We start from the raw sequence: 72,089 nt of genomic DNA, 5'->3' as shown, positions 1-72,089 counted from the left end.
TGGATAGCGCAAGCAAAACTGATACGGTGTCCGGCCCCCCTCCCTGAGACCACGCCGGATCCCGTGTTAATCAAAATGTTGGAGGTTGCACCTTCGGAGGAGGGAGAAGGGGGGCACAGGGAAACTACCACCTCTGCCAAGGAGGCTTTTAGTAAGGGGGGAATCGAGAGTCCCTCCCTCCAGGGGGAGAAGAGGACCGCTTCCGAAGACCCGGAGGCCAAGGCCTCAAAGCGGGGAAAGAAATCACCGGAAGGTCCTGTGCCGGGAAGAGCCCTGGCCGCACAGTCTCCCCAAAGGAATCAGCCCTCCAGCGAGCCGTAAGTAAAAAGGGGGAGTTTTGTAATAGGGGACATCCCTACTTTATTTCTAAGGTTAACCGAAGTTTTCACCTTGTAGTTCGGATCTCAGCCCTTCTCAGCAGAGCTCATCTTCGGGGGACCTTCGTCCGGAGATGATGGAGAGCGAAACGCCTCCATCTGCCGCCCCGTCGGGCGGGGCGGACGACCCTGAGGTGTCATCACGGAGGATCTCCCTGAGTCCGGCGGGGCCGGGGAGTTCGGCACCCACTGGAGTACGGCCGGTGGAGCTGCAGGATTTGCTCGAGAGGGCGTCTATCTCAGAAGCTCACCGCACATTAATGAGTATGGTGATTGAAAGGATCTCATCCGCCGAGAGCGGGTTGTATGAGGCCGTCGGAAGTTTGCTGACGGGGTTTGAGGTACGCAAAAAATGGCATACCTTTTGACAGTTTTGCACATGGAGTGCGCCCTGTATATATAGTAGCCCCTGAGACTTGGTATGCTGTTGAAAGCGACAGCGTGCCGAGGATCATAATCTCAGTTATAGAATGTCGCCTTTCCTATGCAGGTGGTGGAACGTTCGGTGGCCAGCCGGACTGATGGAGTTGCCGAGCTGAAGCGGCAACTCGACATTGCGGATGCGGACATCGCACTGGTCAATAAACGACTTGACGAGTAACAAGGTAGGTGGTTGCTCTGCGGTCACCTAGTAAGGGAGCTGATGCCCGTTCCTTACAATTTGTATGCTTGATGCAAATGGTGCCGCTGCTATGGAAGACCTTCGAGCAGAGCTTGCTTGAGCCAAGGAGCAAGCCAGGAAAAGTGATGCGGCTGCCTCGAAGGCAGCGGAAGAGCTAAAAGCCGAAAAGGCTGCTCACTGCCGAAGCAGGGAGGAGATGGCTGGAATGGCCGTGAAATTAAAAGATGCTACCGACCGCTATGAGGTTCTTGAAAGAGAACGTCGAGCGGAGCAAGAGGACCTGAAGAAGGCCGCCGCCGAAGCCAAGGATGCCCGTAGTGCGATGCGGGCTATGAAGGAGGAACTGCGTCAGGCCGGAGACATTGCGGCGGGAAAGCCCTTTCTGTTGCATAGGAAGTTCACGGATCCGAAGTATGCTCAGTTGGGCCAATTGTGTGGTGCGGAGGATCCTTATCTGGATTTGGCGGCGAGTGCGGCGGACACAGTCGTGCACTTCCGAAGCCAGAAGGATCACGAAATGGAAGAGCTTTTCTGGTCTTAAGTCCATAGTCCGGAGCGTCCACTTCCGTTGACCGATCGGTTGGCTGAGTGGGCTGAGCTGAATAGATTGTCCGGACTTGCCATGACGGATGTAGTGGCTCATCTGTAGCCAGAGAGGCCCAAGCCGGAGAGTTATTTTGGCTTGTTGCAGCGATTCCTTGGGGCGGTGCCGCATATCGAGGCGATGAAGCGGTCGGCATGCATAGAGGGTGCACGGATGGCTCTCGCCCGTGTTAAGACATACTGGGCGGAGATGGATGCCACCGATGTTGCGTCCCGGGGTTCGGACAAAAGCCGATTACTCGTTGAGCACTATTTTGAGGAAGTCCTGCAGGGCGCTCGTTTAATAGAGTCGCAGTGCTCGAAAGATGTTATGTTCAAATGACATGTATGATTTGTGAGATCATGTTTATAATGTAACGGCTTTTTATACTTGTGCGTTCAAGTATTGAACTATCTCCTGTGCGGTCTTATATGTATGTATAACCTGGAAGATGGCAGTCTTTGGCTTCAGCCCCCACGCACATGGTGCGGGGGTGTTTGCAAAAAAAGCGCTTTTTCACACTTAATCCAACGTCTTGGTCCTTTGAAGGAGGTGATAGCATAGCAAACTAGGCAACCGGACTATAATGCTTTATCACTTTCACTTAGCCATAGGAGCTCGATGGTGGGGCTACTATATAGCCCCTAGAAGCACCGCGCTCTCCGAACTCGGGGCGCGTATGTGCCTGACCGGGAAGCGGTCCTTCGTCAAAGCGGAGGAATTCTAAACATTCCACTAGTCGATCGAGTGGTTGACCAGTCTCTCGCTATATCATGACAGTCAGTTTTCGGCTTTCTCTACTGAGGTGCTCGCCCGGCTGAACCGGGGCACAATCGCAGTAGTTCTCCTGGTGCCGCGTTAGCCGATGGAGCGGAACGTAAGGCAGCAAAACACAGGAGCCGGGCAAACCCAACATTTGACCAAAGACATGATTCGGAGCTGATGCATATAAGGCCTAACTCGAGACGCCGAACACTCCCTGAGGTGTTCGGTCTTTATGATACTGGGCAGAACAATGCCCTAAGCCCCTAGTGTCTAGGTATGGGCGAGAACTTCTGACGTAGCCGATGCCAAAACGCCAGCCTCCTCCTCGGTTATGTTAGGAAACCGGGGGATGTGTATCAACAAGAGACAGTAAGAAAGGTTTACGCAGGGTCTTAATCTGAAAAGAATCCTTGCAACGGGTCCCTGCTGCACGTCTGCGCCTGTGTCTCCGTTGTGCTGTATCCTGGACGGGTGTAGCACGTGCTTCATCTGTAAAAGAGAAGGACTTAGTTTGGAAAAAATATCATGCAAAAGTTGTATTTAAAATAAAGTATGATTTGTAAGATGAATGAAGTTGAGCTTTATTGGCTCTCATTGTTTATACGTGCAGCCCCTTGTAAAGAGGTATGCGGCTGGGAAGCCCCTTGTTTATTTATGCCGGACTCGCCTAACCGTGTCTGAGGTCTGAATGACCTGTTTTTAGGGGCTTTGACCAGCAAGGTCGGATTAGTGTGTGGCTGTCAAGGCAGTCTCACGTTTTCCATGGTCGAGGAACACTCGGAGTGACCCTTTAATGAGATTATGCCGCGTGGACCAGGCATTTTAAGCGTAAGAGACGCGTAATGCGGTATTGCGTTAAAGCGGGCGAAAGCGTCGCGTCCCAGTAGTGCTTGATGGCTACTTTTGAATGGGGCGATATGGAAAATGAGCTTTTCACGACGGAGGTTGTCAGATGAACTGAACACAACCTCTAGTAGTACAGAGCCTGTATAATTGGCGTAAAGGCCTGGCGTCACTCCTTTGAAGGAAGTGCTGGTACGGCGAATTTTGGTAGGGTCTATCCCCATTCTGCGGATGGTGTCCTGGTATAGCAGGTTTATATCGCTGCCGCCATCCATTAGGACTTGTGTGAATTGTAGTCCGTCGATTATGGGATCCAATACCAAAGCAGTCCCTCCTGCATTTCAAACACTTCTGGAGTAATCCTGATGGTCGAAAGTAATTTGTTTAAACATCCAATTTCGGGACTCTGCTGGGGTGGGCCGTGCGACGCGTGTTTTAGCAGGTGCTGCACTATTTTTCCTTGTTATCACATGAAGTGAGTTCACTGTTTTGACTTCTAGTGGGAAAGTCTTCTGTTTTCTGGCATGCTGCTTGTGGGGTTCGTCGTCGTCTTCGCTTGGTGTGTCGAGCCCCTTGTGTTCGGCGTTAAGTCTGCCGGACTGCTTGAAGACCCAACAATCTCTGTGGTTATGGTTTGCAGGCTTACCGTGGGTACTATGAATTTGACATATCCTATCCAAGATTTTGTTTAGGTTGGATAGCTCATCACTGTTGTCCTTAAGAGGCAGTGTTTTATTATTCGGCCGAGAGCTTTTGAATCCGGCGTTGACCGCCGTGCTATTTGGGCCATTTTCCTTATTCTGGCGCTGATCTTTTCTGCGTCGTGATTTCCCATTTCCATCCCTGACCTCGGATGTACTCGGGTCGCTGGTACTGCATCTTGCCAGCCAGCTATCTTCCCCCGCGCAAAAGTGGGTCATGAGGCTTGTTACCGTGGCCATTGTTCTTGGTTTTTCCTGGCCGAGGTGTCTGGCGAGCCATTCGTCTTGGACGTTATGTTTAAAGGCTGCTAAGGCTTCGGCGTCCGGACAGTCGACTATTTGGTTCTTTTTGGTGAGAAACCTGTTCCAGAATTTGCATGCTGACTCTCCGGGCTGTTGAGTTATGTGACTTAAATCGTCTGCATCCGGAGGGCGGACATAAGTCCCTTGAAAATTTGCTCGAAACGCATCCTCGAGCTCTTCCCAACTTCCTATGGTATTTTCTGGGAGGCTTTTGAGCCAATGCCGAGCTGGCCCTTTGAGCTTGAGGGGTAGGTATTTTATGGCATGGAGATCGTCTCCTTTGGCCATATGTATGTGTAGGATATAATCCTCAATCCAGACTCCGGGGTCTTTGTTCCGTCATATGCCTCTATGTTTACGGGTTTGAATCCCGCTGGAAATTCATGATCCAGTACCTCATCGGTGAAACATAGTGGGTGTGCGGCGCCCCTGTATTTAGGTGTGCCGTTGTCTTCAAACACTCGGCGGGTTGTGTTGCTCCCTGGAGTCTTCTTTTTTGGCCCATAGATGGACCTGACCGGGCCATCCTTTTTGCGAGGATCCTTATGTGGATCGTGTGCCGGATTGTGTGCGGCGCCGCTTGTCGCTCTTAGCCTGTCATCTGGTCGTCTATCCGGCCAGGCGGCCTCTTTCTTTTTTGATTGTGGGGGCTCTACGGCCTCCTCGTCAAATTTGGGCAACAACTTGCGTTTCGGGTAGCACTTTGCCTGGCAACTATCGGGTAGCTTGCGTTGTCCTCCGCTATTTTGAGCTTCCGCTTTTGCTTCTTCAAACTTCTTGCAGTGGCGATGAGCCTTTTATGAAGGTTCTTATGCTCCGGTGATGTGTCTGGCGTGAGATCGTCTGGACTGTTGTTTTCACCGGGGATGGGTTGCTTGTCCAATTCATCCTGTTCGGATGGTTGCTTGGTGGCATGTTCGTCGTCCATTGCTTCGCCCTGCTCAAAGGCTGGGTCAGTATGGGTTCCGTTGTTATCGAGGCTGGACTTCGGGCGGCACTTGCGTCGCCATTTTGGTTGTTTGTCGTTATCGCTTCCCTTTGGTGTATCCACCATGTATACGTTGTGAGTTGAGGTGGCTTTCCAGTGCCCAGTAGGCGCTGGTTCTTGGTCGTCTCTGGCATCGTCGTCCATACCATCGATGTCTTCGGAGTCGAAGTCTAGCATGTCGGTTAGATCGTCGACAGTGGCTACTAAGTGGGTGGTGGGTGGGCCTTGAATTTCTTCGTTTTCCGCATCCCAACCATCCTGGCCGCAGTCCGACCATGTCTCTCCTGATAACGAGAGATACTTTAGTGAACTCAGGATGTCGCCGAAAGGTGAGTGTTGAAAGATGTCCGCAGTGGTGAACTTCATGATCGGCGCCCAATCGGATTCGATTGGAGGGGGTGCGGGAGGTTCGGAGTCCGGCGAGGAGTCCGGCACCTCGGAGTCACGAGCTTTACAAGGGATAAGGTCAGTATTCGGCTCCATCGCCATAGAGGTTGCAGCCCCCGAGGCGGTGTCTAGCCACCCGTCCTCGATCTGCGCAGCCGGCTCCGAATTGAGGATCGGAGCGGACTCGTGTGCGGCCTCCAGGGCACTGTCCGGCTGCAGAGCTAAATCATGCCCATCATGACAGTGCAGCGCGCTCGGCTGTGGCTCGAATCCATCGAAGATCAAGTCCCCGCGGATGTCAGCTGTGAAGTTCAAACTTCCAAATCTGACCTGACGGCCAGGGGCGTAGCTTTCGATCTGCTCCAGATGGCTAAGCGAATTGGCCCGCAGTGCAAAGCCGCCGAATATGAAGATTTGTCCGGGGAGAAAAGTCTCACCCTGGACTGCGTCGTTGTTGATGATTGAAGAAGCCATCGAGCTTGTCGGTGACGACACAGAGGAACTCTCAATGAAAGCACCAATGTCGGTGTCAAAACCGACGGATCTCGGGTAGGGGGTCCCGAACTGTGCGTCTAGGCGGATGGTAACAGGAGACAAGGGACACGGTGTTTTACCCAGGTTTGGGCCCTCTTGATGGAGGTAAAACCCTACGTCCTGCTTGATTGATATTGATGATGTGGGTATTACAAGAGTAGATCTACCACGAGATCAAGGAGGCTAAACCCTAGAAGCTAGCCTATGGTATGATTGTTGTTCGTCCTACGGACTAAAACCATCCGGTTTATATAGACACCGGAGAGGGCTAGGGTTACACAGAGTCGGTTACAAGGGTAGAAGATCTACATATCCGCATCGCCAAGCTTGTCTTCCACGCCAAGGAAAGTCCCATCCGGACACGGGACGAAGTCTTCAATCTTGTATCTTCATAGTCTTGGAGTCCGTCCGATGATGATAGTTCGGCTATCCGGACACCCCCTAGTCCAGGACTCCCTCAATCCTTCTTCTTTAGAGCCTCCTTCATTTTATCTGCAAAATGACAATGAGATCAGAATCAGGAATGGGCAGAAAGATAAAGACATTCATCAAGTTCTCACCAGCCATACCTTTTGCTTCGTCTTTCGCCTTCTGAAAGTTCTCCTGAACAAGCTTCAAGTCAAGGTCGAGCTGGATCTATTTGCTTTCCAATTTAGTATAGCGAGCCACAAGCTCGCAAGATTTCTACGAAGGGTCAGTCGACAGACATCAAAGATAGGTTGCTTCCGAGTGACTAAGAGAGAAATCGTAACATTTCTAAGACTACAGCCGAATCAAAATATTCAACAGTAGTCTCGGGGACTACACCCAGTGGGTGCACTCAGCATGCCCCCACTGGTTCTACCGACTTGGTCCGATCAGTCGACCAAAAGAGACAAAGAGGTTATGATCCTAAACCATAGCTAACTACCAGTAGTCAGCCATGGTCTCATCATGATCTACCAAAAAAACACAGGTTCTTCAGACCTTAGTCGACTGCCAGCAGTCGACCATGGTCTCGGGGACCACACCCAGTGGGTGCACTCAACGTGCCCCCACTGGTTCCAAGATTCCATTCGACATGGTCCGACCAGACCGAGTGAAGAAGTTAGAGTGAACAAATTCAAAATACAAAGACTACAGTCGACTGCCAACAGTCCACCATAGTCTCGGGGACTACACCCAGTGGGTGCACTCAGCGTGCCCCCACCAATCCAAAAATTCAATCGACACACCCAGTGGGTGTACAGATACAAAGATCTTCGGGTTGAGCTAGCATCATAGGCCGCTTGGCTGGCTTCCCGGACCGCCTTCACCTGCTCCATCATGATCCCCGCCTAGCGTATAGCCTCCTTAGCAGCACCCACTCGGTCCTCTGGGACGTGGTGTGTGGCGAAAAGGGATAGTGGGTTAGCAGTCAACGACGAAGGCCGAACACTCGTCAGCGGCACAACGAAGGACATGGAATTCCGAGTGATATTGCCACCCTCTTGAACCGATGTCTCAGGCACTGATGCAATCTGAGTAGTCTTTCCAGCCGGCACCTTTCTATTCCTCCTCAGCCTCAATGGAGCCTCGTCGTCATCATCAGGGAGATCAATGACATGAGGAGGAGCTACAGGAAAAATCCAAAGTTAAAAACAAAAATCCAATCGACCAAAAGTGAAACTACAGAAATCGTACCAAGGTTGGAGGTGACAGCGTCTTCCATTTCCTGGTCTTCGTTCCTGGCGGAGGTCTCGGAGGTAGCAGCACTGCAGATTTCAGAAACTAGTCGGTTAGTCAATGAGTCGACCAAGAGTCTGTCCATGGTAAACGAGAAAACACAAGTTCTGCTGTTACCCGGAAATGGTGGGAATGGTCATTCTCATCTTGGGCAAGGCCTTCAGCGGCTTTGATGACGCCGCCCGCGGATGCTTCGGCGCTTTTTCAGTCAGTGCCGGAGAAGCCGTCCGAGGGCATTTTGACGACTGCCCAACAGGCGCAGCCGCTTTGCCACGCTCGCACGCGGGGTCGTGGGTAAGCTTGGATCGCCTTTCCGTGCGAGGAGGATCGACTTCCTCCTCCTCCTCTCCATTGGAGCCGTCGTCATCCTCTTCCCCCTCACCGTCAGATTGCCACTCCTCCTGACTTTCACATCCGCTCGCCTCCTCCTCCTCGGTCTATTCTTGCGCCCCGTTGGGCATCGAGTACATCTCAGTAATGGTCTAGAAGACAACAAACAAGACAAAAGTTAGTCGATTGATTTTAAGCAAACAGAATGAAGAACGCAAGGCCACAGTCAGAGATGCAGAATTGGACCTGATCTACTTCATACGATTGGTCGAGTGGAGGAATCCTCCTGGCTCCTCGGGGGTTGTCTTTGTTCCCTATGATACTTGACAACCACCCCTCCAACGTAGCCTCGTCGACCTCCTCCGGGTGAATCCGAGTGGTGTCATCGAGACCCGAATACATCCACATTGGATGGTCACGAGCTTGGAGCGGTTGGATACGTATCCGGAGGAAGACCTCTAGCAAATCCATACTAGTCACCCCGTCGCGGACAAGCTAAACCACTCGACCAACCAACACTTTGACTTGTGCTTTCTCTTCTGGTGTCACTTTCAGAGAGGAAGGTTTTTCTGCTCGGTTCAGGGAGAAAGGGGGGAGACCCGTTGCCTGTCCTGGGGTCGGCTGGTCTCTGCAGTAGAACTAGGTCGACTGCCACCCGCGGACTGAGTCAAGAAGAGTCATAGCTGGAAAAGAACTTTTGCTTCTCATCTGGATCCCAAGACCCCCGCACATCTGAATCACTTGCGTCTTATCATCACTCGACTTGGCTTTCTTAACCGACTGAGAACGACAAGTGAAAATGTGCTTGAAGAGGCCCCAATGAGGACGGCAACCCAAGAAATTCTCGCACAAAGACACGAAGGCAACAAGATACACGATGTAATTTGGAGTAAAGTGATGGAGTTGCGCTCCGAAAAAGTTTAAGAAACTCCGGAAAAAAGGATGAGGGGGCAGGGAGAATCCGCGGTCGACGTGAGTGGCGATAAGGACACACTCACCCTCGAGAGGCTGTGGCTCGATCTCGTTCCCCGGGAGGCGCGCAGATTCGTGAGGAATGAATCCCCCCTTGACTAGGTCATCAATATCTTCCTAACGAATTGCCGAGGGCATCCAATCGCCTTGGATCCAGCCCCGCGGCAAGGCAGACCTCGAGGAAGATCCCCCCCGGCCAGACTTCTTCGCCTTCGCCTACGCCGTCGCCTTCTTCACGCGCTCCTGGGCCGCCGTCTTCTCCTTCATCATCGCTGCAGACGAAGCTCGAACGGACCGACGGCACCGGGACGAGAGCATAGGTGGCGGAGGAATTCGAGAAGAAAGAGGAAAAATGAAGGTGCACTGTTCAAAAGTCATGGGCCAGCGGCTTATATGGAGTTGCTTCCGAGTGACCGACCTGTAGGCGCAGACGATCCTGTCAAATCCCGCAAAAGTAGCGCGCGTGTTACATGGCGAAAAAGGTGGCGCAGAGATCGAGGCGTCTCTGCCCTATCACGTCCGATTACTGCGGCCTCCTCCGCCCCGCGCGCTTCCCAAAATTCGAATCCCGCAAAATCCGTGAGCAGCAGAACAACTTGTTAGACGGAGGATCTCCTCCACACCGTCACTCGGAGCTTTTCAATTAAAGAAATTCACTCGACTGAAATCAAGAATGGATCAAGGCGACCAAAAAAGAAGTTGGTGTCGTTGCTTAAGTTCATGGATCTAGAACAAGATACATCCATAGCACGAATAATGGGTCGGAAGAGTTCTCAACTCCTTCCCCACTCAAACCTCGATCCATTCAGGGGCTAATGATGAAGCTATGTACCTAGGGTAGGGTCATGGACCTGTCCAAACTACCCTCTCCAAGGACCTCTCTAGAAGAAACCACCTTTCAATCGACTCAGAAGTGTTCCACTCGACGGACTCGAAGACACTCGACCATGAAGCCAACCACTCGACAGCCAGGAGATCTAAAGTCGCCCTGCACACAATCGGCCGGTCATTAAGTAGCCTTTATGGTCATCATAGCACTTTATTTGTGGCGTTACCAGTAACGCCTGATCTTAATGTACCTTAAACCCTACATAACTGAGGGCCGGAGGGGTCTGGCGAACTCTATATAAGCCACCCCCTCCTCAGTGTAAAGGGTTCGCACCCCTGTAACTCATACACACATAATCCAGTCGACCGCCTCCGGGCTCCGAGACGTAGGGCTGTTACTTCCTCCGAGAAGGGCCTGAACTCGTAAATCTCTTACGTATACAACTACTCCATAGCTAGGATCTTGCCTCTCCATTCCTACCCCCCTACACTACTGTCAGACTTAGAACCACGACAGTGGCCACAAGGGTCCAGGGCACGCCCTACCCCCTGGGCGCGCCCCCCACCCTCGTGGGCCCCTCGTGGCTCCCCTGTCCGACTTCTTTCGCCTATATATATCCATATACCCCGAAAACATCCAGGAGCACCATAGATCGGGAGTTCCGCCGCCGCAAGCCTCTATAGCCACCAAAAACCAATCGGGACCCTGTTCCGGCACCCTGCCGGAGGGGGGCTCCCTCACCGGTGGCCATCTTCATCATCCCGGCGCTCTCCTTGACGAGGAGGGAGTAGTTCACCCTCGGGGCTGAGGGTATGTACCAGTACCTATGTGTTTCATCTCTCTCTCTCTCTCTCGTGTTCTTGATTTTTCACGATCTTGAAGTTTTCCCCTTGAAGTTGTCTTGTAGGATTGAGTCTTTAAGGATTTGAGAACACTTGATGTATGTCTTGCCGTGCTTATCTGTGGTGACAACGGGATATTAATGTGATCTACTTGATGTATGTTTTGGTGATCAACTTGCGGGTTCAATGAACTTATGCATAGGGGTTGGCACACGTTTTCGTCTTGACTATCCGGTAGAAACTTTGGGGCACTCTTTGAAGTACTTTGTGTTGGTTGAATAGATGAATTTGAGATTGTGTTATGCATATCGTATAATCATGCCCACGGATACTTGAGGTGAAATTGGAGTATCTAGGTGACATTAGGGTTTTAGTTGATTTGTGTCTTCAGGTGTTATTCTAGTACGAACTCTATGATAGATCGAACGGAAAGAATAGCTTCGTGTTATTTTACTACGGACTCTTGAATAGATCAATCAGAAATGATAACTTTGAGGTGGTTTCGTACCCTACCATAATCTCTTCGTTTGTTCTCCTCTATTAGTGACTTTGGAGTGACTCTTTGTTTCATGTTGAGGGATTGTTATATGATCTAATTATGTTATTATTGTTGAGAGAACTTGCACTAGTGAAAGTATGAACACTAGGCCTTGTTTCCTAGCATTGCAATACCGTTTACGCTCACTTTATCGCTTGTTACCTTGCTGTTTTTATAATTTCATATTACAAAAACCTATATCTACCATCCATATTGCACTTGTATCACCATCTCTTCGTCGAACTAGTGCACTTATACAATTTACCATTGTATTGGGTGTGTTGGGGACACAAGAGACTCTTTGTTATTTGGTTGCAAGGTTTTTTGAGAGAGACCATCTTCATCCTACGCCTCCCATGGATTGATAAACCTTAGGTCATCCACTTGAGGGAAATTTGCTACTGTCCTACAAACCTCTGCACTTGGAGGCCCAACAACGTCTATAAGAAAAAGGTTGCGTAGTAGACATCAAGCTCTTTTCTGGCGCCGTTGCCTGGGAGGTGGGTGCTTGAAGGTATATATTTAGATCTTGCAATCGAATCTTTTAGTTTCTTGTTTTATCACTAGTTTAATCTATAAAATAAAACTACAAAAAAAATGGAATTGAGTTTGCCTCATACGCTTCATCCTTTTAATATCTTTCGTGAGAATGATGGAAAGGAAAATTGTGCTCAAGTGATAGAAGAAGAAGTCTATAAAATGTTTGGCACTAAATCTTTGAATGAGGATCATGATTGCAATGTTGTTAGTATGAACTCTTTGAATATCCATGGTACTAATGATGATTGCACTAGTCATGATAAAAATGTCTCTTATAAGCATGTCAACTTTTGTGGAGTGCATAGAGTTTGGAAGTACACACAAAATAGGGAAGATAGATTTTGCAAGAGGCATAAGTATTTAGAAACCAAATGCTTTCAAGAAAGGCTAGATGTTTGTGCTGAAAATTTAAAATTTCTTTGCCATCCTTGTGAACTTTGCAATGAACATGATCATTTAAATCCCCAATGCAAATTGTTTCATGATCATATCGTGTCCAAAAATTGTGATGACTTGATTTCCCTTGCACATCATAATGAACTTAGTTTGCTTGTGGGTTATGAAGAAATGAAACGTATAACTAAGGATCTTCCAGAATTTGTCCTTGATAAAGTTCTTGATTTTGATCTAGAATGAATTTTTATGTATTGTGCGGTGAATTGCATTGAAAATCCTTATATTGCCAATTACATAAAGAAAAGAAACAAATAGAAGATGAAGAGAATACTAATGAAAGGGAAGAGACTTCCCAATATCCTCCTATTATTTCTTATGATGAATCAGGTAACGAGGAGGAGCTTCCTATTCAACCAATCTCATTAATAAGGAGCTCAAAAAAGAGGGTTAAACCCACACATGATGTGAAGGAGAAAAAGAAAAGACAGAGAAGCAAAGGTAGAAATGTATCCCTCCCAAATGATGTTGCTCCTATTACTCATTGTGATGATGGTAATTGGTATACTATTGGTTCTATCCATACCATTAATGAGAGAGTGATTATGCTTATGATAGGAAAATGCCCAAGCTTGGAGATGCTATGTTTGATGAGAATGACATGTTTGAGAATATATTTTCTGCAATTAATGTTTGTCCCAAGATTGGGGATGCTATGTTTAATGAAGATGATATTTTTAGCCTCCCAAGTTTTGATGTGCAAATTTATTATGATGATAGCATGCCTCTTATTTATGATGGTTATATTGATGAAAGTGGGTTTGGAAGAGTGTCAACTTTAGGAAGTAATGATCCCACTATTTTGGAGGGTGTTGAATCTTATAATATTTATGAAAGTGGATTTGGAGAGGTCATGACTTTATTTAGTGATGAATCCACTATTTTGGAAGAGATTTCAATTGATTTTGATGAGAACAAAGTTGCTACTTATGATGATTATTGTGATGAAACCTATGCTATAAAAAGTAATGATGATTATATTTATAAAACTTGTCATGATTATGATTACCCTTTTTCTGAACATTACTCTTTTAATATGGAAACAATTTATTGTATTCAAGTCTCTTATGATACTCCCACTATTCCTAATAAGAAGAATTTTGCTTATGTGGAGAGTAGTAAAATTTCTATGCAGTAGATCATGAAAAGAATGCTTTATGTGCTGGTTATATTGTTGAATTCAATCATGATGCTACTGAAAATTATTACAAGGGAGGAATATATGCTTGTAGGAGTTGCAATGATATCAAGTTTCCTCTCTATGTGCTTAAAGTTTTAAAGTTGTGCTTGTTTTGCCTTCCTATGCTAGTTGATTATTGTTCCCATAAGTTGTTTGCTCACAAAATCCCTATGCATCGGAAGTGGGTTAGACTTAAATGTGCTAGTCATATTCTTCATGATGCTCTCTTTATGTTTCAATTCTTATCTTTTATGTGAGCATCATTGAAATCATCATGCCTAGCTAGGGGCGTTAAACGATAGCGCTTGTTGGGAGGCAACCCAATTTTACTTTTGTTCTTTGCTTTTTGCTACTGTTTATTAATAAATAATTCATCTAGCCTCTGTTTAGATGTGGTTTTATGTTTTAATTAGTGTTTGTGCCAAGTAGAACCTTTGGGAAGACTTGGGTGAAGTCTTTGTGATCTTGCTGTAAAAAACAGAAACTTTTGCGCTCACGAGATTAGCTGCCATTTTTTTACTGGAGAGTGCTTTTAGGTTGATTCTTTTTTAAGATTATTAATAAAAAAATTCCTCAGGTCCACCAATTTATTTCAGAATTTTTGGAGTTACAGAAGTATTCGAATGATACAAATTACTACAGACTGTTCTGTTTTTGCCAGATTCTGTTTTCTATGTGTTGTTTGCTTATTTTGATGAATCTATGAGTAGTATCGGAGGGTATGAACCATAGAGAAGTTGGAATACAGTAGATATTACACCAATATGAATTTAGAATGAGTTCACAACAGTACCTAAGTGGTGGTTTTATTTTCTTATACTAACGGAGCTTACGAGTTTTCTGTTGAGTTTTGTGTTGTGAAGTTTTCATGTTTTGGGTAAAGATTCGATGGACTATGGAATAAGGAATGGCAAGAGCCTAAGATTGGGGATGCCCAAGGCACCCCAAGGTAATATTCAAGGACAACCAAGAGCCTAAGCTTGGGGATGCCCTAGAAGGCATCCCCTCTTTCGTCTTCGTTCATCGATAACTTTACTTGGAGCTATATTTTTATTCACCACATGATATGTGTTTTGATTGGAGTGTCTTGTATGATATGAGTCTTTGATTTTTAGTTTACCACAATCATCCTTGCTGTACACACCTTTTGGGAGAGACCCACATGATTCTGAATTTATTAGAATACTCTATGTGCTTCACTTATATCTTTTGGGCTAGGCAATTTTGCTCTAGTGCTTCACTTATATCTTTTTAGAGCACGGCGGTGGTTTTACTTTGTAGAAATTATTGATCTCTCATGCTTCACTTATATTATTTTGAGAGTTTTTTTAGAATAGCATGGTATTTGCTTTGGCTATAAAATTGGTCCTAATATGGTGGGCATCCAAGTTAGGTATAATAAAAACTATCATAGAAAGTGCATTGAACGCTATGATCAATTTGATGCTTGATGATTGTTTTTTATGACATGCATCATCATTGTCATATTGCTTTTGCATGATAATGTAGTTGACATTGTATTTGTGGCAAAGCCACCTTCATAATTCTTTCATACATGTCACTCTTGATTCATTCCATATCCCGGTACACCGCCGGAGGCATCCACATAGAGTCATATTTTGTTCTAAGTACTGAGTTGTAAGTAAATAAATGTGTGATGATTTTCATTATTAGAGCATTGTCCCAAGTGAGGAAAGGATTATGTAGACTATGATTCCCCCACAAGTCAGGATGAGACTCCGGACTTTACGAAAAATATAAGAGGCCAAATAAGCCCAAATTAAAAAAAGAAGAGGCCAAAGAAGCCCACCAAAATAATAAATAAAAAAATAAATGAGAGAAGGGACAATGTTACTATCCTTTTCCACACTTGTGCTTCAAAGTAGGACCATGATCTTCATGATAGAGAGGCTCCTATGTTGTCACTTTCATATACTAGTGGGAATTTTTCATTATAGAACTTGGCTTGTATATTCCAATAATGGGCTTCCTCAAAATGCCCTAGGTCTTCGTGAGCAAGCAAGTTGGATGCACACCCACTTAGTTTCTTTTGTAGAGCTTTCATACACTTATAGCTCTAGTGCATTCATTGCATGGCAATCCCTACTCACTCACATTGATATCTATTAATGGGCATCTCGATAGCCCCTTGATACGCCTAGTTGATGTGAGACTATCTTCTCCTTTTTTGTCTTCTCCACAACCACCATTCTATTCCACATATAGTGCTATGTCCATGGCTCACGCTCATGTATTGCGTGAAAGTTGAAAAGGTTTGAGAACATCAAAAGTATGAAACAATTGCTTGGCTTGTCATCAGGGTTGTGCATGATTTAAATATTTTGTGTGATGAAGATAGAATATAGCCAGACTATATGATTTTGTAGGGATAGCTTTGTTTAGCCATGTTATTTTCATAAGACATGATTACTTTGTTAGTATGCTTGAAGTATTACTATTTTTATGTTAATATGAACTTTTATCTTGAATCATTTGGATCTGAACATTCATGCCACAATAAAGAAAATTACATTGAGAAATATGCTAGGTAGCATTCCACATCAAAAATTCTGTTTTATCATTTACCTACTCGAGGGCGAGCAGGAATTAAGCTTGGGATGCTTGATACGTCTCCAATGTATCTATAATTTTTGATTGTTCCATGCTATTATATTACCCGTTTTGGATGTTTATGGGCTTTATTATACACTTCTATATCATTTTGCGACTAACTGATACGTCTCCAACGTATCTACTATTCCAAACACTTTCCCCTTGTTTTGGACTCTAACTTGCATGATTTGAATGAAACTAACCCGGACTGAGGCTGTTTCCAGCAGAACTGCCATGGTGTTGTTTATTGTGCAGAAAACAAAAGTTCTCGGAATGACCTGAAAATCCACGGAGATAACTTTTGGAAAATATAAAAAATACTGGCGAAAGAATCAAGGCCAGGGGGCCACACCCTGTCCACGACCCTGGGCACGGCCCCCTGTCTCGTGGGCCCCCTGAAGCTCCACCGACCTCAACTCCAACTCTATATATTCTGTTTCGCGGAGAAAAAAACAGAGAGAAATTTCATCGCGTTTTACGATACGGAGTCGCCACGAAACCCTAATCTCTCTCAGGAGGGCTGATCTAGAGTCAGTTCGGGGCACCGGAGAGGGGGATTCGTCGCCGTCGTCATCATCAACCATCCTCCATCACCAATTTCATGATGCTCACCGCCATGCCTGAGTAATTCCATCGTAGGCTTGCTAGACGGTGATGGGTTGGATGAGATTTACCATGTAATCAAGTTAGTTTTGTTAGGGTTTGATCCCTAGTATCCACTATGTTCTGAGATTGATGTTGCTATGACTTCGCTATGCTTAATGCTTGTCACTAGGGCCCGAGTGCCATGATTTCAGATCTGAACCTATTATGTTTTCATGAATATATGTGAGTTCTTGATCCTATCTTGCAAGTCTATATTCACCTATTATGTGTTATGATCCAACAATCCCGAAGTGACAATAATCGGGATACTTCTCGGTGATGACCGTAGTCTGAGGAGTTCATGTATTCACTATGTGTTAATGCTTTGGTCCGGTACTCTATTAAAAGGAGGCCTTAATATCCCTGAGTTTCCACTAGGACCCCGCTGCCACGGGAGGGTAGGACAAAAGATGTAATGCAAGTTCTTTTCCATAAGCACGTATGACTATATTCGGAATACATGCCAACATTACATTGATGAACTGGAGCTACTTCTGTGTCACCCTATGTTATAACTATTATATGATGAATTGCATCCGACATAATTATCCATCATTGATCCAATGCCTACGAGCTTTTCACATATTGTTCTTTGCTTATTTACTTTTCCGTTGCTACTGTTACAATCATTACAAAACTGCTATCGTTACTTTTGCCACTGTTACCATTACTATCATACTACTTTGCTACTAAATACTTGTTGCAGATACTACGTTATCCAGGTGTGGTTGAATTGACAACTCAACTGCTAATACTTGAGAATATTCTTTGGCTCCCCTTGTGTCAAATCAATAAATTTGGGTTGAATACTCTACCCTCGAAAACTGTTGCGGTCCCCTATACTTGTGGGTTATCAAGACTATTTTCTGGCGCCGTTGCCGGGGAGCATAGCTCTATTCTTTGAGTCACTTGGGATTTATATCTTCTGATCACTATGAGGAACTTGAAAGACGAAAGAACTACGATTTTTCCCTCAACTACGAGTGGAGTTAAGGAACTGCCATCTAGCTCTGCACTAGATTCTCCTTCTGTTTTGAGTAAGCTTGCGACACCTAAACCTCCTATTGCTATGAATTCTGATATGTCGCATGTTATTGATACTTCTTCTATGCATGATACTTATGATGAAACTACTTCTATGCTTGATACTACTGCACCATTAGGTGAATATCTTGATGAACAACTTGCTAGGGTTAGAGAGAATGAAATTATAGATGATGAAATTATTGAAGATAGTGATGATGAAGATTCTCCCCCTAAGTATGAATTGCCTGTTGTTCCCGAGGGTTATGTTATGGATGAAGAAACTGCTAGAGATCTTTTTGCTTGCAATGATAGATCTGATCTTAAGAAGTTACTAGCTAAACTTATGCAGAAAACTCTGAATGCTAGAATGAAATATGACCCTGCTTTTGCTACTTCACCTATCTTTGTTACTGATAAGGATTATGAATTCTCTGTTGATCCTAAGATAATTACTTTGGTTGAATCTAATCCTTTTTATGGCTATGAATCTGAAACTGTTGTGGCACATTTTACTAAATTGAATGACATAGCCACCCCGTTCACTAATGATGAGAAGTCTCGCTATTATTATATCCTTAAAATATTTCCATTCTCATTAAAGGGTGATGCTAAAACTTGGTTTAATTCTCTTGATCCTGGTTGTGTGCGTAGATCCCAGGATATGATTTATTACTTCTCTACTAAATATTTCCCTGCTCATAAGAAACAAACTGCCTTGCGGGAAATATATAATTTTGTGCAAATCGAAGAAGAGAGTCTCCCACAAGCTTGGGGGAGGCTTCTCCGATTACTTAATGCTTTGCCTGATCATCCTCTTAAGAAAAATGAAATACTTGATATCTTTTATAATGGACTAACCGATGCTTCCAAGGACCACTTGGATAGTTGTGCTGGTTGTGTTTTCAGGGAAAGAACAGTCGACCAAGCTGAATTGTTATTGAATAATATGTTGACTAATGAAAATAATTGGACTCTTCCTGAGCTAATTCCTGAGCCAATTGAGCCAACTCCTGAGCCTATTCCTAAACCAACTCCGAAGAAGAGGGGTGTTCTATTTCTCAGTCCTGAAGATATGCAAGAGGCAAAGAAATCAATGAAAGAAAAAGGTATTAAAGCTGAAGATGTTAAGAATTTACCTCATGTTGAAGAAATACATGGTCTTAATCTACCTATTGAAGAAACACATTGTCTTGATAACCCGACACAGGTAGTAAAGGTAAATTCTCTCTATAGATATGATTAGGTTGATATCCCGTCTGCTAAATTTCCTAGCTAATGTTTAGATGAATTAGATGACTTTCTGGCTAGGCAAGAAAGTTTTAATGCTTATGTTGGTAGAGAATTAAAGAGTAATGCTTTCATGATTGGACACTTGAGTGATTATATGGCTAGAGTTAAAGGTGAACTTATTCATTAGAAAATATGCTTCCATGGTTACCACTCAAGCGGAGCAAGTACTTAAAACTCAAAGTGATTTGCTCGATGGATTAAATAATAAACATGATTTTGCTGTTAGAGTGGCTACTAGAACTGGTAGAATGACTCAGGAACCTTTGTATCATGAAGGCCACCCTAGGAGAATTGAGCAGGATTCTCAGAGATAATTTAGAGGCACCTAGTTCTTCTAAAAAGAAGAAAAAGAAAAATGATAGGACTTTGCATGCTTCTAGTGAACCTGTTGTAGACACACTTGAGAATCCCAATGATATTTCTATTTCTGATGCTGAAACACAATCAGGGGATGAACATGAACCTAGTGATAATGTTAATCATACTATTCATGCCGATGCTCAAGCTAGCAATAATAATGATGTAGAAATTGAACCTGTTGTTGATCTTGATAACCCACAATCAAAGAATCAACGTTATGATAAGAGAGACTTTGTTGCTAGGAAGCACGGTAAAGAAAGAGAACCATGGGTTTAGAAACCCATGGCTTTTCCTCCTAAACCATCCAAGAAAAAGGATGATGATGATTTTGAGCGCTTTGCTGAAATGATAGACCTATCTTCTTATGTATGCGCTTAACTGATATTCTTAAAGTAAACCCTTATGCTAAATACATGAAGGATATCATTACAAATAAAACAAATATACCGGAAGCTGAAATTTCCACCATGCTTGCTAATTATACTTTTAAAGGAGGAATACCAAAGAAACTTGCAGATCCAGGGGTACCAACTATACCATGCTCTATTAAAAGAAACTATGTTAAAACTGCTTTATGTGATCTTGGAGCCGGTGTTAGTGTTATGCCTCTCTCTTTATATCGTAGACTTGAATTGAATAAGTTAACACCTACTGAAATATCTTTGCAAATGGCTGATAAATCAACTGCTATACCTGTCGGTACTTGTGAGGATGTGCCTCTTGTGGTTGCAAATGTCACTATCTTAATGGACTTTGTTATTCTTGATATTCCCGAGGACGATAGTATGTCGTTTATCCTTGGTAGACCCTTTTTGAATACTGCAAGGGTTGTTATTGATTGCAACAAAGGCAATGTCACTATTCATGTTAATGGTAATGAGCATATGGTACACTTTCCGAGGAAACAACCTCAAGTTCATAGCATCAATTCTATTGGAAAAATTCCAACTATCATTATTGGAGGTTTTGAATTCCCTCTTCCTACTGTCAAGAAAAAATATGATATTCTTATTATTGGGGATGTTCATATCCCCGTTGAGGTAACCTAGTGTTATTCGAAATTTCTCCGGTTCCATGTTATTCAGAATGAGTTTGTTAACAAGACTTGATCAACCTTGTTAGTGGATTCCTTTTGATGATCATGAGATGGATGAAACTAGAAGGCACAACCTTCTGTACTCTCTTTTTACTTTCTGTTATTTAGAATAAATAAAGCAAAAATAGTATTATCCGTCGATTTTCTGAATTATCCATGCAATAAAAAATATCCCAAAAATAAAAGTGCTACAAATGCCCTGCAAATTTAGTATGATTTTTTATGGAATATTTGAGGATTTTAGGCACTGAGAACACATTAGGGGAGGCAAGCACCTGGCCACGAGGGTCCAGGGCGCGCCCACTCCCCCTGGGCGCGCCCCCTGCCTCATGGGCCCATGGTGGCCCCCTCCACTTATTCCTGCACCCACACACTCCATCTTCCTCCCAAAAAATCTCCATCTAGCTCAAGCACGAGTTCTAGATCATTTTGCTACAATTTTCGATCTCCTTGCTCAAAGCTCCATTCACAAAACTGCTTTGGGAGATTGTTCCTTGGTATGTGACTCCTCCAATGGTCCAATTAGTTTTTGCTCTAGTGCTTTATTCATTGCAATTTTTTGCTGCATAGGTGACCCTGCTCTTGAGATTGCATGTCAAATTTATGAGGTCCCAAGTAATTCTAATGCATTTTATAGGCTCTAGGCACTTGTGGGAGTAGTTGTTATCAATCCTGTTCAGTTTGATTCACTTTTATTTTGAAGTTACTAAAAATTTCAGAAATTTTTAAGAGGAAGAAACATGTACAGGAAAATGTACCAAGGTGGTTCCTCAACAAAGAGAGGACCCAGGCGTGCTATGCATGAGCAAGATAATGAACCACCAAGGGAAGCTGAGGTTCGGTCTTGTGAATGGCCGTCGGAAGAGTTTATGGTCAATGCAGGCATCAAGGATGAATTTGACGCATATGTGCATAATGCCGATCTTGAGGACTTCATGCAAGATAAGTGTCCTCAGTACTACCAATTGACTGATTCATTTGTGAGAAGATTTAAATTTACATCTTCGCGTAATTCTCAGAATGTCCTATTTGATATTTATGATCAACCTTATACCATGGACCTAGAAGATTTTACAACTGCTTGCAAACTCCCAAAGTGAGGCAATGTTAATGAACCCCAAAAATCTGAATATGAAGACTTTCTTGATAGTATCACTGTGGGAGAATCTAGGGATATAGCACAAGCTACCATAGGGAGCATTCATTTTCCTGCTATACATTATTTTGCTCTCTTCATTGGTAGATGCATTAATGGTAAAGATGAATCATGTCACATGTGTGTCCCTGATCTTTGTGTTCTTATGAGAGATGTATTAGGTAATAAAGATTACATCTTGGCAGCGATTGTTGCACGTAGGTTGCATAATAATGGTTTAGTTGGAGATTTATTTGGAGGGATTTATGCGACCCGTGTTGCTAATTATCTTGGTATAGCTCCACGTGAGGGTGATATGGAGTTGCCTCCTGCTTATTTAGATTATGACGCGATGGTCAGACATCGTTTTCTTTTGAGGAATGAACAATTCCTCCAGTATCGACTAATCTTTGACAGACGTCGCGCTGTCCGTGTTACTCTCCATGCTCCTTCCCTTTTTGATTACCAGGCAAAAAGAAGATATGTTGTAACCAGGGAGGAGGCAACCGAACACGAGAGGAAAGCGGAGGCATCCCGCCAACATACCGCAGCTCGGGAGGCATTGACTGTTGCATCTCAGTACGACTCCAGTTATAACTTTGGATATCAGCCAGGCTATCCTTGGCATTAGACCAACTTAGGCCAAAGGCCTAAGCTTGGGGGAGTACGTATTTCTCACCGACTTTACATTCATGTTCACACACTTATTCTAGTTGTCGGTGCTCATACTTTTTCATTGTATTATCCATGCTAGTTCAATTTCTTTTTCTAGTTTTCTTCATGTGTGTTTGATAAACCTTAAGAAAAACCAAAAAAAATAGTTAGTTTAATTTCCATGTTGTAGTAGTAATAACTAAATGAAAACCTAAAAAGATTTCTTGTTCTTCTTTTTCTTATTGGGAGCTTTCCCGTGTAAATAGTTTTATTTTCTTTTTCGTCCTTTGGGGGTCTAGGGGAGAAGACCATAATGAAAATGCTTAGTGGCTCTTATATGCATGATTGTTGATTTAACCAAGAGCCCATATTACCTTGTCTTCTCCCTTGAGTCAAATGCTTGCAGATTCCAGCTTAGTCCAATGCACGTGCACTATTATTATTATACACACCGTTCGGTCGTGCGAGTTAAAGGCAATAATGACGATATATGATGGACTGGTTGAGATGAGAGAAGCTGGTATGAACTCGACCTCTCTTGTTTTTGTAAATATGATGAGTTCATCGTTTCTGATTCAGCCTATTATGAATAAACATGTTTGCAATGACAAATAGAGATTATAGTTGCTTATGCCATGCTTAATTAGCTAGGAGCTTATAATGGTTTAACTTGTGTGCCAACATGCTATTAAAATGGTTGTGATGTGGTATGATAGGGTGGTATCCTCCTTTGAATGATTCCAGTGACTTGACTTGGCACATGTTCATGCATGTAGTTGAAAACAAATCAACATAGCCTTCACGATATTTATGTTCATGGTGGATTATATCCTACTCATGCTTGCACTCAGTGTTGATTAATTTTAATGCATGTTCATGACTGTTGTCGCTCTCTCAGTTGGTCGCTTCCCAGTCTTTTGCTAGCCTTCACCTGTACTAAGTGGGAATACTGTTTGTGCATCCAAACTCCATAAACCCCAAAGTTATTCCATATGAGCCCACCATACCTTCCTATATGCGGTATTTACCTGCCGTTCAAGGTAAATTTGTATGTGCCAAACTCCAAACCTTCAAATGAAATTATGTTTTGTATGCTCGAGCAGCTCATGTTTCAACTAGGGTTGTCTGTATGTTCCATGCTAGGTGGGTTATTCTCAAGGGGAGTGGACTCCGCTCCTCATTCACGAGAAAATGGCTGGTAGCCGGGATGCCCAGTCCCATGATCAAAAAGATCAAAGTAAATCGAAATAATTAAACAAAACTCCCCCAGGGCTGTTGCTAGTTGGAGGCACTCGTTGTTTTGAGCAAGCCTGTTGACGCTTGTTGGTGGTGGGGGAGTATAAACTTTACCATTCTGTTTGGGAACCGCCTATAATGTATGTAGCATGGAAGATATCGAGATCTCATAGTTGTTGCATTGACAGTGAAAGTATACCGCTCAAAATGTTATTCATCTCTATTTTAAAATTGAGCTCTAACACCTCTACAAATCCCTACTTCCCTCTGCGAAGGGCCTGTCTATTTACTTTTATGTTGAAGTCATCACCCTCTTATTAAAAAGCACCCGCTAGAGAGCACACTGTCATTTGCATTCATTACTATTAGTTTATATTGGGTATGACTTGACTGGATGTCTTTTACCATGAATCACAATGTTTAGTCAGTCCTTGATCTTTAAAGGTGCTCTACATTTATGTTTTGCGGTCTAAGAAAGGGCTAGCGAGATACCATCTTGTTATATCATATTATGATTGTTTTGAGAAAGTGTTGTCATCTGAGTTTTATTATTATTGCTCGCTAGTTGATTATGCCTTTGATATGAGTAAACATGAGACCTAAGTGTTGTTGTGAATATGGTTAGTTCACAATCTTTGCTGAAAACTTGAATGCTGGCTTTACATATTTACAACAACAAGAGCAAATAAAGTTTGTAAAAGCTTTTCTTTGTCACTTTCAGTTTATCAACTAAATTGCTTGAGGACAAGCAAAGGTTTAAGCTTGGGTGCGTTGATACGTCTCCAACGTATCTACTTTTCCAAACACTTTTGCCCTTGTTTTGGACTCTAACTTGCATGATTTGAATGAAACTAACCCGGACTGACACTATTTTCAGCAGAACTGCCATGGTGTTGTTTATTGTGCAGAAAACAAAAGTTCTCAGAATGACCTGAAAATCCACGGAGATAACTTTTGGAAAATATAAAAAATACTGGCGAAAGAATCAAGGCCAGGGGGCCCACACCCTGTCCATGAGGGTGGGGGCGCACCCCTACCCCTTGGGCACGGCCCCCTTTCTCGTGGGCCCCCTGAAGCTCCACCGACCTCAACTCCAACTCTATATATTCTATTTCGCGGAGAAAAAAACAGAGACAAATTTCATCACGTTTTACGATACAGAGCCGCCGCCAAGCCCTAATCTCTCTCAGGAGGGCTGATCTGGAGTCAGTTCGGGGCACCAGAGAGGGGGATTTGTCGCCGTCGTCATCATCAACCATCCTCCATCACCAATTTCATGATGCTCACTGCCGTGCGTGAGTAATTCCATCGTAGGCTTGCTGGACGGTGATGGATTGGATGAGATTTACCATGTAATCAAGTTAGTTTTGTTAGGGTTTGATCCCTAGTATCCACTATGTTCTGAGATTGATGTTGCTATGACTTTGCAATGCTTAATGCTTGTCACTAGGGCCTGAGTGCCATGATTCCAGATCTGAACCTATTATGTTTTCATGAATATATGTGAGTTCTTGATCCTATCTTGCAAGTCTATAGTCACCTATTATGTGTTATGATCCGACAACCCCGAAGTGACAATAATCGGGATACTTCTCGGTGATGACCGTAGTTTGAGGAGTTCATGTATTCACTATGTGTTAATGCTTTGGTCCGGTACTCTATTAAAAGGAGGCCTTAATATCCCTTAGTTTCCACTAGGACCCCGCTACCACGGGAGGGTAGGACAAAAGATGTCATGCAAGTTCTTTTCCATAAGCATGTATGACTATATTCAGAATACATGCCTACATTACATTGATGAACTGGAGCTAGTTCTGTGTCACCCTATGTTATAACTATTACATGATGAATTGCATCCGACATAATTATCCATCACTGATCCAATGCCTACGAGCTTTTCAAATATTGTGCTTTGCTTATTTACTTTTCCCTTGCTACTGTTACAATGATTACAAAACTGCTATCGTTACTTTTGCCACTGTTACCATTACATACTACTTTGCTACTAAATACTTGCTGCAGATACTAAGTTATCCAGGTGTGGTTGAATTGACAACTCAACTGCTAATACTTGAGAATATTCTTTGGCTCCCCTTGTGTCGAATCAATAAATTTGGGATGAAGACTCTACCCTCGAAAACTGTTGCGATCCCCTATACTTGTGGGTTATCACTAACCTATTAACCGGAGGCGCAACCCAAATTGTTGTTTTCTTGCCTATTTCAGTGTTTTGAAGAAAAGGAATATCAAACGGAGTCCAAACGGAATGAAACCTTTAGAAGAGTTATTTTTGGAACGGAAGCAATCCAAGAGACTTGGGGTAGACATCAGGGAAGCTTCGAGGTGGCCACGAGGGTCCAGAGCGTGCCCTACCCCCTACGCACGCCCCCCACCCTCATGGGACCCTCGTGGCTCCCCTGACCGACTTCTTTCGCCTATATATATCCTTATACTCCGAAAACATCCAAGACCACCATAGGTTGGGAGTTCCGCCGCCGCAAGCCTCTGTAGCCACCAAAAACCAATTGGGACCCTGTTCTGGCACCCCGCCGGAGGGGGGATCCCTCACCGGTGGCCATCTTCATCATCCCGGCGCTCTCCATGATGAGGAGGGAGTAGTTCACCCTCGGGGCTGAGGGTATGTACCAGTAGATATGTGTTTGATCTCTCTCTCTCTCTCTCTCTCTCTCTCTCTCGTGTTCTTGAGGTGATACAATCTTGATGTATTGTGAGCTTTGCTATTATAGTTGTATCTTATGATGTTTCTCCCCCTCTACTCTCTTGTGATGGATTGAGTTTTCCCTTTGAAGTTATCTTATTGGATTGAGTCTTTAAGGATTTGAGAACACTTGATGTATGTCTTGCCGTGCTTATCTGTGGTGACAATGGGATATTCACGTGATCTACTTGATGTATGTTTTGCTGATCAACTTGCGGCTTCAATGAACTTATGCATAGGGGTTGGCACACGTTTTCATCTTGACTCTCCGGTAGAAACTTTGGAGCACTCTTTGAAGTACTTTGTGTTGGTTGAATAGATGAATCTGAGATTGTGTGATGCATATCGTATAATCATGCCCACGGATACTTGAGGTGACATTGGAGTATCTAGGTGACATTAGGGTTTTTGGTTGATTTGTGTCTTAAGGTGCTATTCTAGTAAGAACTTATGATAGATCGAACGGAAAGAATAGCTTCATGTTATTTTACTACGGACTCTTGAATGGATCGATTTGAAAGGATAACTTTGAGGTTGTTTCATACCCTACCATAATCTCTTCGTTTGTTCTCCTCTATTAGTGACTTTGGAGTGACTCTTTGTTGCATGTTCAGGGATTGTTATATGATCTAATTATGTTATTTTTGTTGAGAGAACTTGCACTAGTGAAAGTATGAACCCTAGGCCTTGTTTCCTAGCATTGCAATACCGTCTACTCTCACTTTTATCGCTTGTTACCTTGCTGTTTTTATAATTTCACATTACAAAAACCTATATCTACCATCCATATTGCACTTGTATCACCATCTCTTCGCCGAACTAGTGCACCTATAAAATTTACCATTGTATTGGGTGTGTTTTGGACAGAAGAGACTCTTTGTTATTTGGTTGCAGGGTAGTTTGAGAGAGACCATCTTCATCCTACGCCTCCCACGGATTGATAAACCTTAGGTCATCCACTTGAGGGAAATTTGCTACTATCCTACAAACCTCCGCATTTGGAGGCCCAACAACGTCTACAAGAAGAAGGTTGTGTAGTAGACATCAAGCTCTTTTCTGGCACCGTTGTCGGGGAGGCGGGTACTTGAAGGTATATCTTTAGATCGTGGAAAGTTGCATGGAAATATATCTCGGAATGGCTATGGAAATGCCATAATAGGTAGGTATGGTGGCTGTTTTGAGGAAGGTAAATAATGGGTTCAATACCGGAGAGAGTTGCGCGATAATAAGAAAGGCTAGCAAAGTGGAAGGATGAGTGTGCGTATATCCATGGACTCACATTAGTCATAAAGAACTCACATACTTATTGCAAAAGTCTACTTAGCGCTCGAAGCAAAGTACTACTACGCATGCCTCAAGAGGGATAGATTGATAGGAAAAGACCATCGCTCGTCTCCGACTGCCACTCATAAGGAAGACAATCAAAAGAGCACCTCATGCAACAAATTTGTCACACAACTTTTACCAAACGTGCATGCTACGGGACTTTCCAACGTCAATAAAAGTATTTCTCAATTTCATAATTATCCACTAGCATGACCCTAACATTACTACCTTTATATCTCAAAACAATTATCAAGCAACAAATTGATCATAGCATCCAATTCAATTTCTATGATAGTTTTTATTATACCCAACTTGGATGCTCATCATTCTAGGACCAAATTTGTAACCAAAGAAAATACCATGCTGTTCTAAAAGACTCTCAAAATAATATAAGTGAAGCATGAGATACTAGTAATTTCTACAAAATCAAGCCACCGCCGTGCTCTAAAGATATAAGTGAAGCACTAGAGCAAAAACTATCAAGCTCAAAAGATATAAGTGAAGCACATAGCAAATTCTAATAAATTCTAATCAAATAGGCTTCTCCCAAAAGGTGTGTACAGAAAGGATGATTGTGGTAAACTAAAAAGGAAAGACTAATATAATACACGACGCTCCAAGCATAACACATATCATGTGGCGAATAAAAATATAGCTCCAAGTAAAGTTACCAATGAACAAAGACGAAAGAGGGGATGCCTTCCCGGGGCATCCCCAAGCTTAGGCTTTTGGCTATCCTTGAATATCTTGGGGTGCCTTGGGCATCCCCAAGATTAGGCTCTTGCCACTCCTTATTCCATAGTCCATAAAAGCTTTACCCAAAACTTGAAAACTTCACAACACAAAACTCAACGGGAAATCTTATAAGCTCCGTTAGTGAAAGAAAAGAAAACCAACACATAAGGTACTGTAATGAACTCATTCTTTATTTAATTTCGTGTTAAACCTACTGTGTTCCAACTTCTCTATGGTTTATAAACTATTTTACTAGCCATAGATGCATCAAAATAAGCAAACAACACACAAAAAACAGAATCTGTCAAAAACAGAACAGTCTGTAGCAATCTGTAACTAACACAAACTTCTGGAACTCTAAAAATCCTACCAAAATAGGAAGTCCTGGAAAATTTGTCTGTTGATCAGAAGCAAAAAGAATCAACGAAAAATCACTTTTCTGTGATTTAACAAAATTAAATTGGTGCGCGCAAAGTTTCTGTTTTTCAGCAGAATCAAATCAACTATCATCATAGGTTATCCTATAGGTTCTACTTGGCACAAACACTAATTAAAAGATAAAAACACATCTAAACAGAAGGTATATGCAAGATTTATTACTAAACAGGAACAAAAACAAAAAAAAAGAAAGAAAATTGGGTTGCCTCCCAACTAGCGCTATCGTTTAACGCCCCTAGCTAGGCATAAAAGCGAAGATAGATCTAAATAGTGCCATCTTTGGTACTAAATTCATAAGTAGCCCGCATGATAGATTCATAAGGTAATTTGACTTTCTTCCTTGGAAAGTGCTCCATGCCTTTCTTTAATGGAAATTGGAATCTAATATTCCCTTCCTTCATATCAATAATCCCACCAATCGTTCTAAGGAAAGGTCTACCAAGAATAATAGGGCAAGAAAGATTGCAATCTATATCAAGAATGATAAAATCTACGGGCACCAAATTTCTATTTGCAACAATGAGAACATCATTGATCCTTCCCATTGGCTTTTTAATGGTGGAATCCGCAAGGTGCAAATTTAAAGAGCAATCATCAAGATCATGGAAACCTAGAATATCAGATAAAGTTTTCGGAATCATGGAAACACTAGCACCCAAATCACACAAAGCAAAACACTCATGATCTTTAATTCTAATCTTTATAGTAGGTTCCCACTCATCATTAAGTTTTCTAGGTATAGAAACTTCCAAATTAAGTTTTTCATCATAAGATTGTAACAAAGCATCAACGATATGTTTGGTAAAAGCTTTATTTTGACTATAAGCATGCGGAGAATTAACAACGGATTGCAACAAGGAAATACAACCTTCTAAAGAATAATTATCATAATCAAATTCCTTGAAATCCGAGATAGTGGGTTCAATACTATTTAAAGTCATGACCTCTCCAATCCCACTTTTACCAAATTTAGCATCAAGATCTAAAAACTCCGAATTCTTGGGACGCCTTCTAGGTAAAGTTAACTCATCATCAGTCCCATAATTATTAAGATTCATATTGAAAAAAATAGATCTAATAGGAAACACATCAATAACTTTAAGATCCTCATCATTATTTTCATGGAAACTGAAAGAACACACTTTTATAAAGCTATCTTTTTTAGCACGCAATCTAGCGGTTCTTTCCTTACACTCATCAATGGAAATTATCATTGCTTTGAGAGACTCATTGATATCATTCTTAGGAGAAGAATATCTAATTTTAAGAGAATCAACATCAAGCGAAAGTCTATCAACGTTCCTAGCCAAATCATCAACTTTGAGCAATTTTTCTTCAAGCAAAGCATTAAAATTCTTTTGAGAGATCATAAATTCTTTCACACTATTCTAAAAATCAGAGGGCATCTTATTAAAATTACCATGAGAATTATTGTAGGAATTTCCATAATTATTAGAGGAATTACTAGGGAATGGTCTAGAATTAAAATTTCCTCTATAAGCATTGTTACCAAAACTATTCCTACCAACAAAATTCACATCCAAAGATTCATTATTATTCTCAATCAAAGTAGACAAAGGCATATCATTGGGATCAAGAGGAGTATTTTTAGTAGCAAACAACTTCATAAGTTCATCCATCTTTCCACTCAAAACATTGATTTCTTCTATAGCATGCACTTTTTTACTAGAAGATCTTTCGATGTGCCATTGAGAATAATTAACCATAATATTATAAAGAAGTTTTGTAGCATCTCCTAACGTGATTTCCATAAACGTGCCTCCTGTGGCCGAATCTAAGAGATTTCTAGAAGCAAAGTTCAAACCGGCATAAAATTTTTGTATGATCGTCCATAAATTCAAACCATGAGTAGGGCAATTGCGAATCATCAATTTCACTCTTTCCCAAGATTGGGCAACATGCTCATGATCAAGTTGTTTAAAATTCATGATATCGTTCCTAAGAGTGATAATCTTAGCGGGAGGAAAATACTTAGAGATAAAAGCATCTTTGCACTTGTTCCAAGAATCAATACTATTTTTAGGCAAAGATGAGAACCAAATTTTAGCATGATCTCTAAGTGAAAACGGAAATAACTTCAATTTAACAATATTGTTATCCATATCTTTCTTCTTCTGCATATCACACAAATCAACAAAGTTGTTTAGATGAGTAGTGGCATCTTCACTAGGAAGGCCGGCGAATTGATCTTTCATAACAAGATTCAGCAAAGCAGCATTGATTTCACAAGACTCAACATCATTAAGAGGAGCAATTGGAGTACTAAGGAAATCATTATTATTGGTATTCGAGAAATCACACTATTTGGTATTATCTTGCGCCATGGCAACAAGTAATCCAACACACAAGCAAACAGAAAAAGGCAAGCGAAAGAGAGAGGAGGAGATTGGGAAAGAGAGGGCGAATAAAACAGCAAAGGTGAAGTGGGGGAGAGGAAAACAAGAGGCAAATGGCAAATAATGTAAATGCGAGGGATATGAGTTTGTGATGGGTACTTGGTATGTCTTGACTTGAGCGAAGACCTCCCCGGCAACGGCGCCAGAAATCCTTCTTGCTACGTCTTGAGCTTGTGTTGGTTTTCCTTGAAGAGGAAAGGGTGATGCAGCAGAGTAGCGTAAGTATTTCCCTCAGTTTTTGAGAACCAAGGTATCAATCGAGTAGGAGGCTCCTCAAAAGTCCCACGCATCTACACAAACAAACAAAGAACTCGCAACCAACACAATAAAGGGGTTGTCAATCCCTTCATGGCCACTTGCGGAAGTGAGATCTGATAGAGATAGTATGATAAGATAAATATATTTTTGGTATTTTATAATATAGATGCAAAAAGTAAAGATGCAAATAAAAGTAGATTGGAAGCAAATATGATAAGAGATAGACCCGGGGGCCATAGGTTTCACTAGAGGTTTCTCTCGAGACAGCATAAGTATTACAGTGGGTGAAAAAATTACTGTCGAGCAATTGATAGAAAAGCGAATAATTATGAGATTATCTAGGCATGATCATGTATATAGGCATCACGTCCGCAACAAGTAGACTGACTCCTGCCTGCATCTACTACTATTACTCCACACATCGACCGACTCCTGCCTGCATCTAGAGTATTAAGTTCATAAGAACAGAGTAACGCATTAAGCAAGATGACATGACGTAGAGGGATAAACTCAAGCAATATGATACAAATCCCATCTTGTTATCCTCGATGGCAACAATACAATACGTGCCTTGCAACCCTTTCTGTCACTGGGTAAGGACACCGCAAGATTGAACCCAAAGCTAAACACTTCTCCCATGGCAAGAAAGATCAATTTAGTAGGCCAAACCAAACTGATAATTCGAAGAGACTTGCAAACATAACTCGATCATACATAAAAGAATTCAGAGAAGATTCAATTCATCGGATCTCGACAAACACACCACAAAAAGAGATTACATCGAATAGATCTCTACAAAAGAGGGGGAGAACATTGTATTGAGATCCAAAAAGAGAGAAGAAGCTATCTAGCTAATAACTATGAAGCCATAGGTCTGTGGTAAACTACTCACAACTCATTGAAGGGGCTATGGTGTTGATGTAGAAGCCCTCCATGGTCGATTCCCCCTCCGGCGGAGCGCCAGCGAAGGCTCCAAGATGGGATCTCGCGGATACAGAAGGTTATGGCGGTGGAAATTGTGTTTCGGGTGCTCCCGAGATGTTTTCGGGGTACGTAGGCTTATATAGGAGGAAGAAGTACGTCGGTGGCCGCCTGAGGGACCCACGAGACAGGGGGCGCGCCCTATGGGGGGGCTCCTATCTCGTGGACGCCTCGGCTGCTTCTTGACTTGCACTCCAAGTCCTCTGGATCACGTTCATTCCAAAAATCACGCCTCCGAAGGTTTCATTCCGTTTGGACTCCGTTTGATATTCCTTTTCTTCGAAATACTGAAATAGGCAAAAAAAACAGCAATACGGGTTGGGCTTCCGGTTAGTAGGTTAGTCCCAATAATAATATAAATGTGTAAAATAAAGCCCATAAACATCGAAAAGGGGTAATATAATAGCATGGAACAATCAAAAATTATAGATACGTTGGAGACGTATCAGGGGCTCTCTCCCCCTCTCTCCCGGTGGTGCCGGAACGCCGCCGGGGCCATCATCATCATCGTGATCTACACCAACACCTCCGTCATCTTCACCAACATCTCCATCACCTTCCCCCGTCTATCTACATCGGTCCACTCTCCCACAACCCGTTGTACCCTCTACTTGAACATGGTGATTTATGCTTCATATTATTATTCAATGATGTGTTGCCATCCTATGATGTCTGAGTAGATTTTCGTTGTCCTATCGGTAATTGGTGAATTGCTATGATTGGTTTAATTTGCTTGTGGTTATGTTGCTGTCCTTTGGTGCCCATCATATGAGCGCATGCATGGATCACACCATAGGGTTAGTTGTATGTTGATAGGACTATGTATTGGAGGGCAAGAGTGACATAAGCTTCAACCTAGCATAGAAATTGATACATACAGGATTGAAGGGGGACCAATATATCTAAATGCTATGGTTGGATTTTACCTTGATGAACGTTAGTAGTTGTGGATGCTTGCTAATAGTTCCAATCATAAGTGCATAGAATTCCAAGTCAGGGATGAATGCTAGCAGTGGTCTCTCCCACATAAAACTTGCTATCGGTCTAGTAATGTAGTCAATTTCTTAGGGACAATTTCACAACTCCTTCCACCACTTTTCCACACTCTCTATACTAACTTCATTGCTTCTTTATCTAAACAGTCCCTAGTTTATATTTACGTGCTCTTTATATTCTTGCAAACCTATCCAACAACACCTACAAAGTACTTCTAGTTTCATACTTGTTTTAGGTAAAGCGAACGTTAAGCGTGCGTAGAGTTGTATCAGTGGTCGATAGAACTTGATGGAATATTAGTTCTTCCTTTAGCTCCTCGTTGGGTTCGACACTCTTACTTATCGAAAGAGGCTACAATTGATCCCCTATACTTGTGGGTTATCAAGACCTTTTTCTGGCGTCGTTGCCAGGGAGTTATAGCGTGGGGTGAATATTCCCGTGTGTGCTTGTTTGCTTTATCACTAAGTAGTTTTTATTTTGTGCTCTTGTTTCTATCTTTAAATATGGGTAGGAAACACAAAATACCAAAAAAGTTAGTTGTACCTACTACGCCAATGGTTGAAGAACCACTCAAAATCTATCACACTCCTGAAGCTTTTTTACTTGGATCATCTTCGATCCCTATGTGCTCGTGCTGAAACCCCAACTAGCTTAGTTGAGGGCAAATCTTTAGATAAGCATGCTTGTTATGTGCGACACCGCTTATCTCAAAATGGAAACTTTTACCGGATCAAATTCATCGTTTGCAATGCTATGCTTGGAATTTATGTGAAATATATGATGTTACTTGTTGTTCTAAAAAAACCCTAAGAAACACCTTCCATACCAATGTGCATTTAGTGATAATGGAATCGTATCTTCGTATGCTAAGGGTGTTTATAATTACTATGATGTTCAACAAATTGAAGAACTTGTTGCTTTTAGGGGTGCTTATGAAATTGCTTCTTTGATTGAAAACTATGATGCTACTCTTTACAAATATGAAAATTTTGCCATACTTAAATATTGTTATGATAATTATGCTTCTAATGCCTATGTTAAACCATATATTGAGGACTCCTCCGCTATCCAAGAAGAGACTAATATTTTGCAGGAGTCTATGGAAGAAGAAATTGATGAAACTGTGAGCTCATTGGATGAAAAGGATGATGAGGAGAGCAAAGAACAAAAGGAGGAAGAGCGGATTAGCTACCCGTGCCCACCTTCTAATGAGAGTAACTCTCCAACTCATATATTGTTTAATTTCCCTTCGTGCTTACCGAAGGATGATTGCTATGACGATTTTCATGATCCCGTTGATTCTTTTGAAATATCCCTTTTCGATGATGCTTGCTATGCTTGTGGCCAAGATGCCAATATGAATTATGCTTATGGAGATGAACTTGCTATAGTTCCTTATGTTAAACATGAAATTGTTGCTATTGCACCCACGCATGATAGTCCTATTATCTTTTGGAATTCTCTCGACTACACTATATCGGAGAAGTTTGTGCTTATTAAGGATTATATTGATGGGTTGCATTTTACCGTTGCACATGATGATTTTGATAGATATAATATGCATGTGCTTGCTGCTCCAACTTGCAATTATCATGAGAGAGGAACTACATCTCCGCCTCTTTATGTTTCCAACACGATAGAATTGCAAGAAACTGCTTATACTATGCATTGGCCTTTACTTGGTGTGCGTGAATTGTTCTTTTATGACATGCCGATGCATAGGAAGAGAGTTAGACTTCGTTGTTGCATGATATATGTTAATTTGTGCTCACTACTAAATCACAAATCATTGTTAATTAAAATTGGCTTTGATATACCTTGGGATCCGGGTGGATCCATTACTTAAGCACTATATGCCTAGCTTAATGGCTTTAAAGAAAGCGCTACCAGGGAGACAACCCGGAAGTTAAAGAGAGTCATTTACTTCTGTTGTGTGATTTTATAAAGTTTAATTATAAAAATAGTGTGCCAAGGTTTGCCTTTAGGATGTTTACAATGCTTGTTCGTTTGTGCGGTGTAGGACAGAAACTTTGGCTGTAGTGCACAATTTTACATTTTTTACTGGAACGTCAAACTGTTCTGAAACTTTTTTAAATGTATTTATATACAAATTGCTTATTTTTCCTAATTTTTGCAGAATTTTTGTGGTACCAGAAGTATGGTGAATGTTAAGATTACTACAAACTGTCCTGTTTAAGACAGATTCTGTTTTTGATGCATAGTTTGCTTGTTTTGATGAAACTATCAATTTCTATTAGTGGATTAAGCCATGGAAAAGTTATATTACAGTAGCTAAAATGAAAAAACAAAATATGAATAGGTTTTCAACAGTACTTAGAGTAGTGATTTGCTTTATTATACTAACGGATCTTACCGAGTTTTCTGTTGAAGTTTTGTGTGGGTGAAGTGTTCGAAGATCGAGGAGGTCTCGATATGAGGAAAAGGAGGAGAGGCAAGAGCTCAAGCTTGGGGATTCCCAAGGCACCCCAAGTAAATATTCAAGGATACTCAAGCGTCTAAGCTTGGGGATGCCCCACAAGGCATCCCATCTTTCTTCAACAAGTATCGGTATGTTTTTTGATTCGTTTCATTCATGTGATATGTGCAAATCTTGGAGCGTCTTTTGTGTTTAGTTTTCACTTTTCTTTTATGCACCATGCTGGTATGAGATAGTCCATGCTTGAATTATAGAATGCTCATTGCACTTCACTTAAATCTTTTGAGTATGGCTTTATATAATGCTTCATGTGCTTCACTTATATCATTTGAAGTTTGGATTGCCTGTTTCTCTTCACATAGAAAACCGCCATTTGTAGAATGCTCTTTTGCTTCACTTATATTTGTTAGAGCGTGGGCATATCTTTTGTAGAAAGAATTAAACTCTCTTGCTTCACTTATATCTATTTACAGAGATGACAGGAATTGGTCATTCACATGGTTAGTCATAAAATCCTACATAAGACTTGTAGATCACTGAATATGATATGTTTGATTCCTTGCAATAGTTTTGCGATATAAGAGATGATAATATGTGGGAGGTTCTAGTAAATGGTTGTGTTTATTAAGGATATTGGTGTTAATGTTTTGTGATTCTCGAAGCATGCACGCATGGTCTCCTAACTATGTAACCAAATTGGCGTGCATTGTATTTTGATTGTTTATCTTTGCGTGAAGGTCGGGCGCGCGTGATGGTTAACTCCTACCAACCTCCCCACCTAGGAGAATGCGTAGTAGTACTTTTCTTCGAGGGCCAATAAACTTTTGCAATAAGTATATGAGTTCTTTATGACTAATGTGAGTCCATGGATTATACGCACTCTTACCCTTCCATCATTGCTAGCCTCTTCGGTACCGTGCATTGCCCTTTCTCACCTCGAGAGTTGGTGCAAACTTCGTCGGTGCATCCAAACCCCGTGATACGATACGCTCTATCACACATAAGCCTCCTTATATCTTCCTCAAAACAGCCACCATACCTACCTATTATGGCATTTCCATAGCCATTCCGAGATATATTGCCATGCAACTTCCATCATCATCATATACATGACTTGAGCATTCATTGTCATATTGCTTTGCATGATCGTAAGATAGCTAGCATGATGTTTTCATGGCTTGTTCGTTTTTTGATATCTTTGCTATGCTAGATCATTGCACATCCCGGTACACCGTCGAAGGCATTCATATAGAGTCATATTTTTGTTCTAGTATCGAGTAGTAATATTGAGTTGTAAATAAATAAAAGTGTGATGATCATCATTATTAGAGCATTGCCCCAGTGAGGAAAGGATGATGGAAGCAATGATTCCCTCACAAGTTGGGATGAGTCTCTGGACTTTATGAAAAATAAAAGAGGCCAAAGAAGCCCAAATAAAAAAAGAGACCGAAGAATCCCACCCAAAAAATAAAAAAAATTTAAATAAAGAGAAAATAAAAAAAGGAGAGAAAAAGAGAGAAGGGGCAATGTTACTATCCTTTTACCACACTTGTGCTTCAAAATAGCACCATGTTCTTCATATAGAGAGTCTCTTGAGTTATCACTTTCATATACTAGTGGGAATTTTCATTATAGAACTTGGCTTGTATATTCCGATGATGGGCTTCCTCAAATGCTCGAGGTCTTCATGAGCAAGAAAGTTGGATGCACACCCACTTAGTTTCAGTTTGAGCTTTCATACACGTATAGCTCTTAGTGCATCCATTGCATGGCAATCCCTACTCCTCGCATTGACATCAATTGATGGGCATCTCCATAACCCGTTGATTAGTCGTGTCGATGTGAGACTTTCTCATTTTTTGTCTTCTCCACAGAACCTCCACCATCATACTCTATTCCACCTGTAGTGCTATATCCATGGCTTGCGCTCATGTATTGCGTGAGGGTTAAAAAGGCTGAAGCGCATTAAAAAGTATGAACCAATTGCTTGGCTGACACCGGGATGAGCATGAGGGGTACCTTGTGTTAAGAAAAGGGAGCCGATACGTCTCTGTCGTATCTACTTTTCCAAACACTTTTGCCCTTGTTTTGGCCTCTAATTTGCATGATTTGAATGAAACTAACCCAGACTAACGCTGTTTTCAGCAGAACTGCCATGGTGTTATTTTTGTGCAGAAACAAAAGTTCTCGGAATGACCTGAAAATCCACGGAGCGACTTTTTGGAATTAATAAAAAATACTGGCGAAAGAATCAGCACCAGGGGGCCCACACCCTGTCCATGAGGGTGGGGGCGCGCCCCCCTAGGGCGCACCCCCTGCCTTGTGGGCCCCAAGGACCTCCACCGACCTCAACTCCAACTCCATATATTCACGTTCGGTGGGAAAAAAATCAGAGAGAAAGATTCATTGCGTTTTACGATACGGAGCCACCGCCAAGCCCTAAACTCTCTCGGGAGGGCTGATCTGGAGTCCGTTCGGGGCTCCGGAGAGGGGAATCCGTCGCCGTCGTCATCATCAACCATCCTCCATCACCAATTTCATGATGCTCACCGCCGTGCATGAGTAATTCCATCATAGGCTTGCTGGACGGTGATGTGTTGGATGAGATTTACCATATAATCAAGTTAGTTTTGTTAGGGTTTGATCCCTAGTATCCACTATGTTCTGAGATTGATGTTGCTATGACTTTGCTATGCTTAATGCTTGTCACTAGGGCCCGAGTGCCATGATTTCAGATCTGAACCTATTATGTTTTCATGAATATATGTGAGTTCTTGATCCTATCTTGCAAGTCTATAGTTACCTATTATGTGTTATGATCCTTTAACCCCGAAGTGACAATAATCAGGATACTTACCGGTGATGACCGTAGTTTGAGGAGTTCATGTATTCACTAAGTGTTAATTATTTGGTACGGTACTCTATTAAAAGGAGGCCTTAATATCCCTTAGTTTCCAATAGGACCCGCTGCCACGGGAGGGTAGGACAAAACATGTCATGCAAGTTCTTTTCCATAAGCACGTATGACTATATTCGGAATACATGCCTACATTATATTGATGAACTGGAGCTAGTTCTGTGTCACCCTATGTTATAACTATTATATGAGGAATCACATCTGACATAATTATCCATCACTGATCCAATGCCTACGAGCTTTTCACATATTGCTCTTTGCTTAGTTACTTTACTGTTTCCATCGTTACAATTACTACAAAACTGCTACTTTTACTTTTGCCACTGTTACCGTTACTTCCATACTACTTTGCTACTAAATACTTTGCTGCAGATACTATGTTATCCAGGTGTGGTTGAATTGACAACTCAACTGCTAATACTTGAGAATATTCTTTGGTTCCCCTTGTGTCGAATCAATATATTTGGGTTGAATACTCTACCCTTGAAAACTGTTGTGGTCCCCTATACTTGTGGGTTGTCAAGACTATTTTCTGGCGCCGTTGCCGGGGAGCATAGCTCTATTCTTTGAGTCACTTGGGATTTATATCTGTTGGTCACTATGAGGAACTTGAAAGATGAAAGAACTAAGATTTATCCCTCAACTACGAGGGGAGGTAAGGAACTGCCATCTAGCTCTTCACTCATTCTCCTTCTGTTATGAGTAAACTTGCTACACCTAAACCTGCTTATGCTATTATTTCTGATATGTCGCATGTTATTGATGATGCCACTTCTACTATGCATGATACTTATGATGAAACTACTTCTATGCTTGATACTACTGTGCCATTAGGTGAATTTACTGATGAACAACTTGCTAGGGCTAGAGAGAATGAAACTATTGAAACTGATATTATGATGATAGTGATGATGAAGGTTCTCCCCCTAAATATGAATTGCCTGTTGTCCCTGAAGGTTATCTTATGGATGAAGAAACTGCTAGAGATTTTCTTGCTTGCAATGATAGATCTGATCTTAAGAAGTTATTAGCTAAGCTGAAACAGAAGTCTCTGAATGCTAGAACAAAATATGACCCTGCTTTTGGTACTTCACCTATCTGTGTTACTGATAAGGATTATGATTTCTCTGTCAATCCTGAGATAATTACCTTGGTTGAATATGATCCTTTTTATGGCTATGAATCTGAAACTGTTGTGGCACATCTTACTAAATTGAGTGATATAGCCACCCTATTCACTAATGATGAGAAAACTCGTTACTACTATATCCTTAAAATATTTCTTTTCTCGTTAAAGGGTGATGCTAAAACTTGGTTTAATTCTCTTGATCCTGGTTGTGTGCGTAGTCCCCAGGATATGATTTATTACTTCTCTGCTAAATATTTCCCTACTCATAAGAAACAAGCTTCCTTCAGGGAAATATGTAATTTTGTGCAAATTGAAGAAGAGAGTCTCCCACAAGCTTGGGGGGGGGGGGGCTTCTCCGATTACTTAATGCTTCGCCTGATCATCCTCTCAAGAAAAATGAAATACTTGATATCTTTTATAATGGATTAACCGATGCTTCTAGAGACCACCTGGATAGTTGTGCTGGTTGTGTTTTCAGGGAAAGAACTTTCGATCAAGCTGAATTGTTATTGAATAATATGTTTACTAATGAAAATAATTGGACACTTCCTGAGCCAACTCCTAAGCCAACTCCAAGAAAAGAGGTGTTCTATTTCTCAGTCCACAAGATATGCAAGAGGCAAAGAAATCTATGAAAGAAAAAGGTATTAAAGCTGAAGATGTTAAGAATTTACCCCCTGTTGAAGTAATACATGGCATTAATATACCACCTATTGATGAAATACATGGTCTTGATAACCCGACACAGGTAGTAAAGGTAAATTCTCTCTATAGATATGATAAAGTTGAAATCCCGTCTACTAAGTTTGCTAGCCAATGCTTGGATGAATTTGATGACTTTATGGCTAAACAAGAAAACTTTGATGCTTATGTTGGTAGACAATTGAAAAGTAATGCTTATATGATTGGAAACTTGAGTGATTATATGTCTAGAGTTAAGGGTGAACTTATTCTCATTAGTAAACATGCTTCCATGGTTACCACTCAAGTAGAACAAGTGCTTAAGGCTCAAAATGATTTGCTCGATGAATTAAACAATAAACATGACTTTGTTGTTAGAGTAGCAACTAGAACGGGTAAAATGACTCAGGAACCTTTGTATCCTGAGGGCCACCCTAAGAGAATTGAGCAAGATTCTCAGAGAAATAATGTTGATGCACCTAGTCCTTCTAGGAAGAAAAAGAAAAATGATAGCACTTTGCATGCTTCTAGTGAACCTGTTGTAGACACACCTGAGAATCCCAATGATATTTCTATTTCTGATGCTGAAACACAATCTGGAGATGAACATGAACCTAGTGACAATGTTCATGATGATGTTCATGTTGATGCTCAACCTAGCAATAATAATGATGTAGAGATTGAACCTGCTGTTGATCTTGATAGCCCACAATCAAAGAATCAACGTTATGATAAGGGAGACTTTGTTGCTAGGAAGCACGGTAAAGAAAGAGAACCATGGGTTCAGAAACCCATGCCTTTTCCTCCTAATCCATCCGAGAAAAAGGATGATGAGGATTTTGAGCGCTTTGCTGAAATGATTAGACCTATCTTTTTGCGTATGCATTTGACTGATATGCTTAAAGTGAACCCTTATGCTAAGTACATGAAAGATATTATTACGAATAAAAGAAAGATACCGGAAGCTGAAATTTCCACCATGCTTGCTAATTATACTTTTAAGGGTGGAATACCAAAGAAACTTGGAGATCCAGGAGTACCAACTATACCATGCTCCATTAAAATAAACTATGTTAAAACTGCTTTATGTTATCTTGGAGCCGGTGTTAGTGTTATGCCTCTCTCTTTATATCATAGACTTGAATTGAATAAGTTGACACCTACTGAAATATCTTTGCAAATGGCTGATAAATCAACTGCTATACCTGTCGGTATTTGTGAGGATGTGCCTGTTGTGGTTGCAAACGTTACTATCTTAACGAACTTTGTTATTCTTGATATTCCCGAGGATGATAGTATGTCGATTATCCTTGGTAGACCCTTTTTGAATACTACAGGGTCTGTTATTGATTGCAACAAAGGCCATGTCACTTTTCATGTTAATGGTAATGAGCATACGGTACACTTTCCGAGGAAACAACCTCAAGTCCACAGTATCAATTTTATTGGAAAAATTCCATCAATTATTATTGGAGGTTTTGAATTTCCTCTTCCTACTATTAAGAAGAAATATGATATTCTTATTATTGGGGATGTGCATATCCCCGTTGAGGTGACCTAGTGTTATTCGAAATTTCTCCAGTTTCATCCGATTTGGAATGAGTTTGTTAACAAGACTTGATCAACCTTGTTAGTGGATTCCTTTTGATGAGCATGAGATGGATGAAGTTACAAAGCACAACATTCTGTACCCTCTTTTTACTTTCTGTTATTTAGATTAAATAAAGCAAAAAATAGTATTTTTCTGTTTGTTTTCTGATTTATCCATGCAATAAAAAATACCCCGAAAATAAAAGTTCTCCAAATGCCTTGAAAATTTAGTATGATTTCTTCTGGAGTATTTGAGAATATCTGGCACTGAGAACACAACAGGGGGAGCAAGCACCTGGCCACGAGGGTCCAGGGCGCGCCCACCCCCATGGGGCGTGCCCCCCTGCCTCATGGGCCCACGGTGGCCCCCCTCCACTTATTCCTGCACCCATGCTCTTCTTCTTCCTCCCAAAAAAATCACTATCCAGCTCAAGCACGAGTTCTAGCTCATTTTGCTGCCATTTTCGATCTCCTTGCTCAAAGCTCCATTCACAAGACTGCTTTGGGGGATTGTTCTTTTGTATGTGACTCCTCCAATGGTCCAATTAGTTTTTGTTCTAGTTCTTTATTCATTGCAAATTTTTGCTGCCTAGGTGACCCTATTCTTGAGCTTGCATGTCAAATTTATATGATCCAAAGTAGTTCTAATGCATGATATGGTCTCTAGGCACTTGTGGGAGTAGTTGCTATCAATTTTGTTGAGTTTGGTTCACTTTTATTTTGAGTTACTAAAAATTTCAAAAAAATTCAGGAAATGATTAAGAGATTTTTGAGGGGTTCTTCGAGCCAAAGCTCGAAGGATAAACAAGCCAAGGAGAATAAAAAGCCCAAGTATAATCTCCCTCGCGTCGCGGAGGTTCGGTCGTGCGAATGGCCTTGTGGTGATTTTTTTGAGAGCAGCCGGGATTCATGATGAATTTTATTCTTTGGCTGATAATGCGGGCCTCACCGACTTTCTCCATGACTAGCTCGAATAGTATCTCTTACTCACCAATACTTTCGTGCATTTTTTTTACTTTCACCCTAAGAAATCACCTCCTTCAGTAGAGTTACATGTATATGATGAGGCTAGGGAGATGTCACTGTGTGAATTTTGTGCGGTTTACAAGATACCCTTCGAGGGTAGCATAGAGGAACCACATAGTAGAGATGTGGATGGATTTACTGATATAATTACTGTCGGACGAGGAAGGTTTCCGATGCAAGAATTACTAGCATACACTTTCCTGTTCTACGTTACTTTGCAATATTTGCTAGTAGATGCTTAATTGGTCGCGGGAACTGTGGAAACCTTAGTATTCCTGATATGATTATTTTGTGCCATGCTTTATTTCGTGATAACACTGTTAGTTTAGGCGCTATTGTTGCTAAACAATTAAGTCTGAACCATACAAAGGGCCCCATCTTTGGAGGTATCTATGCTTCACGCCTTGCTAAACACTTCAGGATAACTATTAGGCATTATGAGAAAGAGGAAAAGCTGCTACCCCCTACTTTTCTAGATTATAAGAGTATGGTAGCACATGAGTTTATTGTTAAAAATGATGATAAGATGCTTAAGTATAATTTGAGATTTCATAAAACTCACAGTGAGACTATTATCCTGCCTGCACCCGCTTTGTTTGACTTAACTGCAGGCACATACCTCGTCTTACCGGAGGCTGTTTACGCGTACCTGGGCTAGACATCAGCTCCAGAGCCTGAACCAGAACCACCACTTGACCCTTATCGACTGTCCTTTTATCAGCGGGATCCATAGGAGATCGCCAGCCAGTGGTACTCTGATGATACTCCACAGTACACCGGAGAAAGTAGCCGCGATCCATGGGCATAGACCAACTTAGGCCAAAAGCCTAAGCTTGGGGGAGTACGTATTTCTCACCGACATTACATTCATGTTCACACACTCATTCTAGTTGTCAGTGCTCACACTTTTTCATTGTACTATCCATGCTAGTTTATTTTCTTTTCTTGCTTTCTTCTTGTGTGTTTGAATAACCTTAAAAAACCAAAAAAATTAGTTGTAGCTTTTAGCTAGTTTACTTTCCATGCTTGTAGTAGTAATTAAAAGAAAACTCAAAAAGATTTCTCGTTCTTCTTTTGCTTGTTGGGAGCTTTCCCGTGTAAATAGTTTTTATTTCTTTTCTTTTCTTTGGGGGTCGAGGGGAGAAGACCATGATGAAAATGTTGAGTGGCTCTTATATGCATTATTGTTGAATTAACCAAGAGCCCATATTACCCTGTCTTCTCCCTTGAGTTGAATGCTTGTAGATTCCAGCTTAGTCCAATGCATGTGCACTATTATTACTATCCACACCGTTCGGTCGTGCAAGTGAAAGGCAATAATGACGATATATGATGGACTGATTGAGATGAGAGAAGCTAGTATGAACTCGATCTATCTTGTTTTTGTAAATATGATTAGTTCATCGTTCCTGGTTCAGCCTATTATGAATAAACATGTTTGCAATGACAATTAGAGATTATAGTTGCTTATGCCATGCTTAATTAGCTAGGAGTTTATAATGGTTTACCTTGTGTCCCAACATGCTATTAAAAGGGTTGTGATGTGGTATGATAGGGTGGTATCCTCCTTTGAATGATTCGAATGACTTGACTTGGCACATGTTCACGCATGTAGTTGAAACAAAATCAACATAGCCTTCACGATATTTATGTTCATGGTGGATTATATCCTACTCATGCTTGCACTCAGTGTTGATTAATTTTAATGCATGTTCATGACTATTGTCACTCTCTAGTTGGTCGCTTCCCAGCCTCTTGCTAGCCTTCACTTGTACTAAGCGGGAATACTTCTTGTGCATCCAAAATCCATAAACCCCGAAGTTATTCCATATGAGTCCACCATACCTTCCTATATGCGGTATCTACCTGCCGTTCCAAGTAAATTTGTATGTGCCAAACTCCAAACCTTCAAATGAAATTCTGTTTTCTACGCTCGATCAGCTCATGTATCAACCAGGGTTGTATGTATCTTCCATGTTACGCGGGTTAATCTCAAGAGTAGTGAACTTCGCCCCTCATTCACGAGAAAATGGCTGGTCACCCGGATGCCCAGTCCCATGCTCAAATCAAATCAAAATAATTACAAACAAAACTCTCCCAAGATTGTTGTTAGTTGGAGGCACCCGTTGTTTCGGGCAAGCCATGGATTGATGCTTGTTGGTGGAGGGGGAGTATAAACTTTACCATTCTGTTTGGGAACCGCCTATAATGTGTGTAGCATGGAAGATATTGAGATCTCTCGGTTGTTATGTTGACAATGAAAGTATACCGCTCAAAATGTTATTTATATCTATTTCAAAATCGAGCTCTGGCACCTCTACAAATCCCTGCTTCCCTCTATGAAGGGCCTATCTATTTACTTTTATGTTGAGTCATCACCCTCTTATTAAAAAGCACCTGCTGGAGAGCACCGCTGTCATTTGGATGCATTACTATTAATTTATATTGAGTATGACTATGACTGGATCTCTTTTACCATGAATTATAATGTTTAGTCAGACCTTGATCTTCAGAGGTGCTCTGCATTTATGTTTTGCGGTCTCAGAAAGGGCTAGCGAGATACCATCTTGTTATATCATATATGATTGTTTTGAGAAATTGTTGTCATCCGAGATTTATTATTATTGCTCGCTAGTTGATTATGCCATTGATATGAGTAAACATGAGACCTAAGTGTTATTGTGAATATGGTTAGTTCATAATATTTGCTAAAAACTTGAATGTTGGCTTTACATACTTGTAACAACAAGAGCAAACAGAGTTTGTAAAAGTTTTTCTTTATCACTTTCAGTTTGTCAACCGAATTGCTTGAGGACAAGCAAAGGTTTAAGCTTGGGGGAGTTGATACGTCTCCGTTGGATCTACTTTTCCAAACACTTTTGCCCTTGTTTTGGACTCTAACTTGCATGATTTGAATGAAACTAACCCGGACTGATGCTGTTTTCAGCAGAACTGTCATGGTGTTATTTTTGTGCAGAAATAAAAGTTCTTGGAATGACCTAAGAATCCACAGAGCAACTTTTTGGAATTAATAAAAATACTGGCGAAAGAATCAGCACCAGGGGGCCCACACCCTGTCCACGAGGGTGGGGGCGCCCCCCTAGGGCGCGCCCCCTGCCTCGTGGGCCCCCTGGACCTCCACCGACCTCAACTCCAACTCCATATATTCATGTTCGGGGAGAAAAAAATCAGAGAGAAAGATTCATTGCGTTTTATTATACGGAGCCACTGCCAAGCCCTAAACTCTCTTGGGAGGGCTGATCTAGAGTCCGCAGGGCTTCGGAGAGGGGAATCCATCGCCGTCGTCATCATCAACCATCCTCCATCACCAATTTCATGATGCTCACCGCCATGCGTGAGTAATTCCATCATAGGCTTGCTGGAAGGTGACGGGTTTGATCCCTAGTATCCACTATGTTCTGAGATTGATGTTGTTATGAATTTGCTATGCTTAATGCTTGTCACTAGGGCCCGAGTGCCATGATTTCAGATCTGAACCTATTATGTTTTCATGAATATATGTGAGTTCTTGATCCTATTTTGCAAGTCTATAGTCACCTATTATGTGTTATGATCCGTTAACCCCGAAGTGACAATAATCGGGATACTTACCGGTGATGACCGTAGTTTGAGGAGTTCATGTATTAACTAAGTGTTAATGCTTTGGTCCGGTACTCTATTAAAAGGAGGCCTTAATATCCCTTAGTTTCCAATAGGACCCGCTGCCACGGGAGGGTAGGACAAAAGATGTCATGCAAGTTATTTACCATAAGCACGTATGACTATATTCGGAATACATGCCTACATTACATTGATGAACTGGAGCTAGTGCTGTGTCACCCTATGTTATAACTATTATATGAGGAATTGCATCCGACATAATTATCCATCACTGATCCAATGCCTACGAGCTTTTCACATATTGCTCTTTGCTTAGTTACTTTACCGTTGCCACTGTTACAATTACTACAAAACTGCTACTGTTACTTTTGCCACTATTACCGTTACTTACATACTACTTTGCTACTAAATACTTTGCTATAGATACTAAGTTATCCAGGTGTGGTTGAACTGACAACTCAACTGCTAATACTTGAGAATATTCTTTGGCTCCCCTTGTGTCGAATCAATAAATTTTGGTTGAATACTCTACCCTCAAAAATTGTTGCGATCCCCTATACTTGTGGGTTATCAGGAGCATACAAGACTATATGATTTTCTAGGGATAGCGTTCTTTAGCATTGATATTTTGAAAGACATGATTGCTTGTTGGGATGCCCGAAGTATTATTATTTTTATGTCAAATGATAGACTATTGCCTTGAATCACTCATGTCTTAATATTCATGCCATGATTAGATTACATGATCAAGATTATGCTAGGTAGCATTCCACATCAAAAATTATCTTCTTTACCATTTACCTACTCGAGGACGAACAGGAATTAAGCTTGGGGATGCTGATACGTCTCTGTCGTATCTATAATTTTTGATTGTTCCATGCCAATATTATACAACTTTCATATACTTTTGGCAACTTTTTATACTATTTTTGGGACTAACATACTGACCCAGTGCCCAGTGCCAGTTCCTGTTTGTTGCATGTTTTTTATTTCACCAAAAATCCATATCAAATGGAGTCCAAACGGGATAGAAACAGACAGAGAATTTTTTGGAATATTTATGAATTATGGGAAGAAGAATCAACGCGAGACGATGCTCAAGGGGGCCACGAGGCAGGGGGCGCGCCCTTGACCCTCGTGGACACCCCGTAAGGCGGTTATTGCCCTTCTTTCGCCACAAGAAAGCTAATATCCGGAGAAAATCGTGTTCAAAGTTTCAATCTAATCAGAGTTACGGATCTCCGGAAATATAAGAAACGGTGAAAGGGCAGAATCAGAAACACCGAAACAGAGAGAGACAGAGAGACAGATCCAATCTCGGAGGGGCTCTCTATTGGAAATATGCCCTAGAGGCAATGATAAATTGGTTATTATTATTATATTTCCTTGTTCATGATAATCATTTATTATCCATGCTATAATTGTATTGATAGGAAACTCAGATACATGTGTGGGTACATAGACAACACCATGTCCCTAGTAAGCCTCTAATTGACTAGCTCGTTGATCAACAGATGGTCACGGTTTCCTGACCATGGACATTGGATGTTGTTCATAACGGGATCATATCATTAGGAGAATGATGTGATGGACAAGACCCAATCCTAAGCCTAGCACAAAGATCGTAGTTCGTATGCTAAAGCTTTTCTAATGTCAAGTATCATTTCCTTAGACCATGAGATTGTGCAACTCCCGGATACCGTAGGAATGCTTTGGGTGTACCAAACGTCACAACGTAACTGGGTGGCTATAAAGGTGCACTACAGGTATCTCCAAAAGTGTCTGTTGGGTTGGCACGAATCGAGACTGGGATTTGTCACTCCGTGTAAACGGAGAGGTATCTCTGGGCCCACTCGGTAGGACATCATCATAATGTGCACAATGTGACCAAGGGGTTGATCACAGGATGATGTGTTACGGAACGAGTAAAGAGACTTGCCGGTAACGAGATTGAACAAGGTATCGGGATACCGACGATCGAATCTCGGGCAAGTACAATACCGCTAGACAAAGGGAATTGTATACGGGATCGATTGAGTCCTTGACATCGTGGTTCATCTGATGAGATCATCGTGGAACATGTGGGAGCCAACATGGGTATCCAGATCCCGCTGTTGGTTATTGACCGGAGAACGTCTCGGTCATGTCTACATGTCTCCCGAACCCGTAGGGTCTACACACTTAAGGTTCGATGACGCTAGGGTTATAAAGGAAGTTTGTATGTGGTTACCGAATGTTGTTCGGAGTCCCGGATGAGATCCCGGACATCACGAGGAGTTCCGGAATGGTCCGGAGGTAAAGATTTATATATGGGAAGTCATGTTTTGGTCACCAGAAAAGTTTCGGGTTTTTCCGGTAACGTACAGGGACCACCGGGAGGGTCCCGGGGGTCCACCAAGTGAGGACACCAACCCCGGAGGGCTGCATGGGCCAAGTGTGGGAGGGGACCAGCCCCAGGTGGGCTGGTGCGCCCCCCACAAGGGGCCCAAGGCGCAGGAAGAGTGGGAAGGGGGGCAAACCCTAGGGCAGATGGGCCTTAAGGCCCACCCTGGGTGCGCCTCCCCCTTCTCCCCCTCTGGCCGCCACCCAGATGGCATCTGGGGCTGCCGCCACCCCTAGGGAGGGAACCCTAGAGTGGGCGCAGCCCCCTCCCCTCCCCTATAAATAGTTGAGTTGTGGGGGCTGCCCAAGACATGAGTTTCTTCTCCCGTTGGCGCAGCCCTACCTCTCTTACTCCTCCTCCCCCACGGTGCTTGGCGAAGCCCTGCTGGACTACCACGCTCCTCCATCACCACCACGCCGTTGTGCTGCTGCTGGATGGAGTCTTCCTCAACCTCTCCCTCTCTCCTTGCTGGATCAAGGCGTGGGAGACGTCACCGGGCTGTACATGTGTTGAACGCGGAGGTGCCGTCCGTTCGGCACTAGGATCTCCGGTGATTTGGATCACGACGAGTATGACTCCTTCAACCCCGTTCTCTTGAATGCTTCCTCTTAGCGATCTACAAGGGTATGTAGATGCACTCTCCTTCCCCTCGTTGCTAGTTTCTTCATAGATAGATCTTGGTGACACGTAGGAAAATTTTGAATTTCTGCTACGTTCCCCAACAGTGGCATCATGAGCTAGGTCTATTGCGTAGATTCTTTGCACGAGTAGAACACAAAGTAGTTGTGGGCGTTGATTTTGTTCAATATGCTTACCGTTACTAGTCCAATCTTGTTTCGACGGTATTGTGGGATGAAGCGGCCCGGACCGACCTTACACGTACTCTTACGTGAGACAGGTTCCACCGACTGACATGCACTTGGTGCATAAGGTGGCTAGCGGGTGCCAGTCTCTCCCACTTTAGTCGGAATGGATTCGATGAAAAGGGTCCTTATGAAGGGTAAATAGCAATTGACATATCACGTTGTGGTTTTTGCGTAGGTAAGAAACGTTCTTGCTAGAAACCCATAGCAGCCACGTAAAACATGCAAACAACAATTAGAGGACGTCTAACTTGTTTTTGCAGGGTATGCTATGTGATGTGATATGGCCAAGAAGAATGTGATGAGTGATATGTGATATATGAGATTGATCATGTTCTTGTAATAGGAATCACAACTTGCATGTCGATGAGTATGACAACCGGCAGGAGCCATAGGAGTTGTCTTAATTTATTGTATGACCTACGTGTCATTGAACAACGCCATGTAATTACTTTACTTTATTTCTAACCGGTAGCCATAGTAGTAGAAGTAATAAGTTGGCGAGACAACTTCATGGAGACACGATGATGGAGATCATGATGATGGAGATCATGGTGTCATGCCGGTGACGACGATGATCATGGAGCCCCGAAGATGGAGATCAAAAGGAGCAAAATGATATTGGCCATATCATGTCACCTTTTGATTGCATGTGATGCTTATCATGTTTATGCATCTTATTTGCTTAGAACAACGGTAGTAAATAAGATGATCCCTTATTAAAATTTCAAGAAAGTGTTCCCCCTAACTGTGCGCCGTTGCGAAAGTTCGTCGTTTCGAAGCACCACATGATGATCTAGTGTGATAGATTCTTACGTTCACATACAACGGGTGTAAGCCAAATTTACACACGTGAAACACTTAGGTTAACTTGATGAGCCTAGCATCTACAGACATGGCCTCGGGACACAAGAGACCGAAAGGTCGAGCATGAGTCGTATAGTAGATACGATCAACATGAAGATGTTCACCGATGATGACTAGTCCGTCTCACGTGATGATCGGACATGGCCTAGTTGACTTGGATCATGTAATCACTTAGATGACTAGAGGGATGTCTATCTGAGTGGGAGTTCACGAGATGAACTTAATTATCCTGAACATAGTCAAAAGTCTTTGCAAATTATGTCGTAAGCTCGCGCTTTAGTTCCACTATTTAGATATGTTCCTAGAGAAAAATATAGTTGAAAGTTGACAGTAGCGATTATGCGGACAGAAGAAAGCTTATGTCCTTAATGCACCGCTCAGTGTGTTGAACCCCAAATGTCGTCTATGGATGTTGCGAACATCAGACATACACGGTTTCATAACTACGTGATAGTTTAGTTAAACGGTTTAGAGTTGAGGCACCAAAGACATTTTTCGAAACGTCGCAGAACATATGAGATGTTTCGAGGGCTGAAATTGGGATTTCAGGCTCGCGCCTACGTCAAGAGGTATAAGACCTCCGACGATTTTCTTAGCCTGCAAACTGAGGGAGAAAAGCTCAATCGTTGAGCTTGTGCTCAGATTGTCTGAGTGCAACAATCACTTGAATCGAGTGGGAGTTGATCTTCCAGATGAGATAGTGATGTTTCTCCAAAGTCATTGCCACCAAGCTGCTAGAGCTTCGTGATGAACTATAACATATCAGGGATAGATATGATGATCCTTGAGATATTCGCAATGTTCGACACCACGAATGTAGAAATCAAGAAGGAGCATCAATTGTTGATGGTTAGTGAAACCACTAGTTTCAAGAAGGGCAAGGTCAAGCAGGGGTACTTCATGAAACAGCAAATCAGTTGCTGCTCCAGTGAAGAAACCCAAGGTTGAACCCAAACCCGAGACTAAGTGCTTCTGTAATGAGGGGAATGGCCACTGGAGCAGAATTACCCTAGATACTTGGTAGATGAGAAGGCTGGCAAGGTCGATAGAAGTATATTGGATATACATTAAGTTATTGTGTACTTTACTAGTACTCCTAGTAGCACCAGGGTATTAGATACCGGTTCGGTTGCTAAGTGTTAGTAACTCGAAATAAAAGGCTACGGGATAAACGGAGACTAGCTAAAGGTGAGCTAACGATATGTGTTGGAAGTGTTTCCAAGTTTGATGTGATCAAACATCACACGCTCCCTCTACCATCAAGATTAGTATTAAACCAGAATAATTGTCATTTGGTGTTTGCGTTGAGCATAGACATGATTGGATTATGTCTATCGCAATACGGTTATTCATTTAAGGAGAATAATGGTTACTCTATTTATTTGAATAATACCTTCAATGGTCTTGCACCTAAAGGAATGGTTTATTGAATCTCAATCGTAGTGATACACATTTTCATGCCAAAAGATATAAGATAGTAATGATAGTACCACTTACTTGTGGCACTGCCATGTAAGTCATATTGGTATAAAACGCATGAAGAAGCTCCATGTTGATGGATCTTTGGACTCACTCATTTCTGAAAAGTTTGAGACATGTGAACCATGTCTATTGGTGTATATGCATGATGAAACTCCATGCAGATGGATCGTTTGGACTCACTTGATTTTGAATCACTTGAGATATGCAAATCATACCACATGGGCAAGATGACTGAAAAGCCTTGTTTCAGTAAGATGGAACAAGATAGCAACTTGTTGGAAGTAACACATTTTGATGTGTGCAGCCCAATGAGTGCTGAGGCATGCAGTGAATATCATTATGTTCTTACTTCACAGATGATTCGAGTAGATGTTGAGTATATTTACTTGATGAAACACAAATCTGAATTATTGAATGGTTCAAGTAATTTCAGAGTGAAGTTAAAGATCATCGTGACAAGAGGATAAAATGTCTATGATATGATCATAGAGATGAGTATCTGAGTTACGAGCTTTGGCACGCAATTAAGACATTGTGGAAATTGTTTCACAATAAATACCACCTGGAACACCATAGTGTGATGGTGTGTCCGAACATCATAGTTGCACCCTATTGAATATGGTGCGTACCATGATGTCTCTTATCGAATTACCACTATCGTTCATGGGTTAGGCATTAGAGACAACCACACTCACTTTAATAGGGCACCACATAATTCTGTTGAGACGACACCGTTTGAACTATGGTTTGGAGAAACCTAAGTTGTCGTTTCTTAAAAGTTTGGGGCTGCGATGCTTATGTGAAAAAGTTTCAGGTTGATGAGCTCGAACCCAAAGCGGATAAAAATGCATCTTCATAGGACACCCAAAACAGTTGGGTACACCTCCTGTCTCAGATCCGGAAGAAAAAGTAATTGTTTCTAGAAACGGGTCCTTTCTCGAGGAAAAGTTTCTCTCGAAAGAATTGAGTGGGAGGATGGTGGAGACTTAATGAGGTTATTAAACCATCACTTCAACCAGTGTGTAGCAGGGCACAGGAAGTTGTTCATGTGGCACCTACACCAATTGAAGTGGAAGTTGATGATAGTGATCATGATGCTTCGGATCAAGTCACTACCGGACCTCGTAAGTCGACAAGGACGCGTACTACTTCAAAGTGGTACGCAATCCTGTCTTAGAGGTCATGTTGCTAGACAACAATGAACCTACGAGCTATGGAGAAGCGATGGTGGGCTCGGATTCCAACGAATGGCTCGAGGCCATAACATCCGAGAGAGGATCCATGACTTTGGAAGAAATACTTGATGGTCGTAAGGATGTTGGGTAAAGATGGATTTTAAAAGGAAGACAGACAATGATGGTAAGTATCACCATTAAGAAAGCTCGACTTGTCGTTAAAGATATTTTCCGACAAGTTCAAGGAGTTGACTACGGTGAGGCTTTCTCACTCGTAGCGATGCTAAGAATCTGTTGGAATTGGATTAGCAGTTACTCCATTATTTATGAAATCTTGCATATAGGATGTCAAAACATTGTTTCCTTGACAGTTTTCTTGAGGAAAGGTTGTATGCGATACAACCAGAAGGTTTTTGACAATCCTGAAAGACGCTAACAAGTGTGCAAAGCTCCAGCTATCCTTCTAAGGACTGGAGTAAGCATCTAGGAGTTGGAATGTACGCTTTGATGAGATGATCAAAGATTTTGGGTCTATACAAAGTTTATGAGAAACTTGTATTTCCAAAGAAGTGAGTGGGAGCACTATAGAATTTCTGATGAGTATATGTTGTAGACATATTGTTGATCAGAAATGATGTAGAATTTCTAGAAAGCATATAGGGTTGTTTGAAAAGTGTTTTTCAATGGAAAACCTGGATTAAGCTACTAGAACATTGAGCATCAAGATCTATGAGGATAGATCAAAAAACGCTTAATGGTACTTTCAAATGAGCACATACCTTGATATGATCTTGAAGGTGTTCAAGATGGATCAGTCAAACAAGGAGTTCTTGCCTGAGTTGTAAGGTATGAAGTTAAGACTTAAAGCTCGACCACGACAGAATAGAGAGAAAGGACGAAGGTCGTCCCCTATGCTTAGAAGTAGGCTCCATCGTATGCTATGCTGTGTACCGCACCTGATGTGTGCCTTTCCACATGTCTGGCAAGAGGGTACAAAGGTGATCAAGGAGTGGATCACCATATAGCGGTCAAAATTGTCCTTGGAGTAGAAAGGGCATGTTTCTCGATTATGGAGGTGATAAAGAGTTCGGCGTAAAGGGTTACGTCGATGCAAGCTTTAACGCCTATCCGAATGACTCTGAGTAGCAAACCGGATACGTATAGTGGAGCAACCATTTGGAATAGCTTCAAGTGGAGCGCGGAAGCAACATTTACAATATGACATAGAGAATTGCGAAGTATATACAGATCTGAATGTTGCAGAATCGTTGACTAAAACTTCTCTCACAAGCAAAACATGATCAAACCCCAGAACACATTGAGACTTAATCACATGGTGATGTGAACTAGTTTAGACACTAGTAAACTCTTTGGATGTTGGTCACATGGCGATGTGACCTATCAGTGTTAATCACATGGCGATGTGAACTAGATTATTGACTCTAGTGCAAGTGGGAGACTGTTGGAAATATGCCCTAGAGGCAATGATAAATTGGTTATTATTATTATATTTCCTTGTTCATGATAATCGTTTATTATCCATGCTATAATTGTATTGATAGGAAACTCAGATACATGTGTGGGTACATAGACAACACCATGTCCCTAGTAAGCCTCTAATTGACTAGCTCGTTGATCAACAGATGGTCATGGTTTCCTGACCATGGACATTGGATGTCGTTGATAACGGGATCACATCATTAGGAGAATGATGTGATGGACAAGACCCAATCCTAAGCCTAGCACAAAGATCGTAGTTCGTATGCTAAAGCTTTTCTAATGTCAAGTATCATTTCCTTAGACCATGAGATTGTGCAACTCCCACATACCATAGGAATGCTTTGGGTGTACCAAACGTGACAACGTAACTGGGTGGCTATAAAGGTGCACTACAGGTATCTCCGAAAGTGTCTGTTGGGTTGGCACGAATCGAGACTGGGATTTGTCACTCCGTGTAAACGGAGAGGTATCTCTGGGCCCACTCGTTAGGACATCATCATAATGTGCACAATGTGACCAAGGGGATGATCACGGGATGATGTGTTACGAAATGAGTAAAGAGACTTGCGGGTAACGAGATTGAACAAGGTATCGGGATACCGACGATCGAATCTCGGGCAAGTACAATACTGCTAGACAAAGGGAATTGTATACGGGATCGATTGAGTCCTTGACATCGTGGTTCATCCGATGAGATCATCATGGAACATGTGGGAGCCAACATGGGTATCCAGATCCCGCTGTTGGTTATTGACCGGAGAACGTCTTGGTCATGTCTACATGTCTCCCGAACCCGTAGGGTCTACACACTTAAGGTTCGATGACGCTAGGGTTATAAAGGAAGTTTGTATGTGGTTACCGAATGTTGTTCGGAGTCCCGGATGAGATCCCGGACGTCACGAGGAGTTCCTGAATGGTCCGGAGATAAAGATTTATATATGGGAAGTCCTGTTTTGGTCACCAGAAAAGTTTCGGGTTTTTCCGGTAACGTACCGGGACCACCGGGAGGGTCCCGGGGGTCCACCAAGTTGGGCCACCAACCCCGGAGGGCTTCATGGGTAAAGTGTGGGAGGGGACCAGCCCCAGGTGGGCTGGTGCGCCCCCCACAAGGGGCCCAAGGCGTAGGAAGAGTGGGAAGGGGGGCAAACCCTAGGGCAGATGGGCCTTAAGGCCCACCCTGGGTGCGCCTGCCCCTTCTCCCCCTCTGGCCGCCACCCAGATGGCATCTGGGGCTGCCGCCACCCCTGGGGAGGGAACCCTAGAGGGGGCGCAGCCCCCTCCCCTCCCCCTATAAATAGTTGAGTTGTGGGGGCTACCCAACACATGAGTTTCTTCTCCTGTTGGCGCAGCCCTACCTCTCTTACTCCTCCTCTCCCGCGGTGCTTGGCGAAGCCCTACTGGACTACCACGCTCCTCCATCACCACCACGTCGTTGTGCTGCTGCTGGATGGAGTCTTCCTCAACCTCTTCCTCTCTCCTTGCTGGATCAAGGCGTGGGAGACGTCACCGGGTTGTACGTGTGTTGAACGCGGAGGTGCCGTCCGTTCGGCACTAGGATCTCCGGTGATTTGGATCACGACGAGTACGACTCCTTCAACCCCGTTCTCTTGAATGCTTCCGCTTAGCGATCTACAAGGGTATGTAGATGCACTCTCCTTCCCCTCGTTGCTGGTTTCTCCATAGATAGATCTTGGTGACACGTAGGAAATTTTTGAATTTCTGCTACGTTCCCCAACACTCTCGCCGCTCCCACGCCATGGAGACCATGGACCAGAGGGGAAACCCTTCTCCCATCTAGGGAGAAACTCAAGGAAGAAGAAGGGGGGCTCTCTCCCCCTCTCTCCCGGTGGCGCCGAAACACCGTCGGGGCCATCGTCATCACCATGATCTACACCAACACCTCCGTCATCTTCACCAACATCTCCATCACCTTCCCCCATCTATCTACAGTGGTCCACTCTCCCACAACCCACTGTACCCTCTACTTGAACATGGTGCTTTATGCTTCATATTATTATCCAATGATGTGTTGCCATCCTATGATGTCTGAGTAGATTTTCGTTGTCCTTCTGGTAATTGGTGGATTGCTATGATTGGTTTAATTTGCTTGTGGTTATGTTGCTGTCCTTTGGTTTCCATAATATGAGCGTGCGCGTGGATCCCACCATAGGGTTAGTTGTATGTTGATAGGACTATGTATTGGAGGGCAAGGGTGACAGAAGCTTCAACATAGCATAGAAATTGATGCATACGGGATTGAAGGGGGGCCAATATATCTTAATGCTATGGTTGGGTTTTACCTTAATGAACATTAGTAGTTGCGGATGCTTGCTAATAGTTCCAATCATAAGTGCATAGAATTCCAAGTCAAGGATGACATGCTGGCAGTGGCCTCTCCCACATAAAACTTGCTATCGGTCTAGTAAAGTAGTTAATTGCTTAGGGACAATTCCATAACTCCTACCACCACTTTTCCACACTCGCTATACTAACTTTATTGCTTCTTTATCTAAACAGCCCCTAGTTTTTATTTGTGTGCTCTTTATATTCTTGCAAACCTATCCAACAACACCTACAAAGTCCTTCTAGTTTCATACTTGTTTTAGGTAAAGTGAACGTTAAGCGTGCGCACAGTTGTATCGGTGGTCGGTAGAACTTGAGGGAATATTTGTTCTACCTTTAGCTCCTCGTTGGGTTCGACACTCTTACTTATCGAAAGAGGCTACAATTGATCACATATACTTGTGGGTTATCAGCTCCCCTCCTGACGTCCTTTGGCCATGAATTCCTATTTTCCCTAAAAAAATAAGAGAATAGTTTCAGGACTCTTCACCGTCGTCTCAAGGAGGAACCAGGGTGGGAGAAATTTTGCACTCCAGTGGAGCGATTCCGTCGGGGATAATTCCCTCCGAGAGGGGGAAATCAAGGCCTTCATATCATTAACACTCTCATCACCATAGAAATCATCATATTCATTAACATCTTCACTAGCACCATCTCATCTATAAACCCTAGTTCATCTTTTGTATTCAATCTTTGTAGCGAACGGCATATTGGTACCTAGGGGTGCTAGTAGTGTTGATTACATCTTGTAGTTGATGCTAGTTAGTTTACTTGGTGGAAGATTATTTGTTCAGATTGTTAATCACTTACTATACCCACTGATCATGTTTAATAAGATGCATTGCGAGTAGTTATAATTGTTCTTGAGGACATGAGAGAAGTGTTGTTTTTAGTAATCACGTGAAGTTGATCACCGTTCAATGTTTTGATATTATGATGTGTTGTTCTTTCTCCAGTGTTGTTATGTGAACGTCGACTACATGACACTTCACCATCTTTGGGCCTTTGGGGACACATCATGGGATTAGTTTGTAGATAATGGGTTGCAGGAGTGATAGAAGCCTAACCCCAGTTTATGAATTGTTCTATGAGGGGTTGTTTTGGATCCATATGTTTAATGCTATAGTCAGATTTATCTTAATTACATCTCTTGTATTTTCGGATGCTTGCATGGAGATTATAATCATAAGTAGGTTATTATTCAAGTAAGAACAATACGTTAGGTCTGGTCCACCCACACAACACTTGTCAAGGCAATGAACACGAAGTCAATGAATCATGGTGAAAGTAACTTGACGATATTCCCATGTGTCCTCGAGAGCGTTTTAATCACTATAAGAAGTATCACCGGCTTGTCCTTAGCATAATTAAGGACTGGGCCACTTGTTGCACCTTGCTACTTTTATCACTTGTGACTTGTCACTTGATACCAATTATCTTGCTATCAAACTATCTATCAAAATTATCTTACAACACTTGCAGATAATACCTTGTTGAAAACCGCCTATCAATTCCTCCTGATCCTTGTTGGGTTCGACACTCTTACTTATTGAATGGACTTTACGGTTGATCCCATGTACTTGTCAGTCATCAGACCACAACCATGCTCTTATCGAAGCTAATCTTAAGGCCCGAGATAGTCTCAAAGCATAGGAGAAAGAAATTGAGACTAATGATATTCAGCTCCAAGTCCTCCACTATGATCATGGTGTCTTCCGCATACTTGAGATGGGTAACACCACCTCCAGGGATAATATTCCAAATCACACCAGAGATGTGGTCGGCCATCCTGGCTTTATTCAGGATGTCCGCCAGGGTGTCAACTGCGAGGTTGAAGAGCAGGGGTGAAATAGGATCCCACTTCCTCGCCTCGCACTATGACCCAAAATAGGGGGAGAACCACTCCCCAATTAACATTGATGGCAGTGCTACCACACATGGTCATCTACATGATTCGACAACACAGGCAATTATCGAACCCTTTCCTCTCAAGGACCTGCTGAGGAAGGACAAGTCTAGCCGGTCATACGTTTCTTGAAAACAATCTTAAGAAATACGTCATTATGGTACTATACCTGCTTAACCTCATGAACAATCTCATACAGCGCCAAGATCCCATCATGGATATGTCGCCCCTCAAGAAAAGTGAGCTAGTAAGGATGTGTGAGACGTTCCACCACTGGGGCAAACCGTGTCACACAAACCTCAATGAAGATCTACTGGAGGACACTGATCACCATGAGCGGACTGAAGTGTCAATATATGTTGCCCAACAAGTTTAAGGGTCAGGGTAACTGTCGTGTAATTTTCACGTCAGGTGTCCTAGCATAAGGACTTAGGTGTGGAGCCATCGCAACGTAGTTAGCTTGAAGGGGTTAAACAGGACAAGGGACACAGAGAGTTTATACTGGTTCGGCCCCTCGCGGTGGAGGTAAAAGCCTAATCCAGTGTAGGGTGGTATTGCTTGGGCTTCGATTGCCAGGGAGCGAATACGCTTGACCTAGTTCTCGATCTCTTCTTTCCTGCCCTAAACTCGCCGCTGGGTCGTCCCTTTATATACACAGGTTGATGCCCGGTGGCTTACAGAGTCCCGGCCGGCTCATAGACAACGTGTCCGGCTTGGTGACTAACTAAACCTGCCTTCAATACAAGTCATACGTATGGCGGTCCATCCTCTTGGGCCTTAAGTTGCCTCTGGGTCTTGGGCCATCAATGGGCTTGCTATGACCCGCCATCTTCACGATAAGTCCCCAATGGTATGACCCGGCCCCTCCTGGGCGGTTCATACCCAGTAGTTATATCCCCAACATTAGGCCCCAGATTGATTTGAACTTGTTCATATCAATCTTCAATATCCAACTTGTAAAGATCTGCATCATTTGTTGTAAGCCTCCATGATGTCAGCTCTCAGACTCTTCACAAACCGCCATGACGTCATTTCGCATTAACTCCGCACGAGGTCGAGAACATCTTAACTGACCCTTATCTTAATAAACATCCCGAAAATCGAGGCGTCCATATAGCTACATGATGATTTGGGCCTCCTTGATTCCCATGTATGCCTTGTATTTGCCCCCTTATAAATAGGGACAGGGGTCTTTATCATTTTCCCCTTTGCTTCTTCCTTTGTCTTCCTCCTTCGCGCAGCCGCACCAGCGCTCAAACTCCGCCGCCGTGACCTCCAACCACTGCATCAACCCAGGCCGCTGCATCGACCTGATTGGATCAGAAAACTCCGGCGCACCGCCGCGACTCCTCATTACTTGTAAGTGCACCTCCCCCTTTCATCTCAGATCTGTATTAGGGTTCAGGCCGTTCGTCGGTGTTCTTGCCGTTCTTCGTCGATTTCTTCAACTCCGATAGCTTTTGATCTGAATAGGCCGTAAATCTTGTGCGGAAGTAGTTTTACCATCATTTTCATTATTAGAATAGCATCTCTCTATAGAAAATCACATCAAAGCATCACAGCTTTTCACTGCCGCCACCTTAGGTTTTAATTTCACTGTCTTTTCTGAACTGCCATAGATCTGAAATATTAGCTTTAGCTTGTGAAATCTGTTTGTCCATCACTTGCAAAATTTTCACTTGATAGATTCCAAGCACCAACACTACCATGGTGGCTTATGATATAAACCGTGACCCATCATATAACATTAGACCCCGTTTAAGCCGCCCTCATCCACTTAAGTCAATAATCCGGCCATATCCTTCTGGTTTAACCAAGCTGGCTTATTCATCCTCATAATTCAATCCTCCGTCTTAACAATCCGCATATTCTAAACTGGATCTCCATAACTTTTATCCTTGTATAGTGGTTTAAACAATAATTTGTAACTCGCCAGATATCCGCCGGTTTAATAACATCTTGAATCGCCTTGTGTAGGTCGTGCACCCAATCATGACTAAAATCATTACGTCATGCGACTGGGTCCCATCCATCGTTACCGAGGCAATGCTCAAAGATTATGTCAAGATTGGTTTCTTACCAGCCAGAGATATCATTCACTGGCGTGCTCCTAAACCGGATGAAGCCAAACCTTAGCCGCGGGACGGTGAAGTTATCGTTTTCACTGATCACATGAATCGGGGCTTCTCACCGCCCAGATAAAAATTCTTCCATGATGTTATGCATTTTCTGCAACTTCATCCTCAAGATATCGGGCCCAATTCCATTTACAATATTTGCAATTTCCAAGTCTTCTGTGAAGTATACCTTCAAGAAGAACCTAGTGTTGACCTCTTCAGAGAGTATTTTTACCTGAACCGCCAGAATGAATTCACTAACGGTCCCAGCCAAGAACTTGGAGGGATCTCAATTCAGCGACGCAGAGACGACATTTTCCCTTATGCTCAGCTTCCAAGCCATCCCAAAGATTGGAAACAAACCTGGTTCTACTACAAAGACACTTCTCCTGCTGATGAAAATCCCTTACCAGGCTATCATGACCAACGGCTCAACCTGAAGCACCCCCTTCCCGACTGGCTTACCACTGCTGAACGGGCCAAACTTGCACCTACCTTCTCAAAGGTTAGGGCATTATTGGGCAACGGATTAACCGGGATTGATCTGGTTTAGTGTTGGGTAGCCTGGCGGATCATACCTTTAAGCCGCTGGTCCGGTTTAATGTGTACATATACTGGCGACACCAAAGATCCACTGCGTTACAGTTCAACACATTTGTCTGATAAAGCCATCAATGAAATGACCAAAACTCTTCTCCATGAAAGCTTAGAGAGCTGCAGGAGAGTGGGCCTGAATCCCTTCTACAAACTTAACCCAACACTGGAGGTATGTCTGTCCGGTTTATATACTTTACTTCATTGTTCATAGAATCTGGAAATCCCTAACCTTTATTGTAAACTTTCTCAGGCTGTGAAGAAGAACAAAAAGAAATCCACTGCTTCTGACACATTTAACGTGGATGAAGATGAAGAGTCAGAGGTAGACCTTGATTCCCTTGGCTCCTTTTCATCCATCTTATTGACACTGATTGCTATCAGGACGACGCAGAGACCAGCCAGGCGGTTGATGATGAGGTAACCATTATTTCCTTTGACTCAGAGCCCTTGCCAAGACAAAAAATTCGACGCGTGATCCGAAAACTAAGGTTTTCTCACCCTTTAGATCACATGGATTCCAACTTTGTTTTGAAGCAATAACAACATGAGAACCGGCCCAGAACCCGGACCAGTGGAGGCGGAGAACTTTCCTCCGGTTTACCTAACACATCAGCCCCGCGCAAACGCCGGAATGAGGTACTTAAAATTTCCAACTCCATTTATTCTAAAACGGGTTTATTCATCAAGCTCTTCATACTTCTGACTCAAATTACCAGGGGACCTCTCACTCTTTGTCCGGCGATTCATCTCAGACTCTGCTTCTGGCTTTCAAGACTGCCCCTGGGTACCAACTTAATCTGTGTTTTTCAACATCTCTAAACTCGTACTGACTTTTTTAATCCTCTTGTAGTGGGAAAGCACAGCCTAGCAAAAAGGCCAAAATAAACAAGCCCACAGAAGACCCCAAGCCTCATGAATCAAAAAAGCAAGCACCAATATCCGAAGCCTCCGTGCAACAACCGGAGGATCCTGCTGATGACCCGCCACAAAAAAAACCGTGGTACCTCTGCTGATCATATAGTTGCTGACCCCTTGGGTGCTGAACTGCCAAGCCCAACTAAGGCTTCAAAACCAAACACTAAGGAAGTTGTGATTACTAGTACTGGTTTTCAAGAACCGGGGAACCCTATTGCTCTGGCTAAACATTCTGCCATAGAAGAAATGATCGAGAAGTGCAAGGTCAAATTTGACATGGCCAGTTATTCTCATCTGAGCATGAGTGAAATCCTCTTCGGTTATCTTAATCAAGTACACAGCTGCCGTGATCTGGAAATTGACATGGTCAAGCACATGCATCAGAAACATGAGGTATTAATTCTTGCTCTCCTATGAGATATATTCCTTTAGCTCCCAAGTCTACCGAATATGATAGAATAAAATATATTGTAGACTTGTTAGATAGCCTTTTAGCTATGCATCTGAGTATGGTGCACCCAATGAGTTGTTGAGTCGCCTTAACCTTGAATGCAAGAATCCAAATCCAGAATCAACATAGGCTGCTTGCATGTATCTTTAAAATTTTGGATAAAACGCCTCTTCAACTCTACCCATGATCCAATAGAGTTAGCGGGTAGGATTTTCAACCAAGTACGAGTCGGCCCATCCAACATCATGGTGAAATACTTAGCACACGCAGCATCACCGACATCCAGCATCTCCATAGCCATCTCATAACTCTCAATCCAAGCCACTGGGGGTTGATCCGTCGTGTAATTAGGCACCTTACGAGGGCCCTTGAAATCCTTAGGCAAGAGCTCATTGCGTAAAGCCGCACTAAACATGGCACACCCAAGGTTCTAGAGGTCACTCCTGCCTCCATGGACGCTGAAGGGTAAAACGGAGATTGTTGTTGAGCCGCCACCTGAGCCGCCAGCTCTGCCTCACGCCACGCTCGGCCCTGGTCTACCAAAGCCTGAGCATCATTACCAGCGCGTGGCGGGTCAGGCCTACGAGGCTGATTGCATTGCCGCTCACTTCTTGACACGGCCGGTTCATCAATATGCTTGCCATAACTCCTTCTTGGACGTGGTGTTGAGTGGATACGATCACGATTGTACGAATAAGCCGCCTATTGGGCCACAGCCGTCTGAAGCAGCTCTCCGGCTCGCCATATTTCCATTGCCACTGGCGACTCATCCTGAGCTGGGAGAGTTGTCAATCGAGTGGCGGCAGCTATCATGTTATCCAAGGGGTTAGAAAAATGCCCCGAGGGTGTTGGAACCTGCTGAAGAGGGGTCAAGTTCAAACGTGGGAAGTCTGCAGCTCATGGCTGAACTGGTTCTCCAGCCGCTCGCGCCTCAACGGCCCGATCCACACCAGCCGGGTTACTGGTTCCTGCCCCAGGCGTGTTAAAAAGGTTCATCACATCATAAGTCAGGGGCAGCCTGCTCACATGCCTTTTGTTGAAGACAACGTTTGATGCGTCCCGGTCCAGGCTTAAGCGGAAGCTCTCTGCCTGAAGTCATTCTGCCTCCCTTTGTAAGGCATCTCGCTCCGTTGCCATCCATGTGTTCTTCGTGTTTAGCTCCTCCTTGGCTTGTGCTATCTCATCATGCAATTTTGCAACCTCCGCGTTATGCTGAGTTTGATTCGCTGGGTTAACCTCCGCCATTAACAACATTGTCAGAGCATCCAACAGATCAGACAGGACTTGAGCCGGCAGGCGCATAGGGCCTCCTGCCCCGAAAGCCGTCACCGCTGCTGACCCGAAGCCCATTGCTGCTGCTGCCGTAGAGTCCTGCCCTGGCTTTGTACCGGGCATGAAGACCGTGACCCGGTGTGGCAGCTCGTAGGAGTCCGGAATACTATCACCATCGGAACAGCCCCCAAACCCGCCATCCTGAACCTGGTAGATGGAGTTGGTCTCACCAGTAGAAGACTCGTCGCCTGAGTAGACAACCGTCTCGCCACCAGATTCAGATCCTCCTTCTAGCTCCGTTCCATGAACGAAACCAACAAAAACATGCTCCGGGGCAGCTTTAACCTTGGCGGGTCGTGCGCGCCGTGCCGACTTGATGATGTCGGTGTAGATGTTCGGCTCAGCTTCCGACTCACCAATCTTGCCGATGAAGACGTAGATTCTACTAAAGGGGACCTGGTACCCGTACTCGATTAAGTCGGCCTCGGGGCCCCATCCCTCATCGTCGATGTAGAGCTTGCCATGATGAGTCTTGGCCATTCGGCCCACATCGTACCCCATGAGCCCTGCGAAGCTGCCCTTCAAGAACTCAAAACCACCATGCGCTAGCCCCACGGTGGGCGCCAACTGTCGTGGAATTGTCACATCATATGTCCTAGCGTAAGGACTTGGGTGTGGAGCCATCGCAACGTAGTTAGCTTGAAAGGGTTAAATGGGACAAGAGACACAAAGAGTTTATACTGGTTCGGCCCCTCGCGGTGGAGGAAAAAGCCTAATCCAGTGTAGGGTGGTATTGCTTGGGCTTCGATTACCAGGGAGCGAATACGCTTAACCTAGTTCTCGATCTCTTCTTTCCTGCCCTAACTCGCCGCGGGGTCATCCCTTTATATACACAGGTTGATGCCCAGCGGCTTACAGAGTCCCGGCCGGCTCATACACAACGTGTCCGGCTCGGTGACTAACTAAACCTGCCTTACAATACAAGTCATATGTGTGTGGCGGTTCATCCTCTTGGGCCTTAAGTCGCCTCTGGGTCTTGGGCCATCAATGGGCTTGCTATGACCCGCCATCTTCAGGATAAGTCGCCAGTGGTATGACCCGGCCCCTCCTGGGCGGTTCATACCCAGTAGTTATATCCCCAACAGTAACCACACTGAAACTCAGGCGGGACATGTCCAATGTTCCAATGTAGATCGCTTGCAACATTGGCATAATCACCACCTGAAGCTGCTCCCATAACTTCTAGAAGAAGGTGACAAGGAGGTCAGACAGACCAGGAGCTGAACTAGCCTTCGTCTTCATAAGTGTCTGACATAAGTCTTTAGGTAAAAATGGGAGGGTAAGTTCTGCATTCTTATTAGATGACACCTTGGCCGCCCTTGCCACCAGCCCATAGCTAAAGCAACCCCGCAACAGGGTTCCTCCTTGAAGTTATCCTTATAGAAGGAATAGACATGGGTGTAGATATCCATGACATCATCTAAGGGGACCGCTCCCTCCCACAGTCATGTGATGGAGCACCTATAACACAACCCATTCGCAATGGCATGGAAGTAGCAGTGTTGGTGTCCCCCTTCTATCGCAAATTATGGTGGCTCCACTGCCACCAGAAGATCTCCTCACCCTTGTAGATCTCCATAAGGGAGTCCCTAAGTGTGTAAAGTTGAATCCACTCTTCACCGGTAAGGCCAGCCTCATCCGCTACCTCACCCAGCGTCTGAATCTTGCCTAGGATAGACCCCTTATGCACCCAAAGCTTGACCCCAATATTGACCCATAGCCCTGCATTAACTGTTGGGTGCCTTTGGCACAATGATGCCAAACAGCCACCGCACTAAACAACATGGGAAGGATAAGTAGTCGCTACCTCCCACTTGGGTTGAACCACATCCATGAACCCAAGAAGTTCTCAAAGTGGAAGCGGCTCAACCTAGGGGCGGGCAAGAAGGAGGAGTGGCCCGAACCAATCTGAGTAACCTCACGCACAGAGAAAAGAGGGAAGGAGACTTCACACACTACAAACACTAGAACCCAATCAAACACATTATGGATCGGTTCCACCTGATTATTACTCCAAGCGAGTTGTGTGCCCACCCGTGTGGTCTAAGGGCCAGGTCGGCGATGCAGTAATCGAAAGACCGCATCTGAGGCAGCTCATGTTGGTCGAGCTCTTGTCCTCCTACGATCGTATTAGATTGAAGTCTCCACCCACCACCACCGAAATGGGGCTCTACTCGATCTTATCCTTGAGCTTCACCAAGAACGCCTAAGACCTCTGATGGCCCGCGGGGCCATAGGCGATAATCATCTCTCACCTGGGGTTAGATTGTCTATGAGTGTGAGACATGCTCACAAAGAACTCCCCGCACTCCATATCGTCAACCTCGAAGGTACCCTCCTTGACACCCAAGAGGATGCCACCCGAGCAGTCTATGGTCGAGAGCCACCGCCATGAAAACTTGTGGTGACTAAGACCGTGGCATCCCGACTTAATAGGAATGATAAACTACTCATGTAAACAGGGTGCACCTTCTTTTATGGGAGCCCATCCGAAAGGAACCTCAAAGTTAATTGTTCTTGGCTTGGAGCAATTTGAGGGTGGATGACCGACATGGAAGTTGGTACTCGGTTCGCACGAGTGAGGACAAAGTGCGCAGGAAAGACTAGTGTTGGTCTGTGGGGCCAGTCTAGATCCTAGGTGGTAGCCAGACGTAGCGGCCAGGAACTGGTGGGTTTGGACGATGCATTACAATTGATATCATAGCCGACCCTCACGGTTACACAGACGTGCACAAAGATGTAGCGCATGGCACGTGTGGCCCATCATGGCACACAACATGACACATGTGCGGGACCGGACGCACAGAGGAACTTTTCTGTTGGGCCGGCGAGGACGTCACTACTTTTGAGTGGGGATGTATGTGACATCCTGACTTAATAGGAATGATGGACTGCTGAAAACAAGGTGCCCCTTCTTTTTCAAGTGCCCGTCCAAAATGAATCTCGACGTTAAGTGTGCTTATGCATGAAATGCACATAAAAGCCTTATTGATATATGGACTAATCTAAATCCTAGGTGGTAGTCTGATGTAACGGCCAAGAATCGGTGGGTTTGGCCGACCCTATAGCTCAGGTATTGAGAAATCTTGCCGAATCATTTCCTGAAGACCCGCAATGTTCAAGCCCTCGCACATATACTCTATCTACTGGATGCCATTTGATTTCATGTGTGATTTGTTGCAAAAAGCGCGTTTGTTATTTTTCACATACCTGGAAAATTTGCTTGTGTCAGTCAAGTTTCGAATGAGGATGAAAACAAGGGCAACGTAACAAATTACAACACTTACAATCGGATTATAGCACTTGCAGTTGTATATTCAGTGGTGGACATGTAACTGCTCGACATCCCGTCCCTGGTTGCAGTCACATTGTGGACCATGCAGTTATAGTCGAATTACAATACTTATAGTTGCATATCTAAAAATAGACATCCAACTGGCCAGTATCTCCTCCTCTGGGTATAGTCACGTTATGGACCATACAATCGCAATCGGGCTAGAACACTTGCAGTTGCATGTCTATAAATGATCATGCAGGTGAAAAAAACTAAAACCAATAATGGATTTGTTTATGTCTTTTGTTGGATCTTTTCCACGGCTCGATAAAGAATTTCATAAGCCAATGATTATTTTTCATCTTTCATAGTTAACCACCATGTTAACTAATCGATTACGAAAGTTTGTAGTTCTTTTTTCCGCAGTACATCGACGTGACATGAGCATGAAAGAGGTTTAAGAATCTGTTTTCTTTTTATAAGGGCTAAAATCACTTTTTTTTTATTTTTGACCCCATATTGTAGGGTGGATCTCGAAAGATAGGGAAGATCTTCCTCCAAGCCGTACATACGACTCTCGTCAAATACAATTTTCCACGGAATTCTATAGGAATCTATGAATCGAGTATGGAATTCTGTTTACTCACTTTAAATTAAGAGACATTATTTATGGCAAAAAAAGACATTTCATTCGTTGAAATTGAAGCGCGCCTATCCGTCCATGCTCCCAACACTTGGTACTGGATGTGTTTAACTTGAACTTTAACTTGAATGTGTTTCGTTGACAAGTAAAAATAACTTTGGAATGAAACGAAGCATGCCTTGACCATGAGAGGAAAACCACGGAGAGAACCTCGTCATTTTTTCTATATTGATTTTCTAGGTCAACTTTGAATAGCTATAGCCGACATCCATCGGAGATTGCCAAGGTCTTCAGCGCACGTAAACGTAATTGTCAGCAGGCATGTCATCATCAGGAGTATTCTATTCATGAAAGCATGTATACACATGAGCGCGGATGTCGGTGCTTGCTGACTACTGAATCGCATTCAACAAATGGAGGTCTTTTTTTGCGTGCGTGAGAGAAGGAACAGAGGAACGAAAGGGATGTGCTAGAAATGTATGCTCTGATTCTTGGCAATTTACGGCCTTGTAACAGCCCGACGAACCCGGTCGGCTGCGGTGCCGCCGCTCAGTAAATCTGATCGAGTCCCCTTTCCTCGTCCAGGGACGCACAAGCCGTCAAGCCAGGCGACCGTTTCCATCGCCGTCGAGTGAGCCGGGTTACGACGAGGTACGGTGCGTGAAATCTATCGACTCCGCCACGGAACGGAAGATGGAAATGTTATTACTGCCAGTACGACTTCAACGCAGCAGGCACCGCCTCGTCTTGGTTCGTGAAGCCGACAGAAGGGCCTGAGGTGGCGTCGTACTTTACTAGTAGTGTACTTCGTCAAGAAGCATTACGGGGAGCGCGCGTGCGTGATCCCCCGGTCAACACAAAATGGACAGTCCCTTTGCAGCGCACGCCAGTTGGTAGGCATGCGATTCCTATTTTTCTTCAGTCATAGCCCTTTGCAAACCAGCTGGTAGCCCTTAACTACACACAAGTCGTGCGACGCGAGCACTCAGCACACCGTTTCTATAGTATATAAAATAATTGGTAAAAAAAAGCGCACGGATTTGCTCACGTGTTTGGTGTGTTCAGGAGGCAGGACGCATGTACATGCGTGCATGGAGGGCAACGAGTGTAGAACGAGTGTAGGCTCGTTCGGTCTGTAGGATTTTCGGAGAATTTCCATGGCTTTTTTTTGCTATATATGTATCGTCTCATAGGAGAATCAAAGATTTTTTAGGATTGTGCTCATATTGGCCTCTCGTGGCATTAACAAATGGTGTTGAGACTGTCAAAGCCTTAGGTTACGCCAAAGCATATGCCGAAAGAAGGTGTCGCTGACGACGGCTTCAAGACCGCCGAGCAGAGGTCGGCTGAGGAGGCCCGTGCAACGGACGTGCCGCGCTCCGTACGAGATGTGGGCATGTCCAGTACCACCTTCCCCCTCCTCACACGGACCAACTACCCCAGTTGGTCACTCATGATGAAAGTCATCATGGAGGCATGACACATATGGAAAGCCGTCGAAATCGGTGATGTCAAGTACGAGGAGGATCGACTGGCGATGGAGGCGATCTTGCGGTCCGTCCCACCGGAGATGGTGCTCACCCTTGGCGCCAAGAAGACGACCAAGGAAGCATGGGACACCATCAAGACTGCACATGGGCATGGAGCGCGTATGGGAGTCAAAGGCCTAGACCTTGCGCCTCCAGTACGAGGAGATCCGGTTCAAAGCCGGTGAATAAGCGACGACTTCGCCTTGTGGCTGCAAGGTCTCGTCACCGAGCTCGCAACGCTCGGAGATCACATTGAGAACAAGATGGTGGTTCTCAAGTTCCTCCGCGTCGTTCCCAGGCAGTACAAGCAACTGGCCTGGTCCATCGAGAGCTTGGTGGATGTCTCCACCATGACCATCGAGGAGCTGGTAGGCGGGCTCAAGGTCGTCGAGGAGCGTGGCGACGAAGCCGACGAACGCGTTGGCAGTGAACTACTGCTCACCATGGAGCAATGGAACACGCGCCTTCAACCACGCGGCCACGACGGCTCTTCCGACAGTGAGGGAGGCGCCCCCACCAGAAGCAGAGCTCGCGCTAGAGGCGGAGGCCACACCCAGAACAGTGGCAGCAACCGCAGGCGGAATGCTCGACAGCCCCAACAGCAGGGAAAGTGCCACTACTGCGGCATGCCGGGTCACTGGTCCCGGGCATGTCACACAAGGATCGCCGACGAGGCAGCCGCAGGAGAGGCAAACCTCGTCCAGGCTGAAGAGGACGGTGGGCCTGCGATGATGATGGCTTGTGTCGAGACCATGCAGGAGGGCACAACGGCTCCGGCGACCATGGTCCCGACAAGCATCAAAGCCGTGCAGGAGGGCACAACACCTTTGGCGACGACGGTGCAGACAACCGTCAAGTCCGTGCGGGAGGCACGGAGCTCTTCAACTGATCCCCTCGTGACATCGATAGTGCTCTCCCCGACAACAACGTTCTCGCAGGCCTATGATTGGGAGGCGATGAAGACCCGGGTGTGTGTGGGGGGGGGACACCCCGGCAACCACGTCCCCTGGACGCTGGTCAAGCCCGTGCAAGTTGGCACGACAATCGCAGCCCCGACATCCTTGAGACCCGACTAGGCCGTGCAAGTTGGCCCAACAATCGCGGCCCCGACATGCTCGGGACCCAACAAGCCCGTGCAAGTTGGCACGGTAATCGCGGCCCCGACATCCTTGGGACCCGACAAGCCCGTGCAAGTTGGCACGACAAACGCGGCCGCGACATCCTCGGGATCCGACAAACTCGTGCAAGTTGGCATGACAACGGCATCCTCGACAACCTCGAGCCCAACAAGCCCGTGTCAGAAGGCACGACAACGATGCATCTGGTGGGCCATGTCCCGACCAGTGAGCCCGTACGGGAGCACACGTCAACTCAGGTCCGCCACACCCCGACAACCCGTTTCTCGAGGTTTAGCAAGCCCGTGTAGGCGACATGGCAATCTTCGTTCGCCTCAACACCAACTCTACCAGGCCACTCCCCGAGAACGTTGTTTTTGGTGCCTGTCAACTGGGAGGCTATGAATAGACGGTCATGGGGTAGCAAGGCCTCGACCGTGACTCTGGCGACCATCAAGGCCGTGCAAGAGGCGCGACGCTCTCTGGTCGGCCATGTCGGGACCCCGACGCGCTCGGGGTTCATCAAGTCCGTGTGGGAAGCACACTCTCTAGTCCGGCACGCCCCAACTACGCTAGTGGCAACCATGGAGACCGTGTAGGAGCCACGGTGCCCTATGGTCGGCCACGCCGCAACCCTGACACGTTCGGGGTCCATCGAGTCTGTGCGGGAGGCACGACTCACGGCTATCGGGGGAAACCCGACAAGCAAGTCCGATGAGAAGAGCGACAAGGACTCCGCTACCCTAGGAGAAGCCACTCCGGTTAGTGGCACATCGACCC

Source organism: Triticum dicoccoides, chromosome 1B, assembly GCF_002162155.2.
Source record: "Triticum dicoccoides isolate Atlit2015 ecotype Zavitan chromosome 1B, WEW_v2.0, whole genome shotgun sequence".
Taxonomy (NCBI): Eukaryota; Viridiplantae; Streptophyta; class Magnoliopsida; order Poales; family Poaceae; genus Triticum; species Triticum dicoccoides.
Note: the sequence above shows the minus strand (reverse complement) of the source record.